At 45.2% G+C, this 69,359-nt stretch overlaps 2 protein-coding genes across 8 annotated transcripts; one reads left to right on the plus strand and one right to left on the minus strand.

Annotated features, from left to right (window-relative positions):
• Positions 1–37,777: 37,777 nt before the first annotated feature.
• On the minus strand, positions 37,778–41,626 carry LOC136539026 (organic cation/carnitine transporter 7-like). Of its 3 annotated transcripts, XM_066530954.1 has the most exons (8): positions 41,495–41,626; positions 41,256–41,391; positions 40,571–40,625; positions 40,354–40,471; positions 39,691–39,928; positions 38,567–39,098; positions 38,270–38,472; positions 37,778–38,150 (listed from the first exon to the last, which is right to left on the minus strand). In XM_066530954.1, exons 2-8 carry the CDS (start codon positions 41,256–41,258, stop codon positions 37,920–37,922), a joined length of 1,380 nt encoding a protein of 459 aa, XP_066387051.1. In that variant the 5' UTR covers positions 41,259–41,391; positions 41,495–41,626; the 3' UTR covers positions 37,778–37,919. The 3 variants fall into 3 exon arrangements, with proteins under 3 accessions (XP_066387051.1, XP_066387050.1, XP_066387052.1); XM_066530953.1 differs by having other exon boundaries at positions 40,354–40,625; XM_066530955.1 differs by lacking the exons at positions 40,571–40,625; positions 41,256–41,391; positions 41,495–41,626 and having other exon boundaries at positions 40,350–40,496.
• A 3,274-nt stretch (positions 41,627–44,900) lies between these two features.
• Positions 44,901–54,927, plus strand: LOC136525701 (transcription factor-like protein DPB). 5 transcript variants are annotated; one of them, XM_066518599.1, is made up of 10 exons: positions 44,901–45,262; positions 46,089–46,165; positions 46,413–46,456; positions 47,820–47,897; positions 47,972–48,118; positions 48,205–48,273; positions 50,290–50,388; positions 52,486–52,556; positions 53,164–53,264; positions 54,476–54,927. In XM_066518599.1, the coding sequence occupies exons 1-10, from the start codon at positions 45,057–45,059 to the stop codon at positions 54,613–54,615; spliced, it is 1,032 nt and encodes a 343-aa protein (XP_066374696.1). In that variant the 5' UTR covers positions 44,901–45,056; the 3' UTR covers positions 54,616–54,927. The 5 variants fall into 5 exon arrangements, 4 of the variants coding, with proteins under 4 accessions (XP_066374696.1, XP_066374706.1, XP_066374711.1 ...); XM_066518609.1 differs by having other exon boundaries at positions 54,393–54,638; XM_066518614.1 differs by having other exon boundaries at positions 54,429–54,638.
• The last annotated feature ends 14,432 nt before the right edge of the window (positions 54,928–69,359 follow it).

A 69,359-nucleotide genomic window follows, 5' to 3' on the forward strand; every position in this document is an offset into this window, starting at 1 on the left:
AGTACCAATCTTTCCACCCTTTGGTGGTTTTGGGCCAAGATCGGAATGTATCTTTCCATAAATTCAGAGAGAAATTTTGGGCTCTAAAAGGGATTCTGTTAACCTCTACATTAATCAGATCAGTTGGATCTAGGTTGCCCATTGGTCCTAGGCATTGGAAATGCGGCTGATCGGTTGGAATAACTAATTTGTTGTGAAGTTCATAAGTTTAGAGGATCCGAAGAACAAAGAAAAAGAGAAAAATTACCAACTGTATGAACTCGCAAAGGCCAGAGGAATCGAGGTAAAAAGTAACGGAAGTGGAATGTACCGCAGGGACGTCGAAGTTGATTGCCATTATCTTGAGGAAGATGGGGGCACGAGCTGGAGACTCGAGGTTGACGCTGGAGAAAAGTTCTTGTTGGTTGAGGCCGCGCAGTTGTTCGTCGGAGTCGCCGCTGGAAAGAGAGAATGCCAAAGATTGGAGTCTGAGGGTAGAAGACGAGCGTTCCGGAGAAATCTATTTATAAGCCGCTCGAAGTAGGGGTATTTTGGACTTATCTCTATGCCGCGCGCATGTAGGTCGAGGTGGTTCAGATGGATATGGTAACTGTTCGCACGATAATCAAGGGATTGTACAGATGATTTGATGGCAAGTAATCATGATTTGGAAGAGATCTCAGTACAGGATATTTTAATTCTGAAAATGGCGGCATTATTATGTTAGGATCTTGCCGATGGATTATTGTTTCGGTATCTTAACCATAATCAGGGCAAGAGTGGTTGGAAATTGTGCGATATTTACTAAGGTGCGTGAATCAGGACTAGATTTGATTAGATTTGATAACAGATCAAGTTTTGGCTTGGAGGATGAGTTACGGTAATTGGGCGAAGGCAAACGTTATCTGGAGTAAATTTCAGAGCATTAATGGTTTTATACTCCGAAATTGGGGGGCATGTGTTGACATCGTTTTTTTGCATGTGTCAAAATGATCAGAGTGGGCTAATCGGCAGGAGGAAAGTTACTGTATACGCTGACAGCCAATGAAAATCAGCTTGTAAAGATGGTTGCCGATGAATGGTGGTGATCGATGGAAAAGTTGATTTAGACTCGGGCATTGCCGATAAGGTTGGAGATGTTATTGTCGATGCCGATGAAGGAAGGCTTGAAGACTACTGCCGATGAAACAGGAAGTATGCCGATGGAAAGGAGGTCGGTGAGATTTCCATCGTAATTGAGGCGGACAGGGAAATAGATAGGAGTTGATTTCCTTTTCTATATTTGTTAGAGTATGATTCATGTAAAGAGTCACGTGTTTCTTTAGATATGGACTTGGTGTCCTAGTTGTATTTGGTTATGTCTCTTTAGATCAAGGTATAAATATAGATTGAGGGGCAATGTAATATAGATCAATCAATATCAAAACCAATTTTTACTCCTATTTGCATCTACTTACTTTTCGGCGACTTCGTCAATTTGCATATTTTTCCTTTTTACGAGTTCTCATTGATTCGGCGAGTTGCATCGCTTCAGTGCGACCTTCGGTGATTCTCAAGTTCTACATGAGTACCTCTTGGCCGTGACTTCTGGGCGTATCGCTGTTGTCAGGACCAAAGTGCTCATATCTTCATCCTTGTCGATTAACAGGTCAAATCGACTGGCACGCTTTGGATATCGATTCGGGTATTAGCCCTTTGTGTTTGCAGATCCACTTTTGCATCAACAAGCATCCTCAGGGACAACAGTCCCACCTCGTCAAGGACTAGGGAACAAGCCTGGTGCTTGTTTCAAATGTGGCAAGGAAGGCCACTATGCCCAGGAGTGTTCGCAAAACCAGCCAGCCCAGTCTGCTCAACCATCAGCTAACTCTAGGCTAATCAAGCGGACAGTGATCAAGAAGAAAGTGTCAGTTAGCTGATCTGGACAGGTTAATTTCACGGAGGCTGAGGAAATATTGCAAAATAAACTGATGATGGCTGGTATGTTCACCATTGATTCCCATCTAGCTTATGTGTTGTTTGATTCTGGTGCATCAAATTCATTCATGAGCATGGGTTTTGCACACCAGCACAATATACCTCTTATGGCTATACCTTTTGCCTATAGAATCAGTACTCTAGGTGCGTAGATGTGCATTAATACTCGAACGAACATAGTGAGCTTGGTATTAGCCACTCACACTTACCGTCTCCAGTTCATGATATTACGTGGGCAAGGCATTGATGCTATTATGGGAATGAACTAGTTGCATGTATATGGGGTAGTCCTAGATCTGAGGATAGGATGTCTCTTCTTATACCCTTAGATCTAGTCTTACCTATTGCTGCTCATGCTAAAGATTCTCCTGATCTTGCCTCTATTCCGGTAGTATGTGAGTTTCTGGATGTTTTTTCTGAAGATCTACTTGGGTTGGCACCGGACAGAGAGGTGGAATTCTCCATTGAGCTAGAGCCTGGTACTGCTCCTATCTCCCGACGACCGTACCACATGGCTCTAAAGGAATTAGCTAAAATGAAGAAACAACTAGAAGAATTGCTGGAAAAGGGCTTCATCCATCCTAGCTCTTCACCTTGGGGTTGTCCAGCCATTTTTGTGAAGAAGAAGGATGGCACTCTTCGGATGTGTGTGGATTACCGCCCTCTCAATGCGGTAACCATTAAGAACAAGTATCCTTTACCTCACATAGATACTTTGTTCGATCAACTAGCTGGTGCCATGGTGTTCTCCAAGATTGATCTCCGTTTAGGCTATCATCAAATCAAGATTAGACCACAGGATATACCAAAGACAACCTTTTCTACTAGGTATGGGCTATATGAATACCTAGTCATGTCTTTTGGTCTCACCAACACTCCTGCATTCTTCATGTACCTAATGAACTCAGTCTTCATGCCAGAGTTGGACAAGTTTGTAGTGGTATTCATTGATGATATCCTGATATATTCCAAGAGCAAGGAAGAGCATGCCCAACACCTTCGGATAGTTCTGGCTCGATTGAGGGAACACAAGTTGTATGCTAAATTCAGCAAGTGTGAATTCTGGTTAGATCAAGTGTAGTTTTGGGGGCATGTTTTGACACCTGACAGTATTTCTATAGACCCCAGCAAGGTGCAAGATGTGCTAAATTAGAAGTCTCCCAAGTCAGTGCACCAGATTCGTTAGTTCCTTGGTCTAGCTAGGTACTATCGGCGTTTCATCCTAGATTTCTCCAAGATAGCTCAGTCGATGACCAAGTTGCTCTAAAAAGAAGCCAAGTTTGATTGGAGCCCAGCCTATGAAAAAGCCTTCCAAGCTTTGAAGACATTTCTAACCACTGCTCCTGTCTTGGTCCAACCAGATATTGATAGACCTTTTGATGTATATTGTGGTGCCTCCAAGACAGGGTTGGGATGTGTGCTTATGTAGGAGGGGCGTGTGATAGCTTATGCTTCCCGCCAACTGAAAAAGCACGAAGTGAATTACCCTACTCATGATTTAGAGCTGGCTGCTGTGGTCCACGCTCTAAAATTTAGAGACATTATTTGTTGGGCAATCAAGTACACATCTTTACAGATCATAAGAGCCTCAAATATATTTTTACTCAGCCTAAGTTAAATATGAGGCAGAGGAGATGGTTGGAATTGATCAAGGATTACAACTTGGAGGTACATTACCACCTAGGAAAGGCCAATGTGGTAGCAGATGCCTTGCACCAAAAGTCATATCAGGTTGAGGAAACACCTTTGTCTCTCAACCATGCTGAGGTGCTAGCTCACATTGCCTTAGTCTCAGAATTGATTGAGAAGATTATTCTGGAGCAAAAGCAAGACCCTTTAGAAATTCCTCACATCAAGAAATTGATGGCCGAAGGGCATGGTCCTCAGTTTAGTATTGATGAGCAAGGAGTAGTGAGATACAAAGATAGATTGGTGGTTCCATCAAATGAGGAGCTAAGAAGGAAGATTTTGAATGAAGCCCATCATTCAAAGCTATCTATCCATCCTGGCAGCAACAAAATATACCATGATTCACACCACTTGTATTGGTGGTCCAACATGAAGCAGGACATCACCTAGTATGTCATGGAGTGCAACCCTTGTGGGAGAGTTAAGGCCGACCACATGTGTACTCTAGGATATTTGTAGCCCTTGCCCATTCTTGTGTGGAAATAGGAAGATATTTCCATAGATTTCATTGTGGGTTTACCCCGCACATCTAAGGGCTATAACTGTATTTGGGTCATTGTGGATTGCCTTACCAAGTCAGCTCATTTTCTCGCAGTGAATTCCACATATTCTGCTAGAAAGTATGCCGAGTTGTATTTGGATCGGATTGTGACCCTGCATGGAGTCCCCCTTACTATTGTTATTGATAGAGGGTTAGTTTTTATCTCTCGCTTCTGGGAGCAGCTCTAGGAGTGTCTTGGTACTAGTCTCCTTTGTAGTTCAGCCTATCAGCCCTAGACTAACGGTCAAACAGAAAGGGTAAACTGGGTACTAGAAGATATGTTGAGAGCTTGTGCCATTTCTTTTCTGGAGAAGTGGGATAGATGCTTGAACTTAGCTGAGTTTTCCTACAACAATAGCTATCAAGAGAGCATTTGTATGGCACCATTTGAAACTCTATATGGAAAGAAATGTAGGACACCAACTAACTGGGTTGAAGTAGGAGACCCTAGATATTTTGGGCCTAATTTCATAAAGAGGCTCAAAAGCAAGTGAGCATTATCTAGAGTCACTTGAAGGCAGCTTAGAGCTGATAGAAAGCTTATGTGGACAAGCAAAGAAGGCCTTTGTAGTTTGCAGTTGGGGATTACGTGTACCTCAAGGTGTCCCCTATGAGAGGGGTGCATCGGTTTGGTGTCCATGGCAAGCTAGCTCCTCGATACATGGGTCCTTACTAAATTTTGAAGCAGTGTGGCCCAGTTGCTTATCGTCTCCAGCTTCCTGATGTTTTATCGATGGTACATGATGTGTTCCACGTATCTCAGTTGAAGAAATGTTTGCGGGTGCTGGATGAAGCTGTGGAAATTGAAGGGCTTCCCCTCTAGCCAGATTTGACATATATTGAGCACCCTATCAAAATCCTGGACGAAAAGGAAAGAGTGACAAGGAACAATGTGGTGAAGTTCTACAAGGTGTAGTGGCAAAACCACTCAGAGGATGAAGCCACGTGGGAACAAGAGAGCTATATATTGAACCATTACACCCACCTTCTCTCTGGTTCTGATAGGTAGTTGTTACCTTGAAATGTATTTCCTATCTCCTTTCCCACACTAGGCACATGAAATCTCGGGTCGAGATTTTGTTTTAGGGGGGTAGATTTGTATCACCCTCGGTGTTACACTATAAATCTTTTGCTAAAACACTGCATGTGCATCATGTTTATGTGGTAGTGTATGAATTATAGTGTGTACATCAATTCTTGTGACTCGAAATGTTCATCGAAAACACGAAACGAATGTTATATTTCATGTCGCGTTATATCGCTTAGAGTTCTAAACAATTTTTTATTGAATGAGAATACTATAGAATGCATATGTGGGGCTTTAATAGGGTTTGTAGTACAAGCTTCATAGGCGACGGTGAAATACTTACATTCAAGAACGAAATTCACTAGCTAGCGTATCGCATAGCTTGGAAATCGAATTCAACGCGAAACCGTTTGAGACTTAGTCGAATTTCTTAAGTTGGACGACGCTCTGACGATGCTAAGTTTGGCAATTTTTGTAGGAGATTTGGATTAAGTAGTGGTATTGTCTTAGGGCTTGTTTTAGTCATCTAACATGCCATCTTGAGTGTAAAATAGGTGGTTTAGCAATTGGAGCATCGAGTTGAGTTTTTGGGGTGCTTTAAAAACCATGCATGGCATGTTATCGTTGGCTGTTGTGTCTAGACACGGTCACCATGCCTCGGTTTGGCTCAGCACCACGGCATTGGCTTGCCCAAGCACGCACCCACACCACCATTGCTGTGCCCGAGCACACGATGCACACGCGCGCACGCTACGCTCGGCGGGCCTGGCCGCCCTACCACCTCCGTCGCGTCCGTCTGACCGCCCTGTCACCACCATCGCATCCACTTGACCACCCTACCACTACCATCACATCCGGCTAGCCATTCTATCTCCACTGCCATCGTCATCGGCTAGCACGCATGCCTTTGCGTCATGTTGTCACCTCGCTTGCACTCGCGTCACTTGCGTCGCGACGTTGCCGCTGCGTGCTCCTACTGCGTCGTCACATGGCGCGGTCGTCGTCATCTTGTGAGTCAAGGCACTATGGTCACACGTTGTGGTGTTGGTCTCATATGCGCATGTGGAGTCATCTTCCATCGCTGCCATCCTCTCACAATTAGTGATTGCGCCACGCCAAGATCCTATCACGTCGCCTTAAATGGCGTCGCGATGGCCGGCCGAGTCGCGCCAAGGCCAACCCGCAGAGCTGGCCCCATCCTTGTAATTGCACATGTTTGGAGGTTGATTTGGAGTCTAGCTTTGCACCAAGCTTGCCACTACTGCTACCATAAGGCGTCTGTCTTCAATTCGAGTTTTTCCCCACCGTTGACCCCCTTAAGTCTGAATGGCGTCATCCACCCAATTGGCCTTGCATAGTCCACCTCCGTCCAATTAACCATGCACCCAACTAGACCTCGTAGTTAGCTCATGTTTGGAGTCAACCCGATGAGCTTTCATCCTCTAGTGAGGTAATGCGGGGCATTTTCCCCGTGGTGGTCCACCATGGCCATCGAGGTGGGTGATCGGCCAAGGCATCACTCCGTGCTCCATTGTCTCAATTGAGCACTACTTTTGCGTCGTGTTGACTTGGTTGCCTCGCCCGTGTAGCAGTTTCGCCAGCGGAGCAGCAGGTCGTTGGGGACGCCGTCGCCACGCTTGCCATGAACCAGAACGACCCCGTGCACATGGCCAACCGCCTTGTCATGCCCTGCAACTTCGTCTAGGCTATCCTACAAGTCGCTGGTGAGGTCCTCTTGCTCCTAGGGTAGGTGGTTGTTCCGGTTGAGGTCTAGGATCGCTGGGACACCTTCATTGCCGCTGACGAACTTGGTTTGATGCCGTCCCATGGCCAGCGTGTTTGAGTGTAGTAGCGATTCAAATAGGACTTCTATCTTGTTGCTCATAGCTTGTAGATGGATAAAGGGTAGCGGTAGAGGCATTGAGCTAGGTAATTTCACTGGCGCGGGTGTTGCCACGGCTAGACAACATCGCGGCGCATGGCCCCATCTACGTGCTGCACCATTTTTAGTGTTTGATACCTCGATCAGTTGCGCTTCGCTTGTAGAGTGCTAGGGAGGTCATGGTTGAGGCCGAGGAGGTCCATGCTCGCCGGTGTTTGGCCAGAGATGCCGTGGCCTTATTTAGTTCTGGCCAGGGACCTTGAAAAATGGGAATTCAAGTAAGACCAGGGTGCTAGATGCAACGGCCATGACTCAGTTAAATAGTGTTGAGTTAGCTTCGCAAATAGGATAGAGAACGGGGGCTCTTTTGCAAAAGGGCTAGCTCTCGCGTGGGCTCCGTGTGGGCCACGTCTGTGCGCCGTGCGTGTGGGCCATGCTGGTGTCCTATGCGTGCGCGGGAGTGGGCCATGCCGCTCGCTCGTGGGCCACGCTGTGGATTCGGTTTCCCTTTTTCCAGTGAATTAATAAATGTTTATTCAATTTAGTTTTGAAGTGATCTTTGTAAAATTGTAGAAAAATCTGTAGGTATCCAAAAATAGTGAAACAAAATTTGTTAGGTTCATAAAAATGCTATTTATCTATTAGTGTAGTTAGTTTACAGTTATCTATACTAATGATAGGTTCATAAATTCAATATAGAAAGCTTAGTATTAGTTAGCTTAATATTGTAGGAATTTTTGTGGCAAATCGGTGATAGCTTTGGCCATTAAATTTTTACAGTAGACTCATTAGATTATTATGTGTTCACTGTAATTTTTGTAGCCCTAGAGTTGGTTGATAAATAGAGTAGCTAGTACTCCTTGTTTTATCATATATAGAATAAATCGATATTAAGAGTAAGAATGCCTTTAGTTGCTAAGGTAGTACATGCCTTATTTCATACTTGTTAGGGGTAACAATAGGTAGCATAGCATCTTAGCCGGTAGAACTAGCTTAGTAGCATAACAGATGTATTTGTATTTTAAGAGTTGTTGTTGCCATAGTACTAAGTGTTGCATTATCATTCCATGCATGTAGACCATGAGTTGGTAGAGTTCATGCCTGCGGACGAACAAGACTGTGAGGAGATTATTGAGGAGTACGAGGAGGTGGTTCTCATATAGGAGGGAGCCCTAGAGCTGTTTGTTGCTGACTTTGTTGACCCACCGCCTGCCCAAGGCAGGCCCCGGTGCATAACCCCTATTTTTGAATGATCACTGAATATATATATATGATGTGCACTAATGTTACAGGCATTTTATGGAAACTACATGCATAGATATATCTACCTATGAGTCCTACTAGTATAGGTCAAGTAGCTACTATGCTCATGAGTTTAGTAACATGAGTGACCTATCGTTACTCACAATAGGTGATAACTATGATCACTCATGATAAAATGGTGGAAAGGAAAATGATGACCGGGCAGGGATCTGGTTTGGGTATTGGTGGGTGTTAGAGGTTGTGTCCTACGTCCAAAAGGGCATAGCTTGGTTATACTTTTTCCCTATCTATGTCGGTTAAGGACCGGCCATTGCATTGGACGCTAGGCAATTCACAGATTTATTATTCAGAGCACATACTTGGGTATGGGTGCAGGGAAGACTTGTTGCTCTGTTGTCGTGGGTTCTAGCTCTTTCCGGACCGACTGATTAGAGGCTAGGATGGTGGAGGTCTAAGCACCGCACTAAATCTAGGACTTAGGAGCGGGGGCTTGGAGTCCAAGTTTGGATGGGGACCTGGACCCCGTGATAGGAGGGTGATGGGTTGGTCCTGCTTGTGCCTAGGGTACAAGTGGGGCGTGTGTTTTCGGGGTACCCAGCTGGGCACATTGATTCACGAATCGCCACCGTGTTGGTACAACTTGTCTAAACTCTAGCACCGTAGTAAGAACTAAAAGATGAAAGGTGAACAAATGGAACTGTTACTCAACTCCTGCTTGAAAGTAGAACTGGTGCTTACATAGAATGGCTAGATAATAAATTAATCATGACTGCGAACAATAGCATAAATACGGATTCACTATTAGCATTGCTTTCTGCAAAAAGAAACCCAGCAAACCATAAAGCTTATCATATCCCTTGGAGTAAGGAAATTATTCTCACTAGTCGGATAAGTCTTGCGAGTACATTGTGTACTCAGAGTTTATTTACCCCTATTATAGGTTCAACTTGAGGAGTACCCCTTTGTGTGAAGGATTCTTCTGGTGGGCACAGACAGAATCCTTGTTCATTATGGATAGATGTGTATTTTCATTCTGCTGTTTAATATTCCGCACTCTGAATTTGGTACTGTAATAATATATTTTAAGAACTCTAGATGTATGAAATGGATTAAGTTTGTAACTCGTTCTTATTATTGGATCCTTGGGAAAAAATGTGGACTATTTGGGATCTCCCTTGGGGTGTGCCCGACGGAACCCGCCCGCTGTGGCTTGCTTTCGGGGTGCTTAGTGTCTGGTGGAAGATGAGCACCTTAGTAAGTGAGTTATTTCGGGCGGTTCTGCCACAGACGGTGTCTGCCGGCGACCTGGAGATCCTAGTGTTGGAGCGTCCACATGCCTCCGCCAAGTCTAAGGAAATGAAGGAGGTCAACCTCGACCTCGATGACCCCACCAAGATTGCCCAGATTGGGGCTCATCTCAACCCCAAATAGGAAAGCACGCTCATCTTCTTCCTATGTGCCAACACTGATGTGTTTGCTTGGAAACTTGTAGACATGCTAGGGGTACCATAGAGAAGATCGAGCACTCCTTGAATGTCTCACTGACCACCAAGACGATCAAGCAGAAGCTCCAATGATTTACGCCAGACAAGAAGGAGGCTATTAGGGTAGAAATAAAATGGCTCCTAGCAGTCGGATTTATTAAAGAAGTGTATCATCCTGAGTGGTTGGCAAACCTAGTTCTTGTTAAAAAAGGAATAAAGAATGGAGAATATGTGTTGATTACACTAATCTCAACAAACACTGCCCTAAAGACCCCTTCGGTCTGTCTCGGATAGACAAGGTTGTAGACTCCACCACTGGCTGTGAACGCCTCTCCTTCCTCGATGGTTACTCCTACTATCACCAGATATCTCTCAAAGAGGACGAATAGATCAAAACATCATTCATCACGCCTTTCGGTGCGTATTGCTATACCACCATGTCTTTTGGACTCAAAAATGCTAGGGTGACCTACCAAAGGGCTATCTAGATGTGCCTTGACCAATAGATAGGCCACAACGTCAAAGCTTACATCGATGATGTGGTCGTCAAATCCAAAAATGCCAATAATCTCATTGTTGACCTTGAAGAAACGTTCACCAACCTAAAAAGATACTGATGGAAGTTGAACCCTTCAAAGTGCATCTTTGGAGTTCCATGGCTACGTCGTTAGCGCTCGCGGCATCCAACCCAACCCCAACAAGGTGTTTGCCATTACCAACATGAAACAACCAACCTATGTAAAGGATATACAAATGCTCACAGGGTGCATGGCTGCTCTCAACCGCTTTATATCACGCCTCGACAAAAAGGGACTACCATTCTTCAAACTACTTAAGGCCTCCGAGCACTTCTCCTGGTCAGAGGAGGCTGATACAGCCTTTGAGTTGCTCAAGTTGTTTTTAATGAAGCCCTCGATCATGACGGCGCCTCAACCAGACGAAACACTATTGATCTACATCGTCGCCATTTCTCACGTCATTAGCACAGCTATCGTCATTGAGAGCGAGGAAGTTGGTCATGCCTACAAGGTATAGCGTCTGATCTACTTCATCAGTGAGGTTCTTAATGAGTCCAAAACTCGAAAGGAGGCGAAACTCTTAGAAATTACTATCGACGATTTGGCGAATTACGTGCCCAAGTACATGACATCACCGAACGAGAAGTAATCGAAGCTTTCTCTCACGGAATTATGGCTAGGTGGCAATTTTAGGACTTCTGCAAAGAAAACCCAAGAAATAATGAGGAATTCAGATGCATAGTAGAAAAGATGATTACTGTAGAGGAGAAGACACGAGAAAGGTTCCCGGATAGAAACAACCAAGACAACCTGGACAAGCAAAATCATTGAAACATCAGACATCAGGAAAGAAAACATGGACCAGCCAACACTGTAGCGGTGGCTGATAAATCAAGGAAGTTTTCCAAACCCAGAGGGTATGACGACATTGAAAACATGAGTTGCATCTTGCATCCTAAAGGAAATCACACCACCAGAAATTGTTACACCTTCAACGAGCGATACACAAGAAAAGATAATAAGGTAAACACTAAAGAAGTCAATCAAAAAAAAGATGAAGAAAACCACAAAGACAAGGGATTCCAAAAATCCAGGGGGACAGTAGCAGTGATCTTCGCTGGGGCCTTAGATTCCAGAAGCAAACATCAAGAAAAGCTAGCTCTACGAACTATCATGGCAGCAGAGCCGGCTACTCCAAGATATCTCAATTGGTCACTGTATCCGATCTAGTTTTCAAGAGAAGACCAATGGACTAGCATAGGAAACGCAGGCCTTTACCCACTGGTTCTAGATCCAACTATCGCCGGTATGACTGTCACAAAAGTACTAATCGACGGGGGAGCCGGACTCAACATCATTTTTTCAGAAACGCTAAGGAAGATGGGACTATAACTCGTTGGGACGATTACACCAATGAGCACCCCTTTTATGGGATAGTACCTGGCAAGACAGCCATGCCACTTGGACAAATCACTCTACCGATTACTTTTGGAACTCCCTCAAACTACCGAATAGAATTCATCAAGTTTGAAGTTGCAGACTTCGATTCATCATATCATGCAATCCTCGGGCTCCCAACACTAGCAAAATTCATGGCGATACCGCATTACCCATACCTATTGCTTAAGATGCCCGGGCCTAATGGAGTTCTTTCCCTTCGAAGTGATTTGAAGTGCGCTTTTAACTGCGATGTTCAGGCAATTCAAATTGTAGCAAAAGCACAAACCACCAATGGTAGAAAAGAAATTGCCACTATTGCCGTAGAAATGAGCCCAGAAGGACTAGAGATACCGGCTAAAAAGCCCAGCATCCTTGCACCACCAAAAGAAGCCGACGTCAAGCAAATTGACCTGGGCACCGGGGATCCCTCCAAGACGGCAACCATCAGTGCCCACCTCTCGGCAAAATAGAAACTCGTGCTCACCAGCTTTCTTCGAGACAACAAAGATATCTTCACTTGGAAGCTGGCCGACATCCCAGGTGTCCCAAGAGAGTTGGCTGAGCATGGAATTGATATCAATGAAGGCTCCAAGCCTGTAAAGCAACATCTACGATGATTCTCACTCGACAAGAAGGCAGCAATTAAAAAACAAATCACAAAGTTAATGGCAGCCGGATTCATCAGAGAAATCCTTCATCCAAATTGGCTAGAAAATCCAGTTCTAGTACAAAAAAAAAAGAATACGGACGAGTGGTGCATGTGCGTCGACTACATAGACCTCAATAAACACTGCCCGAAAGATCCGTTCGGACTACCGCGCATCGATCAAATAGTTGATTCAACAACAGGATCTGCCCTATTATCCTTTCTTGATTGCTATTTAGGATATCACTAGATCGTATTAAAGGAACAAGACCAGAGCAAGACATCTTTCATCACTCCGTTCGGTGCCTATTGCTATAAGACCATGTCGTTTGGACTCAAGAACGCTGGTGCCACATACCAAAGAGCTATCCAAACATGCCTTAGTGATCAGATCGGCGAAAACGTAGAGGCATGCGTGGATGACGTAGTAGTAAAAACAAAGAACCCGGACACACTAATTGAAGACTTAAAGCAAACCTTTGAAAACCTGAAAAGGTGGAGGTGGAAATTGAACCCAAACAAGTGTGTATTTGGAGTTCCTTCAGGACAACTACTCGGATTCTTGGTTAGTCATCGTGGAATCGAAGCCAGCGCTAAGCAAATTCGAGCCATAACAGAAATGGGCCCTCCTCGAAGTGTCAAAAAAGTGCAGAAACTAATAGGCTGCATGGCGGCCCTTAATCGTTTCATATCAAGACTCAGCGAAAAAGGGTTACCTTTCTTTAAACTACTGAAGACAGACAAGTTCGAGTGGACAAAAGAAGCCAACGAAGCTTTCAGAAGACTTAAGGCATACCTCACCTCCTCGCCCGTTCTCACACCTCCAAAGAAAAACGAAGAAATGATGCTGTACATTGCGGCAACTTCTACTGTGATCAACATAGCAATAGTCGTAGAAAGAGAAGAAGAAGGGCGTGTACATAAAGTACAATGCCCTGTATACTACATCAGCAAAGTACTATCAGAATCAAAAATCCGGTACCCGCATGTGCAAAAACTACTCTACGCCCTCCTGATCACTTCACGCAAGCTTCACCACTATTTTGAAAGCCACAAGATTACCGTGGTGACAGATTTCCCACTTGAAGACATCCTACACAATAGAGACGCAACAGGGTGCATATCTAAGTGGGCAGTTGAACTTGGTGCTCTCAATATCAATTTCACCCCACAAAAGGCAATTCAATCTCAAGCCCTTGCTGATTTTGTTGCCGAGTGGACAGAAATTCAACAACCTATATCGAATACCATCCTTGACCATTGGAAGATGTACTTTGATGGATCACTCAAGCTAGGCGGAGCCAGTGTAGGCATTCTCTTCATCTCTCCAGATGGAAAGCAACTCAAGTATGTCCTTTAGATATTATGGCAAGCTACAAACAATGAAGCAGAATACGAGCCCTCATCCATAGACTCCGAGTGGTAATTACCCTTGGAATCAAGCGATTACTCGTATATGGCGATTCGGCGGTAGTCATCAACCAAGTCAACAAAGATTGGGACTGCACCAAAGAAAACATGGGTGCTTACTGTGCTGAAATACGAAAACTTGAAAAACATCTTCAAGGATTGGAAATTCTATATGTCCTGTGCGACTCTAATATTGCGGTAGACGTCCTCGCCAAGCTCGGGTCTGACAGGGCAAAGGTTCCACCTGGCATATTCATAGAAGAGTTATCAGCTCCCTCTATCAAATAACCCGGTGAGATAACCCCTGAACTCCTAGCTAAAGGCACCCGAATTTTGGTAATCGGCACCTCATGGACCCAGGTTTTTATCGATTACTTCAAAGAGAATAAGTTGCCAGCAGACAAAGCAGAGGCTACCCGAGTTGTTCGTAGAAGCAAGAACTACGTCCTAGTAGGGGACAAGCTGTATAGAAGAGCCGCATCATCAGGAGTACTCCTAAAATGTGTCTCATTCGAAAAAGGCAAAGAGATCTTAGAAGAAATACACTTAGGTTGCTGTGGAAATCATGCCGCTTCAAGAACACTCATCGGCAAAGCATTTTGCACCGGATTCTACTGGCCAACCGCTTTGAAAGACGCAGAAGAACTTGTCAGAAAATGCAAAGGTTGTCAAATGTTCGCAAGACATGCTTATGTACCAGCTCACGATCTCATCTGCATCCCTCCTGCTTGGCCTTTCTCCTGCTGGGGCTGGATCAAGTAGGACCTCTCAAGAAAGCAAAGGGTGGTTTCGAGTACATCTTTGTAGCAATTGACAAGTTCACCAAGTGGATTGAATACAAACCACTCGCAAAATATAGCGCAGCCAAAGCAGTCGAGTTCATCCAAGACATTATGCACCACTTTGGCATGCCCAATCGAATCATCACAGATTTAGGTTCTCCCTTCATAGCTACAGAATTCCAAAGTTGGGCACGAGATTACGGTTTCGGCATAGATTACGCATCAGTCGCACATCCAGAAGCCAACAGATAGGTAAAAATGGCTAATGGACTCATACTAGCCGGATTAAAACCAAGATTGTACGAAGAACTAGTGGACTATGGATCCAAATGGATTGAAGAATTACCCAAAGTAGTATGGGGGCTACGGACTCAAATAAGCAGAGCCACCAGATACTCACCTTTCTTCCTAGTTTATGGATCAGAAGCAGTACTACCTACCGATTTGATCTAGACGTCACCAAGGATAGAACAATATGACGAAGGAGAAGCAGAACACACCCAGAGATTAGAACTCGACAGTACGAAAGAAGTAAGAGTAAATGCTACCCTTCAATCAGCCAGATACCTCCAAGGTTTAAGACGCCACTACAACAAGAATACCCAACCTCGATCACTCCAAATCGGAGATCTAGTACTAAGAAGAATACAAAAAACTAACGGATGCCATAAACTACTCAGTCCATGGGAAGGTCCTTTTATTGTCACAAAAGTCATCGGACCAGACACGTACAAGTTGATAACTAAAGATGGAAAAGAAGTCAACAATACATGGCACATCAGCCAACTAAGAAGATTCTACGCATGAAAACAACACAAGGAAGAACATATATACAAGCCACAAGAGATCAACGTTCATGATCAATAAAGATAGTGTTCCTCGACAACATATGTCTTATTATGGCTTTCCCCCAGTTGTTTTCACTAAGCATGTAAACGTTCATGATCAATAAAGATGGTGTTCCTCGACAAACAGATGTCCCATTACGACTTTTCCAGAGTTATTTTCACTAAACACACCGACTGAGAGCAAAAGAGCAGAAAAGATGCTTGAGCCCGCCGATGAGGGTAGCTAATAAGCTAACACCCGATCCAAAAAGCAAAATGGCTGAAATTATGCCTGAGCATACCGGCTGAGAGCAAAAAAGCTGAAAAGATGCTTGAGCCCGCCGATGAGGGTAGCTAATAAGGTAACACCCGATCCAAAAAGCAAAATGGCTGAAATTACGCCTGAGCATACCGGTTGAGAGCAAAAAAGCTAAAAAGATGCTTGAGCTCGCCGATGAGGGTAGCTAATAAGCTAACACCGGATCCAAAAAGCAAAATGGCTAAAATTATGCCTGAGCATACCGGATGAGAGCAAAAAAGCTGAAAAGATGCTTGAGCCCACCGATGAGGGTAGCTAATAAGCTAACACCCGATCCAAAAAGCAAAATGGCTGAAATTATGCCTAAGCATATCGGCTGAGAGCAAAAAAGCTGAAAAGATGCTTGAGCCCGCCGATGAGGGTAGCTAATAAGCTAACACCCGATACAAAAAGCAAAATGACTGAAATTACGCCTGAGCATACCGGGTGAGAGCAAAAAAGCTGAAAAGATGCTTGAGCCCGCCGATGAGGGTAGCTAATAAGCTAACACCCAATCCAAAAAGCAAAATGGCTAAAATTACGCTTGAGCATTTCGGCTGAGAGCAAAAAAGCTGAAAAGATGCTTGAGCCCGCCGACGAGGGTAGCTAATAAGCTAACACCCGATCCAAAAAGTAAAATGGCTGAAATTATGCCTGAGCATACCGGGTGAGACCAAAAAAGCTGAAAAGATGTTTGAGCCCATCGATGAGGGTAGCTAATAAAGCTAACACCTGATCCAAAAAGCAAAATGGCTGAAATTACGCTTGAGCATACCGGCTAAGAGCGAAAGAGCTGAAAAGATGCTTGAGCCCACCGCTGAGGGTAGCTAATAAGCTAACACCCGAACCGATCCTAAGATGTTTTTACAACAAGGTAAAGAGCCAGATGCTGGCCACATCTCGAGTTAAGCAAAAAGCTAAAAAGAAGAAGCTAAAGATGCTTGAGATCGTTGGTCCTAAGTCTTTTCAGTATGAACAAGAACAAAAAGGTCGTAAAAACAAAGATCTACTTACCCCGAGTTGTTTACAAGGCAGCCAGACAAGCACTCGACAAATCAAGAAAGTTTGTCAAGACAACGATCTACAAATACCGAGTTGTTTACATGGCGCAGACGAAAGCCAGACAAGCACTGTACAAATCAAGAAAGTTTGTCAAGACAATGATCTACAAATACCGAGTTGTTTACACGGCGCAGACGAAAGCATGACAAGCACTTGACAAAATCAAAGACATCTAGGCAAAGAAGACATCAACGAAAAATAAAGGATCTTCATTCAAAAAGAAGTATAATATCCTATTATAGAGGCTGGAGTACAAAGGTCAAATACATCAAGCATCGTCATCAGGAGAAGAAATATCAATATTAAGATTATCTACAATCCTCCTGGCCAAGTCTTCGACCTCACGCTCCATCTTTTCAATGGCATCTAGATATTCTTGACTCTCAGCTTCCTCTGTAATCTTGGACAAAGGCATCTCCGGAGCAAGAACCCAGACCTGGGCAAGAACATTTCTGGTACAGAGTTGGGCGCACCTCTTCACAAACTCCTGGAAACGGGTCAAAACTTGGGGAATAAACTAAGCCCAAGATTGACCATCATCTGCTGGAGTCTGGAGAAGATCGGCTACTGACCGAAATGATTTCCACAAAGCATTCCAGTTCTCAGTAGCCGTCGCCAACTTGCCATTCAAGACTTCAACAGTTTTTTGGACCTGCACAAGATCCCTGTCAGCTCCACGCCTAATCAACTTGGCAAGTGCGAGTTCTTCTTCAGCACGAGTAATTACCTCCTCAATTCTGTTGTGACTATTGCGAGTAAGTGTCTTCATTTACTCAATACCCTCCGAGAGCTTCTGCTTTTCAACTCAGAGAGCTAGACCAGGCACCAAAAACAAGTCAGCAGAAAGGGAAATTTGAATACAAGAGGAAACAAAAAGAACACGCAATACCATTGCACTCATTCTTCATGGCCTCCACATTCTTCAAGGCCTCCTAGACAGCAGCATCCCTCTGCTTTTTTGCCTCAACCACCAGGGCACAGAGAGCTTTTTCCTCCTTTTAGTGTGTTTGACGCTCGGTCTCCATCTCAGCCTGATAGAGGTCAAGCTCTATTTTCAGGGCACTAACCTCAGAAGATAACTTTTTCTCAGTTTTAGACGAGAAAAAGAAGCTGGTATGATCCCGAGAAAAAGACTGAGCAAAAGAGAGAAAGAAAAACAAGACATAAGAACAGAAGAAAGATGAGCATCCAAAGAAAGAACTTTAGAAAAAACTTACCTAGAGTTTTTCATCAAGAGAAGTCACGAAGGTCCCCCAGGCAGCGGTCAGCTCTGACAACCGATGAGTGGCATCGAATTATTGCACCACATCATCATCCAAACGTTGAACGCCACTAGGAAGAGGAGCAAAGGGAGAAGCCGGCCGAGGCAAAGAAGACAAGACCAGGGCCGTACCCTAGGAAGCCCCGACCACCTCCTTAGATGGCTCCACCACCACGGCCACGGTCACCTCTAGAGCCAGCAAATCAGCAGCTGTGGGATCACCAGAGAACCCTATCCCCCTAACAGCCACCTCACCGACCGCACATTCCGAGTCCCGAGACTCATAACGCAGAGGCGCACCAGAGGACTGACAAGAAGTCGACTGAGGGTTAAGGGAAGGTGAGGGCTTGCAAGATGATAAGGAAACTCAATGATAAGAATATGAATCAGAGAAGAGGAAAATAGAAGCAAAGAAACATAACTAGGATTCACTCACTTAGCTATCTTCTTCTTCATAAAACCCCCAAGACCAACAGAGGACCTTAGAGGGAGAACTATAGAAGCAAAAATATCACCACCACCCTGCAACAGGAGTGGCGTGGTCAGTACCAGAGCTCCAGAAGAACTCGAGGTCGACGACCGCTTACTACAAGAGAACAAGGTCAAAGTCAGAACAAAAAGAAGTATTCAACAGCAGAAAAATAAGAAAACAACTCACCGACGCGTAACAAGGGCAGCATCATCATCCTCATCTTCCTCACTCTCAAACATGGCAACCACAGCACCATATTAATATGCTCACCTAGGAGCACGCTACCTATAACTTGAGTACCTAGATGAGTACTCGATTGGCGAGACTTCTTGGTAGCAGGCAAACCAGAAGAAGAACAATCTGCTCGCCCCCTTTTTCTGACACTACGAGGAGCTCGAGGAACTAGACGAGGAACATACTCTACATATGTGTCAAGAACTACGGAAGAAACACCAGGAAACATCATGGTGGTTTGAAACTTACTGGTTAAAGATGCCCCAGCAAGATTCTCCCCAAGCTCTACAATGGCAGGGCAGTCATCAAGGGGGATCGGATCAACGAAGTTACGCCCCAATTCCTATAAAAGAGTAAAACAACCAGACGAGAAAGATTAAGCGAAAAGTGGAAACAGCAAAGGAAATACGAAAAGTACCAGCATAAGAAAAAACAACTCACAGCAGGAGGCGGGTTGTTAGCACAATACTCAGGGACAGTATGCGGGACGACGCTTACTCCCTTCAACATCTTCTAAAGGCGCTCGAGCACCTCCTCACCAGTCAACTCAAGGGCAGGGACCATACGAGAAGGGTCCTTCGCTCCAGAGTATTCAAAACCATAGTTCTCTCGCTCCTTCAGAGGTTGAACACGGCAGCGAAGAAAACTAGAAACAATACCGAAGCCTATCAAGCCTTGCTGTTTCAAAGCACATATCCTATCAAGAAACGGCTTCATCGCCTGAAGCTCATCCACCGTCAGTGGATTCTTTTCCCATCAGTCATTAACCACGAGACCAGAACCAAAATGAACAGCAAGAGGAGGAATCATATTGGCGGCATAAAACCAGTCGGCACGCCAATCCCTCACAGAATCAACCAAGTCATAATCAAAGAATCTACTCTTACGACCCTGGCGAAACTGAATCCTACAGCCACCAAGAACATGGGTGTCATCGTTGCGGGGTTGGGGCTTCAGATGGAAGAAGTAATGAAAGAGAGAAAGAGAAGGAGGAATTCCAAGAAAAGTTTCACAAAGATGAACAAAAACAGAAAGATGAAGGACAACATTGGGAGTAAGATGGTTCAAGCTAATCCCAAAATAATTGAGAAAGCGATGAAGAAAAGCAGAGGCAGGAAGGCAGAGTCCAGCACGGATAAAGGAGACAAAAAGAACAATCTCACCGGAGCCTAGAGTTGGGACCCGATGCTGGCCTGGAGCTCTCCATTCAGCAATCTCCTTGTCCTGAATTAGGCAATCACTGACAAGCTCATGCAACTGATCCTCAGTCGTAGTCAGAGCCAGCCAGACCTTCTGAGCAGCCCTCATGGCCATGAATTCTTGATTTTCAATCACAGAAAGTGATGCCTCCTCGTCTACAAAGGTTTCCTGGGACTTGCTCGCTGATTTCTTCCTACCCATATACTAGCGAAAGCAATAAGGCGCTAAGAAACAATGACGGTCAGGCGGCGGCGCTCAGATGACGGCGATAATGGCGACGGCAGAGTGAGGACTAGGGTTTCAAGGCAAAAGTAGGGCAATAAAGAAAAAAAAGAAAGAATGCCTTTAAATAGATTTTTACAGTAATAAAAATGCGGCCCATTAGGCCTGTTTTAACATGGCATGAGAACGCAATGGTTCATTTCCCAACACAACTGACAAAGCTAAAATGATGGACGGCACACTTCTACACAACGGTACAGTTCAATGGGCAGATTTCAGACTTATCCATCTAGCACCAAGGTAGAGTTAACATATTGCTATAAAAAGAACTCATCAACCATGAAGCAACGAAGGGTTACCTCACAAGGAACACAAGAACTCGGCTCCTATAGAAAGAACTCGTGAATCTCATAAACAACCAGGACAAGAATAACAACTCAAAAGACAAGACTCTTTCCATTATAAATGGCTTCAAAAAATACAAGATTACACATCTTAAAAGACCCAACGAACTCGGTACTACGATGAACAAGGTAGCAAAAAGGAACCCAGACACAACTAGGCTCTGGAACGACTACGTGTTCCAAATTGCTACTCGGTAGAACAAACCGCACTCAGCTATACTGTTTTCTTCAAAGGACGGACGCAGTACATCTGAGGCGGAAGTCAGCAGCACGGTGAGACAACATGGAACAGGGAAGCCCAGCAGGCATCTGTCTACCCAAGTCCGATGTGACACCGGATCAGGCGTTGATCTGCATCGGACAGTCGCAGGGCAGGCAAGGGGGATCTACCTGGAACTACAGGATGAAGGAACGTATCCCACATCACAAGACTTCCTCCAACTACCGCCACGTACCTCATGGTACAATGCCGCTGCGAGATTAGTCTACCCCTAATCTCTATCACAAGACTCCCTCCAGCTATGACAAGATATACAAGAACTACAAGATACGCCCGGGGGCTGCTCTACTTCAGAAACTATCATATTCATGACTATGGAGATTTCAGACCACGCAACAAAATGCTTGATGAATCAAAACAGCACACTAGGAGGGTATTTATAGACCAAAGGAGCGGCGCACATGGACCGGGAGCACCAACGGAACAAATCTAACAAAGGACAAAGTGAAAAGATAGAATTCAATGAAAAAGGACTTAGGCGTGAAGGAACAGTACTCAAGGACAAGCATATTCGAAAGGATATACCAAAACTGTACAACTCATGAACAAACAGCATTTACACTCAACCACCACCATACAACTACATCTGACAACAGCAGACTACCAGAGAATATGCCAAGACCCTGCATCCGAGTTCTTTCTGAACAAAAGAACCCGGATATATGCTCGGGGACTGCAACAGGAGAGGTTTTCAGTTCTTTGAACAACTCAGATTCAAAACCCTCCAACTCTTTGTTCCAAATAGCAAGAGGCTCGGGGGCTACACTCAGTGAGTGCACTTTTTTCTAAAAAAGCGCACATCACTCAGAAGACTTCTTCAAGACAGCAATTTCCAAATAACACAAGATTCAAGACCCACCAACTTTTTGTTCCAAATAGCAAGAGGCTCGGGGGCTACACTCAGCGAGTGCACTTTTTCTTTGAAAAAGCGCACGTCACCAAGAAGACTTCTTCAAGACAAACCACTTCAAGGACTCACAACAAAAAGAACCCGGACCAAGCTATATCCGAGTTCTTTTTATTAAAACCTAGGTATATGCTCGGGAGCCCTTCGACGAAGAATCAGAACAATTTCAAGGTAAGACCCTCCAGCTCCTTGTTCCAAATAGCAAGAGGCTCGGGGGCTACACCCAGACGGATGTACTTTTTCTTCAAAAAAGCACATACCACTCGAAGATCCCAAGAAGCGCTACATGGTTTCACTCAAGAAAGTACTCGAACGACGCTTGTTCCTGCTTGGCAAGACCTGAAGGAACAAGATGAGGCTTCCAGAGCTCAACCATGAAGTGCTCGGAGGCTTGTCGGTACAGGACCCATGGGATACTCCACATGGAAGGGAGAAGATCTAATCTAACTAGGACTTCTTTCCCTGTAATCTTAGTAGTAGTATTATTTTGTGATCCTACTAGGAACCTCATTGTAAACCGACTAGGACTCTGGCCTCCTAACTATATAAAGGAGGACGGAGTTCCTAGAGAAACAATAAAAACACACACACATAACGCAACACAACACACATTACAATCAATCCAACGCAAAGGCTAACGCCGACTAGACGTAGGGCTATTACTCAATCACGGTCGAGGGCCCGAACCAGGATAAATCGACTGTCTCTTGCGTTTACCGTCGAGTTCTGCATACGCTGAAGCCCGAACAAACTGCCTCAGGTATCCCCGTGGCAGGCTATCGGTGGTGAAACATCGACAAGTATATATATCCTACATACAACTAAAAAGACTAAAAGTAACACTATTTTTTGGTGCGACTTTTTTTGTTGCTCCTCCCGTCCGGCCATGCAATACCCCGCGCGATAGAAAAAGATACTGTCATCCCTACGATCCCGGCCTACTTTGAAGGAAATAAATCGATCACCTAGGGCCACATGCATGAAAGGAAACAATAATCATGCATGGAAGGAAATAATTGGCAAAGATCAAGCAAGACTCCTCCCTTCCGGCCATGCGATACCCCGTGCGATAGAAAAAAAAACTGCCATCCCTACGATCCCCGTCTGCTTTGAAGGAAACAAATTGATTATCTGAGACCACATGCATGGAAGAAAATAATAATCGTGCATGGAAGGAAACAATTGGCAAAGATCAAGCAAGACGACTCAATGAGGTTGGCCCTTAATTTTAGTGTTTCTAGCATGCAGACCTGAAATTAAAAAGTGGCTGCTCCTTGAGAACATCAGTGGTGTCAAATAAAAGATATGCAGGTTATATATGGTGAGACTGGAGAACCTTCTGTAATTTCCTAAATGAATATTCCCACCATTCAGGTCTATTCCCCTGCGTTTATTCGTGCTCCAATTAGCATATAATATGAAAGTATTTTTGTGTTCATCACGACTTCCCGTTGACTACTCCCATTAGCATATACTTCCTCTGCCCTAAAATATAAGTCGTTATGGGATGTGTGTAGGTCAAACTTTCTCAACTTTGACTAGGTTTGTAAAAAATACGTGCAACATTTAACAATCAATTGGTCGACTCCTGAGGCCACATGCATGTAAAAAATACCTGTATTATAATTGGTCGAAGTTAAAAAAAAGTTAGACTTCTCGGGAAGCGAGAATGAATTCTATTTTGGGACAAAGGGAGTATATGAAAGCAGTGTTGAAAATATTTTAACAATCAAGTTCGTCTCTGTCTGATTGGTAAGCTTAGACATCATAATGGTATAAAAAATGTCGACTCTCATGGACACCCTCATGGATCAGTGCAAAGCATCCCAATCCTACAGCATACACAAATGACAACCTTAAAGACCATCTTAGACGTTCTGACATTAGAGTATATACGTGCAGACACATAGGCATGGTGGTGCAAGTGAGCAGCCAGCAGGAGTCGAGAGTTAGGGGTGTTTGAATCCCAGGACTAAACTTTAGTCCCTGTCACATTGAATTTTTAGATATCAATTAGGAGGACTAAACATGAGCTAATTATAAAACTGATTACATAAGTTGTGGCTAATTCGCTTGCCAGCGCCGTGTACAGGATGGTACGGAGATGTGGTGGAATTTATTCGTGGATTTGTTGGCGCACGAAAGAAATGGATATCGGAAATCTCTTTCTACCGGTATAAAAATGATCTTAGCCGCATCACGGAAAGATCTACACAATAGAGTTTGTGAGCCTGCGGCGCCATGCTCTCTGTGACTGTGTAAATTTCACGAACTTAGCTTTTTGGATTAAATGTCACTTTAACGTCGGTCATATACTTTTACAGTATTGTTATCTTATCTTGCGATCCGTGTGTTTTTAGTACAAAAGTTTAGTTATCACATAACAACGTAGGGCACAAACCTATTTATATATATACTCGAACATGTGTGTATATGATTATATGGAGATGCAGTGGAACTTATTTATGGATTTATTAGCGCATAAAAAAAATAGATATCGTAGAATTCTTTCTGTCGATATAAAATATTATCTTAGTTGTATCACGAAAAAGTCTATACAGTAGAGTTTATGAGCCTGCGACGTCGCGCTCTTCGTGACTGTGTTAATTTCATGAACTTTGCTTTTTGAATTAAATGTCACTTTGACGTCGGTATTTAATTTAATAGTATTATTATCTTATCGTGTGATCCATGTGCTTTTAGTATAAAAGATTTAGTTGTTCCTTAGCAACGCACGAAGATAGATATAGACACACACATCATGGCTGTTTTCGCAACCGCAGCAGAGTTCTTCTCACGTACGGTGGCGAGTTCGAACTCCTCTTTTTGTCCGTGCTTTGCTGCTTTCCCTCGCGAGGCCGGCCGTGTGCCGTGCCGTCATCTACATCTATAGACACCTAAAATTTTTTTAGAAAGACTACAAAAGTTTTACCGGATTTTCATTAGATGAATAAAAAAAATACAACATTATTTACAGCAAAAATACACGAAACAAAAACAACTCAACAACTAAGGCACCCTGGCCAACTACTAAGGCACACAGACCCTCTTCAACACCAAAAAAAAAAGGCCATGCTGCGAACAAAGAAGGGAAAATCAACTCTCTAGTTAACAAAACTAAATCACGCAAACTGCTACTCCGCACTAACGATGGACCTTGTTGCCAAATGGTACTGTTGAATGTCCTCTTTACAAAGAAGAGCGACTTGTAACGGTTGTAGAGATTTTTGTTGGAAAAGTCCTTCTATTTCGTTCCTTCCAAACATTCCACCAAAAGTAGATCGTAATTTTATCTATATTTTTCCTTTGTCTTCTTTGAAACTTGGCACGACATTCGCGCCGGTAATTGTGTAGTGATCCATTCATTCCCACGGAGTTGAGCACCGAAAGATTTAGCCATTTTTTTAAATATGCCCAAACTTGCTTCGAAAAGGGGCAATCTTTACATAGGTGATTTGGTGTTTCTGGCCCGACCCCACATAGTTTGCAGATTAGGTCATGTGTCCAATTGTGCTTCAATAAGTTGTTGGCGGTGAGTATCTTCTTGTGAAGGAGTGTCCAAGCAAAAAACCGGCGTCTAGGCTCTGCCCCGCTTTCCAAATTGACGTGAGTCTGAGTTTGCTAAATGAGCCTTCAAATTGGATTTGGTATGCACTCTTAGTCGTATACTCCCCATCATCCGTCCAACGCCATCGTATGGAATCATCATTATTTTCTTGTAGTGTAACTCCATGTACTTTTTCCCATAATATTACATACTCCCGGATTTCTTGTGTCGTTTGAATGGGAAGGATGTGTGAGATCCATCGATTATCTTGAAGTGCCATTTGGACTGATATTTTTTTCCTCGTTGCTTTTTGGAACAAAGACGGTGCAAGAGACTTTGCTGTCATCCAGTCTATCCATGATGATGTCCAAAACCGTGCTGTCCTTCCATCCCCTACCGTCACCACCGTGGAAGCAGCAAACAGCTCACGGTCCCTGCTATCACAAGGTAACTCTAGTCGATTCCACGCACGATCTTTGTGCTTCCATTGGAACCATAGCCATCTTAATCTTAGCGTCCTCGAAAATCGTTCTAGGTCTAAAATCCCACCAGTTCACTAGAGAGTGCCCACCATAAACCTTGTCAGGAGTTTCGCCCCTCCACATAAAACTCCTTCGCAAACGATTGATCTTTTTATTAGCCATTTGTGTTCAGGAAAAGCTTTCATGTGATAGATGGGCTGTGATGAGAGGATTGTCTTAACTAAAGTTTCTCTGCCCAACGTGGATAGGAACCTTCCCTTCCAACCCGGCAATCTTGCCCCAATCTTGTCTATCAAAGGTTGAACTTCGATTTTGCACAGGTTTCTAATATGTAAGGGAAGTCCAAGATACTTGCTAGGAAACTTGCATATTTTCCTGGAGAAATTCCGGAGATGATCAACGGCATTGTTATCCACTCGTATAGGAAAGATCTCTGTCTTAGAAATGTTTATTCTCAGCCCGAGCAATCACCAAAAAAATTTTAAATTTTGTGTAGCCGATCTAACTCCAAGGCTGATGGTTCCGCAAAGATAGCCACATCGTCGGCATAAAGTGAGCAACGCAGATTTGCTGCTTTTGGGAGGATCGCATAAATAATCCTTTTTGAGCCCCGTTCTCGATGATGCGTTGAAGTGGATCAATAGCTAGTATGAACAACAGTGGGGAGAGGGGGTCTCCCTGTCTCAAACCACGAGCATGCTTAATCCCTTGAGTTGGCTGTCCGTTAACTAGGATTTTCGAAGAAGCAGTTCCTAGTAAAGATGCAATCCAGTCTCGCCATTTTGTGCTGAAACCCAATGCCTCTAAGACCTCCAATAGAAAGTCTATCCTATGGAATCAAAGGCCTTTGAAATATCTAACTTGAAGAATAACGCCGGTTTCTTTTTTTTTTTTTTTTGGAGCAATTAACTGACTCTCTGTGCATATATGAAATTGTCATGTATACATCTTTTCTTAATGAATGCGTTTTGCGCACTGGACACTAGAGAGTTCATGTGAGCGGCGAGACGGTTTGCTAGGATTTTTGTGATGGTTTTTGTTACACCGTTGATCAGACTAATTGGTCTGTAGTCGGACACTTGAGAGGGCGCTTGGTTCTTTGGCAGTAGAACAATGTTTGCCTCATTTATGTAGTTTAAATTTGCAGTTTGGTGGGCATAGAAACTCATGATGGGCTGCACAATGTCCTCCTTAACAATTGTCCAACACTTCTTGTAGAACAACCCAATAAATCCGTTCGGTCCGGTGCTTTTTCACTTGGCACGGCGACGTATATATGCCCTCAGTACTGCAGACCCTTTAGCCTTTAGGTATACTACGCGTAACGCGTCTACGCGAACGCTCGCCCGACGTCCAGGACCCTACGCGAACGGCCGAACGCCCACGCCGCCGAAGGGTGAATGTGAATCGCCGTCCGTGATCCGTCTCGCCGACAATGCACGTGCGGCACAGGCACTGCGGCTTCCATCCCGCTGTCCCGTGGTTGTCCGGTACAACGCCGCCGGGTAGGCCGTAGACGGGTACGGGACGCAGACGATGGAAAGCTGTCGATCTAGTTATTTTTCCCTTGATCGTTTTTTAATCTAAATTAATTACTTCGGACTTCTAGTACTCGGTACTCATATAGTCGTGTTTTTCTTCTAATTTAGGTGTTAGAAACTTAGAATGTTACCTAAGAAACATTTGTCGGGGTCTCAGAAAAGAAAACGGAAAAGAGTAGAAGATCAATTTATTGAATCTCAAAAAGGTGCTATACATAAGTTTTTTTTTCAGCTCTCAAGTGTTGTGGACTCATTTAGAGTAGAGTACTTCAATGTTATGATTGATACTGCAATTGCTTTATTGACTAATAGATTTGAGTAGATAAAAAAATTTGATAACGTTTATGGGTTCTTGTTCAACTCAAAAAATTTGAAATCTTTGGATGAAGCTGATCTTTGGCCGCGCTGCAAGAATTTTGTGGAAACATTTTCTCAAGATAACTCATCCGATGTTGAGATCAATGATTTTTTTTCAGAATTAAAGGTGCTACAAGTGACTTTGTCAGATTCTTTGATGTCAGTGCTTGAGATTCTGGAGTTTGTTATAGCTGCAGATTGCTATCCAAATATTTCAGTTGCCTATCGAATCCTCTTAACTGTACCTGTGACTATAGCTTCAGCTAAAAGAAGTTTCTCATAATTGAAGTTATTGAAGAACTATTTGAGATCAACTATGTCATAAAAAAGGTTAAATGGATTGGCTATGTGCACCATCGAGAGGGATATTTTGGACACTATTGATCTCAATACCGTCCTTGATGATTTTGCATCAAGAAACATCCGAAGAACCATCTTTTTATGAGAAGCAGTGGATATTATGAAGTTCTATTCTTTCTTAAGGTAATCATATTAGTTTTAGTCTACATTGTTCCTCGATAATTATCAAACATGTTAAATTAAAAAAATATCACTCAAAATCTTAGGGCAGGCACTGCACTGAACTGGGTACGTCTCCAATTCTTTAACGCCTTTGCAATCTGTAGTAGTTTGACATGTACCCGTAGTATCGCATCTTGTGTGTTAACTGGTTTGTTCCATGCCTCATGGACCGTATCAGCGAAACCTGGACAGTTGGTCCAGAAAGCCTCGAAACGGAACCCTCTGTAGAAGTCAAACACAACGTCTCCCTGCAGAAGTAGGGGGCAGTGATCGGAGCCAATGGAAGCAAGAGCATGGAGATCAGTTCGCGGAAAGATGTCTAGCCATTCATTTGTTGCGAAAAGATGGTCGATTTTTGTCATTGTTGGTGCTTGCTGGTCGTTGGACCAGGTGTATTTCTTGCCCTTAAGTTCAAGTGGTGCCATTACCAGGTTGTCAATCGTCTGTTTGAATCTATTTATCATCGGAAGGTTTAGACGCCCGTTGTTTTTATCTTGCGCACGGTATATTAGGTTGAAGTCTCCTAGCTTTAGCCATGCAGGAAGCATTTGTTGTTTCAGGCCTGTGATCTCTTGCATGAAGAGGATCTTGTCTCCATCCGACTGAGATCCATACACTCCAGTAATTGACCATTCGCTATTTTCTGCCAACATTGTGAGTGTTGCTGATATTGTATTTGTCGTCGTGTGAGGGTTGTGTAATCTGAAGAAGCGATCTGATGCTGCTAGCAAAATGCCGCCGGATGCTCCTACTGAAGGTAAGAAAACTGCATTTGTGGCCATATCTGCTCCAACTGTGTCCAGTAGAAGGGAGTGCGTCCAGGTTACAATTTTGGTCTCCTGTAGGCAGACCACAGTGGCTCCCGAGAAGATAATTTGGTTTCTGACACTGGTTCGCTTAGCTCCATCATTTAGACCTCGGACATTCCAACAAAGGATATTGCAGTCATTTACTGACATTGTTCAAACAATTCAACTAGTGGATGCACGTATGCAGCGCTAATACACCGTCACCCCAAACGACTACTGACATCCAGCTGGGGGTGGCCGAAGGCAACAAAGCCAGCAGGCCAGTGCAGTTCCCCCCAAAGGTCCTGAACCGAAAGTTACAATCCAACCGCCGAAGGCTACGAGGCCAGCAGGCGTGAATCCAACTAAGCGTTCGAATTATGGGTGAGATCACCCAGTCATAAGTAAGATACAACGGCAATCTAGCCATAACTCCATCACATGGAGTGAAAAGCATCTTGGATCTTGATCAACTGACGTTGGAGGCCTCATCAGGCTTCCAGACCCGGCTGTGTTCCTCCCTCTTCTGGCCTGCGTTCTTCTTCTTCTGCTTGCCGGCAGCTTGCTCGATCACGACCTTGATGGCCTCCGTTTTGTTCTTCTCAATGGGCCTCTCGAAGTGCTGCGCATAGAAATCAAAGTCAGGTTGTTGCAAAGTTTCAGTGATTGACTCTAAGAAAATATCTTTTGCTAGATCCTGAGTGTGTGTAGCATCAGCGGTGGTCTGCACCATATTGTTAACTGTAACTGTGTCTACCTGAACAGGGTCCTGCTCATAGGTGTGCGCACTATCATTATCGTGTGCTGCCCCGCTCGTCAAAATCTACGTACGGACTTTCACGTACGCCCTGCCCCGGCCGGCTCGACGTACTCCGCTACGCCCTGCTTGCATCTAGGCCGGTATAGCAGCTGATTACAACTCCAAATCATAGCACATATAGCGGCATATGGAAGGATAGGATGCACTTGTCGGGGGCCCAGATTGGCATGAAGAAAATCAGAGAGAAATACATGGTCAGGTTCAAGACCATGGTGACCAGCGACACCCAGAACACGGCTTAGGTGGGGGCACTTAATGAGCTGAGTACACTTGTAATGCAACAACGCAACATAGCCAAAGCAATTGTAAAGACAGTTTATGATGTGCATGTATGCTCCCTGTCACAGAACATGCATGTTTGTTCTTGAATACAATATGAAGTGCTTGCCTTGATGAACGAGTGTTCCTCTTTGTGTTGACGTTAAAAAAAACTCTCTTACAGTGCACGGGCATAATAATTCTGGCAAAGTACTCCAAAATGAAACAATCCAACGAGGACTGTGGCCCAACGGACCAGGAAGCCCAACCAGCGCTACTATGGACCAGAACGGGTCGGCAGGTGGATTCAGCCCATTTACCGCTGCGCCTGGCATTGCCTTCTCAACTCAAGGCTTCCTTTCTGATTCTGGACAATGTGATCGGCGAACGGCGGCCAACTGTGTAGGTCGAGGACTCCGAGATCCGAGGTACTCCTCCCCTTCATCACCTTAGACCTTACACATGCATCTGGCGTCAGTGTTTGACATGCATCATGCATTCAGGAGCAGCCGGCTAGCTACCTTCTGCGCGCGACTGCGACTGCAACCTACGACGCGGGCGGGTGGTGGCTGGCTTCAGTTCAGTGTCGCGGACGATCCAGTGCACCTTGCACTTGCACGGCGGTGCTCCCACACGCCGTGAGACTGTGAGAGTCACAACTCACAACCGATCGAGTGATCCGTGGCCATGTGCAGTGTGCTCGACTTCTTGCTTTCATTTGTAGACGTACTGCTTCGACGACCAAGGGAGAGGTGCATGCGTATTGTGCCTTGGAGGATTAATTTGTTCCATAGCTTATTGAGCATTTGCTTTCCATGCATAATTTCAGTGGCTACAAAAACTTAGAACGAACGAACATCAACGCGATGCATTTTCTTTCCCTCTTGCAAAGCATGGCACAGAAGCAAAGTGCCTAATACATGTGTGCGCTTTATCTTATACATTACTATAGCTGATTTTTAGTGGTGTCTCATTTTTTTTCTCTAACCGCGGTTGCATAAAAACGTCTCTAAAAATAGTTCTATTTACATGCCGCTTCTAATAAAAATTGATTTCTAGATGTGGTTGACATCTCAAATTGTCCTTATAAGTACGAAGTAGCCCTATTTTTAGAGGCAGTCCACAACATCATCCCCACAGCCAAAGAAATACTATTTCTATAGGCAATTGGTGTTTTCAATCGCCCCTAAAACATCTAAAAATCAATGTGGTCGGCGTAGGACCGACCTCTGAAAGTTTCCGTGTGCCGTTGAAAAAAACATCGAGACTGGCTAGTTAAAAATTTAGCATGGGTCCCATATGAATCTTATCTCTTCCCTTTCTCGCTCCTATGTCTTTTCCTTTTTCTCAACCTTATCTCTTTCACGTGTACATTTGGCCTGTTCGGCAGGACTGAAAAATACTGTTTCGGACGATTGTTGTGAGAGAAAAATACTGTTCTGGCAGGACGTGAACAGTGATTTCGTGAGTGGGCTGGCCAGCCAGCCGAACGAGCTTATTGTTCCGTCCGGCTTCCCTCTCTGCGTCTCTCCCATCCATCCACTCCCTCTCTCCACAAGCGTGCCATAGTGGTGGTGCTGGTATGTACAAGCATAGTGTAGCAGCAATGCGGTGTGACTGCCGCGAGGGGGTGTGTGTGGCAACAACACCAATGTGGTGGTGCTGGTATGTACAAACATAGTGTAGCAACACAGTGGTGCAGGTGTGGTGGTGCTGGCATGGGTAGGGCTGGATAACAAACCAGCTCAGCTCGTTATGGCTCGGCTTGTTGGGATAAAGATATGACTCGGCTCAGCTTGTTAAGTAAACAAACTAAAACTCTAGCTCGGCTCGTGTGGGGGATATACCCCCGGGTACCACAAGATGGTACATGGGCCGCACCATCCGAGGTGGCCCGGCCCGTAAGATCAAGGCGTGCACATCAAGATTACAAGTTGTACTAGATATTGTAATAGTACCAAATAGGATACTTTACTTGTAACCCTCCTCCTCCAGAGTATATAAGGAGAGGCATGGGTCCCCCTCAGGGACAGATCATACAGTATACATCTCAATACAATACACCAAAGACACAGGACGTAGGGTATTACGTCGACCAGACGGCCCGAACCTGTCTAAATCGTTGTCTCTGCGCCTTGTGTCACCATCTGGTTCCTGATTACACGCATCCTACCGATAATCTACCACCACGGGCACCCCCCTCGGTGGACTGCCGACCATATTTCGTCGACAGTGGCGCGCCAGGTAGGGGCCCCCTTTAGGGGTGTGCGCGCTGATCCATGGTGAACCAGATGGGGTTTTTCTTCCTCAACAAACGACATCACGGTTTCTCGTCACGGTGCATCAAGCTGAGCACGATCCTACCTCCCGCAACGAGCTCCGTCCTGCTCACTGGATCTTTGCCAGGATCTACGTCAAGAAGCAAGGGCCACAAGATGAATCAATCTGTAAATGAACAAGCTTGTTTCCAGGCTGCCGCCGCCACTGAAGATGCCTGGGTCGAGATGTCGTTGATTCGTCGTCACCCTTCGGCGACACTCTCCAACAGCCCAGGCCCATCGTCTCGAGATGCGTTTCGCCTCCAAGCTAGCCGATTACAAACTCTCTGGAATCCTGAACGTGCATGGACTACTTGTCATCAAGTACTGCACGGGCACCACGTTGACGTGAGCAAGCAATCAGAGAGGAACATGCACACCAATCAGATAGGAACGTGCACGTACGAGATGGTTTTCTCGGCTGCTTATCTGCGTTCGGCGGAACCAACTCCGACTCCGCTTGCCGAGTTCGACTACGATGGAGCCTATCAACCGAGCCGAGGCCTTGGCGGCGTTTGCTCACTTGGGCCTGCCTTTCCTACCTCTCGCACACATACGCAGATGAACACGTGATTACGTGTCTTTGAAGCAATCAATAGCACATACATACGCATCTACAGGATCTAACCGTCCAAGGTGTACACGATTTTCTCGGCCATGCAAATAAGCAACAATCTTGAAGGACTCCGCGTGCTTCTCCTACTCCAAATACGAGGGCCTTTGGACGATCTACAAAGCATATACATGTGCTAATTAATTAGCCTTCATGCATGTGCATATATACAGCAGCCGATCGGCGACGTCCGAAGCTAAGTCAATACTCATTTATTTTCTAATCTAATATCCTATGACATAGTATGTCTTCAGATGTCTCCCACATACGCGTGATATATTTTTGGCAGGAGCTGCGCAACCATCATGGGCATACACCAAAAGAAGCGTCCGAGCTGTTTAAATTAGCCACGTCAAGCCCCACCGAGTCGCTGAACACGCCGTGCTCCGACCACGTCGACCGCGACCACATCGACCACGTCCCGAGCAGCTCCGCCGAGCTCCGACCACCTCGACCACAAGACTATGTCGCAATGATGATCGTCGCGAAGAACGGCGCTACGACAATCGCGACCACAGTCATGAAGACAGGACGAAAAGCTCGAGGACCGGACAACTTCATCGCCAACGACACGTCAAGCCATCTCTCGAACATCGCAACACGCCGACTACTCCCACCGGTCGTCAATAAAGCTAAGTATTATTTTTAATTGAAAATTTCTTCGATCATCGTACACCTCCGCCGACCACCCTAAGGGTGTGCCCCGCGTCGAATTTTCTCCATACATACAATCCAAAACATGTATAAGTTTTTACAACGGTTCGCCGATACGTTTTCCTTCCTGCTTAAGAATCCCAGAGCCGGCACTGTCTCCGGCTCCACCCCACGCGTGCATGAGAGTCCGCCCTCTGCGCTACGGGTAGTCGGCAGTCGCTCCCTGGTAACACTGGCACTCTACGCGTGGCAGCGTTCCGTACCTCGCGCTACGAGATGTTGGTCAGCCCAGGGCTGGCGCATTCTTCAGGACATGTTAATACATCGCGCTACGCCTCTACATAACAAAAGGGCTAAAAACAGCTAATGTTATTTTTCGAATATTACACCAAGTATAATTCATCGCCAACCGAACACCAAGTGTTTACTTCACCTCCTATAGAGAGGTCAATATATTTCGTACATCATCATGTACTACCGCTCTCCGTGTTTATTTTTCAGGAACACAGTTCGGTCAACGAGCTCATGCTTCAGGGTTCGCCAAGACCACTACGGTGCTCGAGGACTCTGGCCAGACCACGCTCGTGCTCGGGGACTCTGGCTAGACCACGCCCGTGCTCGGGGACTCGCCAGACCACTCCGTGCTCTAGGACTTCTCGCCAGACCACTCCGTGCTCAGGATTCTACAACAATAGCAAAAGCAACAGTCTGTCATGTAGATCACCACGTCGGATTCCCAAGACGGCGCCCTGTCTCCACGAGACGACCAGATCCGATCTAAAGCCCAAGTATCAAAATCAGAGCACAAGTCGGACTACAACACCGCCTCCATCTCCAACACGGCATTGACACTGGAATTTCCAAGTCAAGGTTTCGTCGATCAAGACTTTCCTCTGATTACGAGCAAACTAGAAGCGTGTACAGGCCTTGCAAGTTATTTAATCAAGGGGCAACTAGCGTATACGTGTGCATACATACACGACATGCTATACGCTTGAACCGCGCCCAAACACCAGGATGACAAGCAAGCAGAAAAGGAGTCCGTGTAATCTACAGAGCCATGACAAGCAAGACCGATTGCCAAAAGTCATGCGAAGCTAATTAAAGTAATTAAGGTACGAAGGGCATCTACATGAAAGCCAACTCCGGATTGCTAAGGTACTTGCATGCGCGCATGCACGTACGCATCGTCTCCACGAGCATGCAAGGGTCAACTCCGCGCATACATGTACGCCAAACAAAGGAGGTTTCGGACTGCATCTCGCCTCGAACATCGCCGTGACCGCCGCCATAACGACAGGTCGGAAAGCTCGAGGACCGGACGACTTCATCACCGCCGACCAGATCTCTATCCAAAGATAAGGATCTCGAGCTACGCTCGGGGACTTCGCCGCTCGCTCCTCGACATGTGCTCGGGGACTGCCTCGACCACTCTCCGACCACGGCTCGGGGACTTCGTCGCTCGCTCCTCGACCCGTGCTCGGGGACTGCATCGACCACTCTCCGACCACGGCTCGGGGACTTCGTCGCTCGCTTCTCGACTTGTGCTCAGGGACTGCCTGCCTCGACCACTCTCCGACCACGGCTCGGGGACTTCGTCGCTCGCTCCTCGACCCGTGCTCGGGGACTGCATCGACCACTCTCCGACCACGGCTCTGGGACTTCGTCGCTTGCTTCTCGACTTGTGCTCGGGGACTACCTGCCTCGATCACTCTCCGACCACGGCTCGGGGACTTCGTCGCTCGCTCCTCGACCTGTGCTCGGGGACTGCCTCGACCACTCTCCGACCACGGCTCGAGGACTTTGCGTCTCGACTACATGTGACTGGCAACTCGCATACAGTTGGGATATTTTTTCTCACTTAGACCTTGCTACAAGGCTCGTACCTCGCCTTCCAGCAAGCTCGGGGACTACATCGGTACGATGCACCTGTCGGTGCATCTCGTATCGCCTGTACAACGATTGGGTTCTCAATTTAACTGGGAATTCTTTTTAGACCCTGGCACCACGTGCCTAAGTCACCTACTACCAGGCTCGGGGACTAAGTGGGCACACTTCACCTTGCGGTGAATGTGCTTGTTTTTCGACCACTACGCCTCTGATGATCAAAGATGCTACGCTTCAAGACGCACTTACATTTCTTTTCAGAAATACAAGTGGGCACACTTCCTGGGACGGAAATCTTTTTCTTTCTTCTTAAGAGCACCATACATTCTTCGGACAACCTACTTCTCCGGCGACAACGGTGGTCGGAGGCATCAAGGGCTCAAGCCTCACTGTTCGGAGAAGGTTGAAACGGCGTGTCGCATCAGAATACATGGCGCTCGGGGACTAGCTGTGGGGGATATACCCCCGGGTACCACAAGATGGTACATGGGCCGCACCATCCGAGGTGGCCCGGCCCGTAAGATCAAGGCGTGCACATCAAGATTACAAGTTGTACTAGATATTGTAATAGTACCAAATAGGATACTTTACTTGTAACCCTCCTCCTCCAGAGTATATAAGGAGAGGCAGGGGTCCCCCTCAGGGACAGATCATACAGTATACATCTCAATACAATACACCAAAGACACAGGACGTAGGGTATTACGTCGACCAGACGGCCCGAACCTGTCTAAATCGTTGTCTCTGCGCCTTGTGTCACCATCTGGTTCCTGATTACACGCATCCTACCGATAATCCCACCACGGGCACCCCCCTCAGTGGACTGCCGACCATATTTCGTCGACAGCTCGGCTCGGCTCGTTTAGCTTGAGCCAGCGTTCGGCTCGTGGGCTAGCTCGTTAACAATTGTAACCAATGCATAAATCAATATATACTAATTTATTCTATGCTGACTCCAGTTTCATACACATAACATAAAATTAAGCTTAATTGTTACTATTTTAAGTTGTCGAACACAAAGTATTTGGCCTGTTTAACTTATGACCTAGCTCGAGCTAGCTCATTAACTTAACGAGCTAAAATACTAGCTCGACTTGTTAAGAAAGTAAACAAGCTGAGCCGAGTTAGCACCGAGCCAGAGCAAGCTAGCAAGCCCTAAGTTTTTCGTCTAGCCCTAGGCATGGGTATGATGTGGGCTTGGGGCTATAAAGATTGGAATACGTTTAGATTTCTTGTTGGATCACCTCGTGCACAAGCAAGTTTTTCTTTACCGAAGCAAGTGAGACGAATTGGCCCTCCACCACCAGCAAGGCAAGGCTTGCCTGTCAGGTAAGATATATATATTGGCTTTGGAACCAAACGTGCGCTTGCTTGCTAGCTCACTCTGCTTAGGTTTTCTCAGCTCAGCTCGGCTCATTTTCGTTTTTAAGTGAGGTGAGCTAGTATTTTAATAGTTGATGGTTGATAGATTTAATGAGCCAAATCGCAAGCTAAACAAGCTAAGTGGTTCATTATTCACCCTAAATAAGCAACAATTAAGCTTGATGCATGTTCGTCTGATTTTTCTCAGCTGCGGGGGCACGTTGTAAAAGGATATACGTACAGTAGAAATCAGTTTGCTGTTCGCAGGCAGAGCTGCAGCCGTAAAAAGCTGCAGTGAGCGTACACCTAGAACCAATGTATGATGTGCATTGTACTTTCTGCCTAATGTTTGCATGGAACTAGTTAGTAGTTGTTGTTGTATGTATTAGTTGCATTTGCATCTCTTAACTTGGTGAGTTCCCCGTACGTTACTGCAGGATTTAAGGAAACTTTACCATGGAAAGAAGCATGTAGAGTATGTTGAGAGCATGATATGGTGCATTATTTTGCAAATGAAGAAAGCTCGTCATGGGGTTAATGACAAGTTGAAGGAAACTACATAGTAGAACTGATACTGCCAGACACGAAATGGACAAATATTTTAGAGAAATGGGCTTGGGGAGGGGACTCTCGACCTTCCCCATCGGCACTGTTAAGTGGTGGTTTGCGCAGCGCGCAACGAGGTGCAGGCAGCAGCCGGCCCATCTGGTAACGGCATTTGGGGAAGGCCTTCGGGCCATCGGCGATGGAGAAGCAAGGATCACGCCGTAGGCGGCGGGCGGCGGCAATCGCTGTTGTAACAGAGCACAGAGAGAAACAGCCCATCGACACGTCCATTTGTTTATTTTCCAATGGTAAAACATCCATCGTATATCCGTATTCGTGTTGCTAAGAATGTTCAATCAATAGGCAATTCAGGAACATTGCTCTCTCAGTCACAGTTCACAGTACACCCAGCCACCGGATCAGTTCATGTCCACCTCGGTGTCGTTGAGTCTACACCCCTTCGTCTCGAAGGGGAAGAACGAGACGGCCAGGCCGGAGAGGAAGATTACAAGCTCGAAGAGGAGGATCGACGTCGTCTGCTGGCAGCTGTGCACCAGCGCGACCGCGACGAGCGGGCAGAGGATGCCCCCGATCCTGCCCACTGAGCTCGCGATGCCGATGCCCGTCGTCCTCACCGCAGTCGGGTAAATCTGAACAATAGACCAAAGACGATCAATAAAAGAAATGTTAGCACAGACACCGTCTGGTTTATCTGTCAGTATCACCAGGGTGGAGAATGAACTGATGTTTGCACAAGAACCTCACTGACCTCTGGAGCATATATGTATACAATGGTGAAGCTGGCAGATATACAGAGCCGGGCACCAAACAGGGAGATTCTGGTTAGTATATCTGTCAGGGAGAACACTAGTGGGAATAAGAAAACACAGCTAGTGAAGAGCATCGACGCCATTGAAAGCTTGCGACCAAATCTATCCACGATCATGGCCGATAGAAATGACCCTGGGATCTCTGTTTCAAGAAAACATGGCAGCATTGGTAAGCAACTCATCACATGCTTTTGAAGGTAGTTATGATAATCATATTATGCACACCAGTAACCAACCTGCAAAACTAGATATGAAAACATTCTTATATAGGCTTGCATTAGTTGAATTAACTGATTCGACATCCTGTTTGGCACATATCCTATTTCCATTACTGAGCTCTGATGTCAGAAGAACAATGCCATAATAGGCGAACGCATTTCCAAAGAAGGCCATCCACAGAAGCAGGGTTGCTCTGATCAGTTTTGGTGAGAGTAGCTTGCCAACGGACTTAATACCTCCAAAATCAGAACCTTGATCTTCACTTAGGTTGTCACTTTCTTCGGCACCAGACAGAAGTGTTGTGGACTCTGAAGATCCTGAAACTTCATCTAGCTCAATATTTTTGTCAGAAACAAGCCTCCCAGAAGGTAGTTGTACATTGTTTAGTCTTGCCATTTTCTCCAATACATCCACAGCCTCGGAAGTTCGGCCTTTCATGCAAAGGAACCTTGGTGACTCTGGCGTAATGGCATAAAATAGCAGCAGGAGAAAAGATGGAATAGCTGATAATGCTAACAACCACCTCCAGCCAAACTTAGGCATAACTGTCTGCCATTAATATGGTGAAAAAAATTAGGCATGGAAAAACATGGTGGAATACTGGAATCTTCTAGTCTAATGCGTCTGCAAGAATATGTTTCTGTCTGATTATGAGCTGCCTATCCAGACCTGGATAGTATATTGTAGATCTTTGTATCAAAGTAACCAAAATAAAGTTACAGGTGTTGCAGAAGAAAATATCTGCAGATATACATAATACTTAATAGATTTGGTAAACAAAAGCACAAACTAATTCTGATTCTATGCCCTAACAATCGAAGTTCCTTTCACAAGTGATGTTTTAGATTGCTAGTCTCCCTGAAATTTATTCTTATTCCATGTACTTTTTCTTTCAATAGACCCATTAATACTACAGGTTAATTGTCTGTATGGTAATCAGCAACGCTATTAGCAGATTAACTGTTAGTGAGTGGTTCATATATTTCTGAATAAACTGGAGTATACAATGAGAGATTGAGAATCACTTGCACCAGGTTATGATTTATCATGTGTAATGTTTACTGCTAATTTTGATGCTGGGCACTATTATAAAATATGAATACATTATCAGTCTCAAAATATTCAGGAGAAAATATTATACCCATGCAAGAGATGCCTCCAAGATTGTCCCAACAGTCCAAAATGCAGAAAATACCACCATCCAAGTTCCTCTAGTTGGAGCAGGAACAAATTCCAAGAACCAAGATCCCAGAACAGGTCCTCCTCCCAAACCAATACCAGCTAAGAATCTCAGTGAAATTAATGACACATAGTTCGGAGCAAAAGCACTCAAGAATCCAGCTCCACTTGTCACAATGGCAGTAAAGAGAAAGCCTCTCCTATAGAATCCAATAAAACAGAGTCTAAGGACTTGTATGATGTAAACAAGCAATTCATTCATGACCATAAATTTTGAGGACGATATGAAGCTTGTTCTCAGAAATAACATGTAATGAACTTGGCTGCTGATTAATTCATGATCATTCATTTGAACAACTATTTCAGAGTAGCTTTGTGGGGCTAAAAAAAGAAATCATAGAGATGCTCTTGGCTATACATGGTGTATTCTGATCCCAAACGTGACGCTGTTGCTAATCAGCTATAACTAGGAAGTAGGAAGGAGCAACTGTCCAATAGAAACTACATCAGGAACAACCGAACAAGTTTTGCTAACTCCATGTTAAACATCAGCAAGAACAAAGGAAATGGACTTCCAGAATTTTGTGCAAAAAGGTACATGACATAAGTAAAAGATTGGACCTGCCTCCTTCCATAGTTGTCCGAAACCACACCCCACGAGTAAGCGCCAATCAGCATTCCAACAAAAACAACACTTGTAATCATGCTTTCCTGGTGAGAAGTAAGCTTCCATTCTAGCTGTACTGATGGGCCAACAAATGATAGCAGCATCATTTCCATCGCTTCGGCAATCAAGCCAATCCCAGCATATGAAAGAATCAATATCTGGAACCTCCCAAAACCTGATGATAAGAGTGCGTCATCCACGGTATATGAAGCTGATTGCCCCTCCTCCATCTGCAAAGCAATGATCACAGTTGTCAACTTATCATCTATAAATCACAGTAAATCTAATCTACTTATATAACCAAACCAGCCAGGGTTGAAACGAGTTAGTTCCTTCTATTCCCTTTTTATTTGTGGGTTTAAGCAACACTGATTTACTGGTACACACAAGTAAACACTGTTTGCCTAAAAGGTCATTTATCCCATTTAGACACCATTTAAATGCTACAGGGTGATACACCGTTTCCGTTTAATCTGGTCATCTATCGCATTTAAACAGCCGTTTCTCTTGATTAATGGCCCAAATAATGGTTAAACGGTAGGTGATCCATTGTATAGCATTTAGTGTTTAGGAAGACACTGCAGGTAAACACACGCATCGTATGACAAGAGGTAATCAAAGACCCCGAGGGCTGAGAGCATTCTAAAGCATTTGCATCGCTGTACAAGAGTACAAGCCAACTTAAGCATTCAATTGAAAGACAACTAAATCCAACAAGAAGGCACGTCACAGACTCACGTTATCTGCTTTGTTTTCCCTCGTTTTGCACATTCCTAAAGCACAGGATCAACTGGATAGCAAGTAACCGACAAGAACCGAAACAGCTGAATCTGAAGAGAGGAGGCTCACGAGATCCTCACCATTTCAAGGGCCGTCTGGCCGAATCAGAAGCCTATCTCGTAGCGATCCTCAGCGAGCTGGGAGCATCAGACCCAACCCTAGCCTCCGTCCGGGCCCGCCTGGTTAAATCTTCCCTGGCCCAACTGGTTCCACGCCCTGAGAAATCCAGACAATGAGCACGCATACGGAATCAGTCAGTCCAGGAACACGCGAGAAGCAACGGGTGCGTCGAGCCTGGCAACATGAGGGAGAAGCGAACCGGAATGCGTTTCTTGGATCTGCGACAGGCGGCTAATCCCGCAGGTGCAGGAGGGGATTCGCGGTCTATGGAGGAACGACGGACCCCGAATCCGGGCGTCTGCGACACTGCTGCTGCCTGGAGATCTCTGCGCTTTTTCGTTGTCATTAAAAAAATATATAATTACACACATGTCATTAAAAAAATTAACCACACACGAGTGTCATCGTTCTGAACTTCTTTGTTCTCTAAGTCATTCCGTCGATGGTCTGTTAGTTTTTCACCGTTACATGTGGGTCCGGTCAGTATAAATGTCCATAATACCCCTCTCATCTTTATCCTCTCTCTCAAACTTTCTCTCTCAAACTCGATCTCTGAGCTCGGGCGGCCGGAGGGGGAGGCGGAGCGCCAGCGAGAGGCAACAGCGCAGGAGTGCGCGCATTGGCTCACGGACGCGGACGCAGCGCAAGCACGCGCGCAGCGGGACGCGGACACAACGTCTCGGGCAGCACGGATTGTGGACGCGGAGGCGGCGACAGCGTGGGCGGCCGAGACTGCGCGTCAGGCAGCGACTGCAGCCCAGGCGGCTGCGGACGCTGCTCTGGCCCTGCGCGCGGAGGCCGACCGCGACCTAGAGGTGGACACGGGCGCATGGGAGCCGCGCGACGAGCAGGCTACGCTGGAGTCGCGGATCCAGCGGGACTTCGACGCTCGAGATCGTCGGGACGCACGGGACAGGGTTGTGCAGTCGCCCCCAGGCGCGGGAGGTGTCGCGGCCGACGACGCGGGACGCGTCCGGCGGCAGGCGCGGACGGGTGCTTGTCGGAGCTCGGCCATCGTCAGTCTCGCCGTTCGTCCGTTCCTCCCCCATCTCTCTCTCATTTGTTTCCTTCGACGACGAATAGGCATGTGCCGCTGCCCTTCGCCAGGTCTTCACCTGCAACGAGCATCGACCAGGTACGCCCGCCTCCATCTGTCCCCTTCCTGCCGTGCGAAGCCGAGCACCCCGAACTCTAATGTAAGCTATTTGTTTCGGATCTGACCCCGATATTCGTATACACATGATACCTGCTAACTTCGAGTTTTTGCGAACATTATCGGGTGGTCCGCCTGAGGCAAATCCGGTATTGCTGCTTATGGTTTGAATTGTCATCTTTGTCTGTGACCTGTTTTGCTGTCCCTCATTGCATTTCGTTGAGATGGAATGATTCTGTATCGGTACAATTGATGCATACCATGTGATAGTTCATCTTCTGGCTGAAAAGTCACGTTGAGAGAGATCGAGTTTGAGAGAGAGGATAAGGATGGGAGGGGTATTATGGACATTTATACTGACCGGGTCCACATGTAACGGTGAAAAACTAACAGACCATTGATGGAATGGCTTGAAGAGCAAAGAAGTTCAGAATGATGACACTCGTGTGCGGTCAATTTTTTTAATGACTTATGTGTAATTACAAACTTTTTTAATGACATACATGTAAAAAGCCTCTTTTTCGTTTGGGCGAGATTTGGCTCCGTAGTCCGTACCGGATGGGTTGGGGAAGGAGATGTGAAACGGAGCCCGCGCTTTGACCGGGAAAACCATCATTAGTCAAAGCCGAGGCTGGTTGGCACGCGTCCGGCGTCTCCAACGGGACGGGGTGGCCTGTTCCTTCCGTGCATTTCACCCACCGACGTGGAGACGAGACAAAGCTGAAAGAAAACGTCGGTCTGTCGCTGGTGTCGCTCAAAAGAAACGAAGTGGTGAGAGCAGAAGGGTATAACACTTGAGAGAGCGCACCATATTTCTAGTATTAATTAATTAATAATAATTTTCTACATATTTATTTGTTACTAGAATTTATCTTGCCAAGTGGAAAATGAAGAGGGCTGACACGTCGACCCATTACACCTATACGTTCAGAGCTTCTATGCAAAGTGTCTGAGTTTATTGATACTATACCGGCACATTGGATGGTCAATTATTACATTATATCTTTTGGGATGAGGTAAGAGAGATCATGGCTATTCAAGTGAGGACAGGAACGATGATTTTGCAGCCTGATATTTTAATACAAATAGTGTTTTCTCAGTGAAATAAGCTTACCACGTCCTGGAGGACAGCCAGGAGCGTGAGGTGCCTCATCAGCGGGATGAGTCCTCCAATTCAAACGCAGTCAGTCCATGATGTTTTAAGTGGAAGAGAATATGGAATCTGGCTTGTCCACCAAAAGTAAAATAGTTTATTTGGCGCCTAACACAAAATAGCCTAGCTCTGAGAATGAGCATCAAGAGACTGCCTAGTTTGCAAGCGCTTTGATGAGGACGGGGGACACTGCTTTCTTAAGTGTAAATTCGTTAGGAAATGTTGGCAGGAACTGGGGCTCAAGGTTGAGAGACTTGAGCTATTAGAGATGTGCTCCTCATGTGACATGATGGAGAGAATCCCAAACATGCCTGAAGAAAGGAGTACTATGATAGTGATCCGCCGGTGAAGCCGTAGATGCAAGCTTCGTGGTGACCAAGGTGGTGTGTCGCATGGCAAGGGAAGTTCAACGAAAGCCAAAAGTCCCTGCTGACAGGCTGATCAGGGTGGAGACTTCTTGGGTGGCTCCTCCGGAAGGTCTGTTGAAGATTAACACCAGTGTCATTTTTGTCCAGGCAACAAAGCAGAGAGGATGGGCTTTATTGTTAGAGACTACTCAGGAGAACCTATATTAGCAGGGGCGGGCAATTCTAGCAAAAATGTAGGAAGCAATTGCATGCTAGTAAACCTTGGAGGCGGCGATGACACATGGTATGTCTCTGAGTTCAACTAGAGACTAATTCGGTGTTCCTCAGTTGGAACAAGCTTCTCTAGGGGTGATCTTCAAAGATATTCGTGCTCTAGTAAGGGAATATGTCTCTGAGTTCAACTAGAGACTAATTCGGTGTTCCTCAGTTGGACCAAGCTTCTCTAAGGGTGATCTTCAAAGATATTCGTGCTCTAGTAAGGGAAAGTTTTTCTCATTTTGATTGCTTTTATGTCTCAAGAAATTGTAACTCATCCGCACATGAGATAACTACTTTAGGCTTGAGTTAAGGTTAAGATTGGAGGAAACATAGAAGTATCCTATTCGTGCTTTTGTAATCAGTCGTGTTGCCCGCTTTTCAGCTGGGTTTGAAGTTAATTTAAAGGCCCAAGAGCCAAGTTTTTTTTAAAAAAAAGCCTGAAGCCTGATTTCGGCCTGTTAAAGCAGGACCTAAACTTAAAATCGGATATTTTCTGAAGGAGTTCTGTTTCTGTTTCTAAAAACCGTATTTGCCTAAGGAGGAGTAGAATGGAGCAAAAAAAAAAAAAGAAAAAAAAAAGAAAAAAAAGAAAAACGAAACTCCAAACCCCACAAGAAAAGGAGATCTAGAAAAGAAAAAGAAAAAAAAATTCTCAAGTCCGTTTTCTCCGCTCTCTCCCGTGCTCCTCTGCTCGGTTCTGCCGTTCCCTCGCATCTCCTCTCCCTCCAGACTCCAGGACTCTATTCCCTCGCACTTCTCGTCGCGTCGCTAGGGTTTCTCCCCGCTCCCTCCGCCGGTCCGCCCCAATTCCGGCCGATCCTAGCTCGCGATGGTCTCCGGCGCCGGACCCTCCGGCGGGGCAGCCCACTCCGCGTCCACCGGTGGTGGGGGCGGCTCCCCCTCCGACAGGGGCGGCGCCGCGCCCTCGGCCTCGGCGTCGGTCTCTACGCCAGCCAGCGAGAGCACCGTCGCCCGCCGCCTCAACGGACTTGACCTCCAGAGCGACGACGCGCCATCGTCGCAGCCAGCCGCGAGGTGCGTGACCACCGCCGGCTTGATTCCATCCTTGGTCGAGTTGGGATTTCGGCTCCCCTGCTTAATTACTTGCTCAGAGGGACTGTGTGATGTGCCGCGTGAGCTAGTGGTGTTTTGCGGGTTTGAGCTAAGGGGGTTTGGTCGTGTGGATAGTACCGTGCCGATCTGCATTTGTTCCTGCTCTAGATCTGCCTTATGTGTGGTCTTTAGCTTGTTCTGGAGTGTGGGAATTGCCGAATTGGTGGAAGGGGTCGCTAGTGTTTTTAGAGGATCCTTTTGAACCTGACTAAATTGTTATGGCTCTTTTACAAGCACGTTAAAACAAGCCACACAACATTGTTGTTAGTGTCATTGCATGCATGATAAATTTATTCTTAAATTTGTTTCTCAACTTACTGTATTAGTATTGGGAATTCTAGCTAGTGCTTGTGGCATTTTAATTGTATTGGTTTTGTATATGTTCATTCTATCATGAAACAGAAACTCTGGAATTTGTCCTTTTTATAGCTCTTGTAGCAGCTCATGGCACCTTTGCACAGAGAACATGACTTTTGGATGATTTTCTATTTTTTTGCCACCTTTGGTATCCCTTGTTGATTTCTCTAGGTGTATATTTTTTTTCCGAGGTTAGATATTCTAGCTTATTGATTGATCCAGAACTAGTAATGTTTAAATAACTTAAATTTTGTTTTGCTTTACCACAGTAACTTCAGCTTGCTACTGTTTCATATTTGGTAACTTGCATCATGTCTTATTTTCACTTATTTATCTGGCCATTTACGTAACACATTTCTAAAACACAGCTGCTTCTCTATTTATGATGCAGCAAGAAGAAAAAGAGAGGGGCACGTGCAGTTGGTCCTGACAAAAATGGCCGTGGATTGCGCCAATTTAGCATGAGAGGTGGTTTAAAGAGTTCCTTTACCATTTTCACTTGTTTTTGGTTTATGTGAGCATAAGAGAAATGAGATTGACATAAAAGTCTCTCTTTTTTTTTTCAACTGTGCGTGCCACAATTTTTTAAATTATTTCTTTGATTTGTTTGCATCATACATGTGCTGTACTATGCTTGAGTGGGCCAATTTATTGAGCTGGAGTTCACTGCATGTTAGGTTTTCAAGTTTCATGAAGTTTTTATTTATTTTTTCAGTCTGTGAGAAAGTCGAAAGCAAAGGGAGAACAACCTACAATGAGGTATCCACTCTCTTTTCTATGTTAGCTATACCTAGTCTTATTTGGTACAGTTACATTGTATAACATCCCTTTTTGCAAAGCAGAAGTTCGTATAAGCAGCCAGTGAACATTAGGTACTGCCATAGGAGTAGCACAGAAGATACAGACTCACCTCTAAAGTTTACAACTAAACCACATGTGTTTAACCATTCGTCCCATATACTTTATACCTGTGTGGATTTTCAGCAGAAGAGCTGGTATCTTTAGAAGAGCGCTGATATTGATAAGAAGTGGCAAATAAACTGTTATATTTACTCCCTCCGTTCCAAATTGTAAGTCATTCTGGCTTTTCTTAGTGCATAGTTTTTGCTATGCACCTAGATATACGCTATGTCTAGATCAATGTTTTCAGGTCGTCTAGTCGAACCTAGTCGCTATAGGACCGACCAGGCGACTAATCGTGATTAGTCGTCGACCAGGCCGATTAGTCGAGCCTAGTCGACCCTGGTCGTCCATATAATCGTCCTATGCATCAGGACATATACATACTATATATATACCTATATGTACTATATAGTGTACACAATATAGCAAGCATCAAGACTACATTAGTGTTTAGCAAGTGACTTACTTGTGGGAGTTGTTTTCTTGCCTTTTCTTCACTGTCCAACTGTCCCAAACTCCATTCCCAAACTCCATTCCTTAACTGTCCCAAACTCCATTCCCTTTCCAGCAAAAAAAAAACAGCCAAAACTAGTCGTCCCACCCCTAATCGGACGACTAATCGCGATTAGGCGACGATTAGTCGGACGACCAGGCCCCTAATCGAGCTAATCGGGTCGAGGTCCCTAATCGAGCACCCAGGACCGATTAGGACGATTAATCGCGATTAATCGCGATTAATCGGACGACTTGAAATCATTGGTCTAGATGTATAGTAAAATCTATGTATCTAAAAAGGCCAAAACGATTTACAATTTTGAATGGAGTACATCATATGTTGATATACGTAAGTAAACTGTTACTGTGTGGATTTGCCACCTCTTGTCAATATCAGTGCCTTTCTGGGGCATGAACAACACAAACAGCATCAAATTATTGTTTGTAGTTTCTTATTTTTTTAGAAAAGGAATAACTCTTAACTAATGAACAATATTCTGGGAAGATACTCTTGTGGATCGTCACAACTTCATAATATTGGATATTGATCTATACCAGGAATATATCTTGGTTTAACAGTGTGGGATGGAGATTCTGCTTTGGTCCCTCCTCCACATCATTATTTTTAGTTAAATGTAAACATTGCATCCCCTTTCCCCTGCATCTCCTTCTATCAATCTGTTGCAGCATCAGAAAATTTATGCATATGGCGTGCATTTTTCAGGTGGCAGATGAACTGGTTGCTGAGTTTTCAGATCCCAATATTAATATTGACTCTCCAGATCCTGATAATCCCTCCGCGGTAATACTACTATGACTCTTGGTCAGTGATTTATCAAGTAGTTAAATGCCATTCTGATTATGTTAAAAATGCAGCAACAATATGATGAGAAAAACATTCGAAGAAGAGTTTATGATGCGCTGAATGTCCTAATGGCTATGGAAATTATATCTAAAGATAAAAAGGAAATACAGTGGAGAGGCTTGCCCAAGACAAGTATGAACGATATTGAAGAATTGAAGGTTCTGCTCCTTATCAATAATAATGTGGATTTGCTGAGAGTTTGACCCTTTCTGCTCATTTCATTAAGTTTATGCATATATTGCAGACAGAGGTCATTGGACTGAAAGGTAGGATTGACAAGAAAACTGCATATCTGCAGGACTTACAAGATCAAGTAAGAATTGACTGGTCCCTTCTTTCTTAATTTCCTCATGATATAAGCCAATTGATAACATCAATATTCTGTGTCCCCCAATGTTATATAAAACTACGACTGGTGACCTATTATGCAGTACTTTTGATTCATACACTTTAAATGTGAAATACCTAGCATTGTAGATTTCATGGTTTCTGTTGCACTCAAAATTAATTGTACATTTGTCCATGAGACTATTTCAAGAATAGCATTAGAAAATTTAACTCTCCTGGATCTTAAATTTGGAAGCGCTTCTGCATCTTAAATTTGGAAGCGCTTCTGCACGCTGATGTGGCACAACAACCAGGTGCATACAGAATTAGGTGAATGCCTAGCCTTCTCTGCTCATTTGTTACATTATTAAAGCAAAATGCAGAGATGCCTTTGAGTTTATGTTGGATTGTATAATTAAAGCAAAAGTGATTCAGTTGCTACATGGATTTCAGAAATACTCCGTCCCAAAATATAAGTGCATGTCTCGCATTTCGAGGAGTCAACCAATCCATTGATTAAATATATTAAAAAATACTAATATTCATGATACCAAATAAGAATAATTAGATTAATCACGCTAGATATTTTCATAGTAAACCTATGGATATACAAATGTTGAAACTTGAAAATAGTTGACTCGAAATGTGAGATGTGCACTTATTTTGGGACGGAAGGAGTATATATTTTGGAGGGTCCTGTATGGCTGTGTGATCTTTTTTTTTATCTAGTTTGCTGCTCAGTGGACTTTTGTGCTACTAAGTGTCTCTTGCATTGTTTTTGAGGCGCTGCGGCGACGCGCGGCGCCGTACCCCCTTCACAACGCCTAAGGCGTTTATGGCGGACGCCTAGGCGACGCCATACGATCATCTTAATATATAATGATACTAAAATTCAGAAGCAAATCATACCTTAATATTGCCAAGTCTTAGCATGTAATACCATAATAAATAATGCTACCAGAGTGCTAGTGCACAACGTAAAGTAGCAAAATAGCAAATCTGAAATCTCTCATCATTCAATAGCCACAAATTAGTCTCTAATAACATAATATAACTTAATGACTAGTGCTGCAGGGAAAGAAACATAGGAAAGAAACAGAGGAAGAGGGAAAGAAACAGAGGAAGAGGAGGGAAGCAGAGGAAGAGAAAGAAACAGAGGAAGAGGAGGGAAGCAGGGCTGCAGAGGAGACCAGAGAGGAGGCAGGGAGCATACGAGGCGGACGGGTCGACGGAGGCGGGCGAGCAGGTGCGGACAGGCAGGAGCTGCAGGTGCTGTGCGGATGGACCCCTGGTGGACTCGAGCAGCCAGGAGGAGATGCAGGGGTGGGCTCGCGGGAGGTGCGCGCGGCCGGTGGACTCGAGCAAGGAGTGGCAAGCCTCCGCCTCTGCCTCCGACTCTGCCACCAAGAAGCAGGGCAGCCGCCGCCGCTGCCTCTTTTCCTCTCCTCTCTCCGTGAAGCTGCAGCGGCCCGCACCTGTGGTAAAAGCCCTCGTGCGGGAGGTTTGCCGCGCAACAGCATATATGCGGTCGATTCCCGCCCTTTTCCTTCTAGTGCGGACGCGACGCGGTCGATTCCCCGCCCGATTCCGTCTTCCTCTCGACTTGCTGCTCCGGCGTCCGCCACAGGCCTCTAGGCGCTCGCCCGACGCCTTTCCACGCCTAATCGACGCCTAATCTCATATGGCGGACGCCATACGCACGCATACCGTGGCGACCCCGACGCCCAGCACCTTGGGCACGCCTTGTCGCCTAGGCGACGTCTAGGCGACGCCTCAAAAACAATGGTCTCTCGATCAGAATTAATCATTGTAAGTCATGTTCCAGAACATTAGCATGAAGCTGTTTTTAGTACATGCGTTGTTAACTGTTTTTCTCCATTGCAGATTGAATTAGTAATGATATTTGTTCCTTCATTTTTCAATGTTGAATCTGAAATATTTTGAAACTCATTCATTTGTTATGTTACTTCATGCTTTGTGAATCTTATGAGTTTTTTTTTAGTATGCATGTCTCCAAAACTTGGTTCGACGGAATGAGCAGCTATATGGGTCGGGAGATGCACCCTCCGGTGGAGTGGCCTTGCCATTTATACTAGTTAAGGTAAAAATAATGCTCCATGTTCTCCAAACATGGATCTAGAGATACTTCATTGTATCATTATGTTCCAATGCCAGTTTCAAAAGAGAACATTTTGAGCCATTTCAGAGATACCCTAGCAAGCGAGATGTCGTTGGAAGCAAATGGATTCCATTGTGGATTTGAATAGAAATGTTCCACCATCCAAAGCCCTATTTCATTGTTTAGACTTTCACAGTGTCCACTTTCTATTTTTTATTTTTTGATAGAAATGCCTCATCATTTAGTAACATGCTACATATTGATCAAGAAATTTATTTATTTTAGGCTAACTGATATTTAACTTCGAAGTCTTAAATTCATAAAATAACAAGGTTCCAAATATGACTAATTTCCATAAAAGTTCCTATTGTTGAGTTTGGGACATAGATTTTGAATAAGAGGAGTTGCAGCTTCAGTAGTTGTAATCCGATCAAGTTCTTAAAAACAATGTGAACTAGCTGGTTCATCTTTTGTTTAGTGGGTGGTGGGTACCACAACAATTTTTTTTTGAAATTGGCGGTATCTTTATGTTGCTTTATGTTAGACGACACATGGGTAGCTGGCCCAATGGGCTGCTCGGTTGATGTCACTATGGGCCATGCGCCCACACATAATTAGGTTATTAGGATGGTTATGATTGAGTCATTATAGGCAAGGATCACCGTAGATTGTTTCTGTTTTATAAGCCAAACGCTAGGTCATCCGGTCATCCTTGCCGATACATGTGTAACCTTTTATCCTCCATAACCAATCCATCAATTTCGTGCCATATTCTTACATGGTATTAGGCTGGTCGATCCTCAACCTTCTGCTTCCGCTCAAACCCTAACTCCACCCTCCAGCTGTCATGCCTATTGGGCTGCCACCGGCCTCCTTCGCTTCCCTTGGCACTGCCACTGATGAGCGCTCCAAGGCTGCTGCAGCCGCCGATAGCGGGTGCGTGGCAGCCACCAAAGCTGAGGAAGCTGCACGCACCCTAGCGCATCACTGCCACTGCCAAGGCATGTAGTGGAACCCTGGCACTGATGGTGCCGACACCCTGGAGGCTGCTGAGCACGAAGCCGCCACCGCTGCCAAGGATCGCTAGGACACCATTGACCACGAGCACGTGGCTTTGGAGCGCGCAGCCATCCAGGCCAATGATGACCGTGCTGAGTCCAACGGGAGTCAGTGCACACGGACCCCCTTCCCTTCGTGATCCTCTCCTTCTCCATGAGACTGCTGCCTTGGCCAACCTCTATGCCGACGCCCACGCCCATGCCCAGACGGTCGCTGTACAGAACGTCTGCACCCTGGTGCCTCTCATCCTTGACCTCACCTTTGGCCACTACTTTAGGTGGCACGAGCTCTTCCTCCGATCTTGGTAAGTACTCCCTTGAGGCCCATGTCCTCAGCGACGACCCTGACCCAACTCTACCAGATTGGGTGCGCCTGGACTGAGGTTAAGTCAATGCTCCTCGGCATGATCTGCAACGAGTTGGTCGGGATGGTGTTGAAACACCGTGTCTCTGCACGCACTACCTGGCTCACCATTGAGACCTAGTTTCTCTGCAACCAGGAATGTGTGCACTCTACCTCGATGCAGAGTTTTGCTACTTCGTTCAAGACGATCCCTTGATCGTGGACTACTGCCGGTGCTTCAAGATCATGGCTGACGCCCTCTCCGATCTCGCGATCTCGGTAAGCCTGTGGTTGACCACACCCTCGTCCTCAATGTCATCCATGGCCTCACCGAGAAATTCACTGCCATCGGGATGCATCTTCAATGAAGCTGGCCCTTCTCCACCTTCCTCAAGGCACGCACAAACTGGTTGATGGAGGAACTGAGCATTGGTGCCATGTGTCTGTTGTTATGACTTTTGAATTGGTCTGTTTTAGTGAACTATAATGGCAAGAATCATTAGCATTAAGGCCATGCAGAAGCATCCTTAGTGAACTCTTGTTGCTTTGCTACCATTACCTTTGTTCATCACTTTTATTCCTTGTGTTATGTCTTCTTAACTTCATTATGCAAGTTCCATAATTTTTTTTGGCCATGATGTGCTAAATGACAGTTACCTTCATTTGTTGTGTAACCAGACACGTCCTCATGCAACTGTAGAAGTGGAGATATCAGAAGATATGCAGCTTGTGCATTTTGACTTCAATAGGTAAGACAAGAATTACATTCTGTTCCCCTTTGCATTATATATCTTGTGAGCCAGATAAACAGTCTTTAATAACATATGTATCTCCTGATTTTGGACTCCTAATGAAAAGATGTCCGTTCATAAGAATGTGTTAGATCTATAACATCTTCTGGATGATTCAACAATTTTATTCCATGATTCTTATGCAATTAGTACTTCCCCAGACCCCGCACAGAGCGGGAGCTCTCTGCACTGGGTACACCCTTTTTTTATTCTTATGCAATTAGTACATGAAACTCTCTTTAATGATTTGTGAATGCGGTTGCTTGATTTTTTTTTTGAAAGCACAGCCTGTCTATTTCTAATCAGGGGGCTCTCATGATTTTTCTCCCTTCTGTGATCTTAATGTCCTAATCTATGAGCAGATGGAATGCCAGTTTGCTGAATTATTTTTCACTTGAGAACATCTAACTAGCCTTTTTACTCACATGAACTGATGAGCGTTTTCTCATTTCTGTGATAGATGTTTTCAATTTTTTTTGCTTTGCCTTCAAGGTCTTATGTACATTGCATGAAGGGCTCCTGAGTGCTAAACCCTTGCTGACTCGCATATTTCTCAAAAATGCAGCGCTCCTTTTGAGTTGCAGGATGATACCTTTGTACTGAAGGCAATGGGATTATCTGGCAAAGAAGAAAATGATTGTACACAAGCTCCTGTTGTGAATGGAGGTGAGTGCTCAAGTACACCGAACAATTATTGGCATCAATCACCGCAGCCTCCAGGGCCAAGAGGAGTTAGGATACCAAACTCGCCTCCTATTCCAGGGATACTAAAAGGGCGCGTCAAACATGAACACTAGGCTTTAATATGCTTGGTGGTGTCGAATGAGCTATTTACTTTATTGTTCCCCAGCTAGTTTTACCTGTAGAAAATGCTTGTAAATTATGCCGGTAGGGGCAATCGCGGTCTAATTTGACTTTGCTGATGGATAGTTCGATGGTTGTCATGATGTGCCATACGCCTAGCTCACATTAACTCCTAGTATCAGTTATCTGGTCGAGGAAAAGAATCTTTGGTCAAGTGTAATTGTGTAGTTTATCTTCTTGAAATAGTCGGCATATCGTATCTTGGGACATTTTGCATTAGATTTTATACCTTTTTTATGAGGTTTTTGTGTGGGGGGAATTCCGATTTTAGGAATACAGTGTTGTCAGTGCACTCCGAGTGAGATTATATATACAATAAAAGGCAAATGTTTGTCTAGAATTCAGTTGCTTTCTGATGGCAATGTTACATATCGAATTCCTGTATTTTTATACTATGTATCTTTGCTCTTTGCAAAATCATATTTTACAAGCACATGATATTTTGGAGCTTAACATTTTTTCTTATTGAGCAAAAATCATGTAGGACATTCAATGGCTGAATTGGTCTAGCAAATCTCTATTTATATAAATAGATAAGGGCAACTTAGTCTCGTGGAAGCTTGTACTCCCTTAAGTTCTATTCTTTCCATATTGAGGTCACTAGCTGCTAACATATTTAAGAAGACACACGGTTTGAAAGTCCAATTTGGGGTTTCGGACTTTTATTTGTCTGGCTGCAGTCTACTCCTTGAGCAACTACGGTTTGAAAGAAGTAACTCATTAAGAAAATATCAGACTTTTTTTAGAACCTGTTGTAACATGCCGAAATCAGGTTCCTTTTTTAAGAAGGGAATTGCGAGCCCAGAATTTCAACTGCTGATGATTAATATAGCGATAATGATATAGCTCGGGCGTGTGACCCATGACTTTCTATTGTCTGAACATGGCTCATCCTCATTCACTCGCCCGTGTTGTTTGCGTGACTTCCAGCCTGGATCTTATGGCTCATCCTCATCCACACAACAGTGTTGCTCACGCCGCTCTATGTTGTGCGTCTCTGCTCGCGGTCACAGGACGCCCTTGCCTGAGCTACTCGTCGGCGCCGCCCCTGCCTCAGCCTGAGCCGCTTGCCGGCGTTGCCTCCGCTCGAGTTGCGTGCCCTAGCCTGTACTCGCGCCTCTCGTCGTGGCTGCATTCCATCCACCTGCTGTGACCAATGGAGAGGTTTGTACCGCCGCCGAGCTCCGCACCGGTGACCTCTGCGTACTCCGTGGCATCGAGCTCCGGGCCGGTGTCGAGCTCCACAACGACGAGCTTTATTCGTCCAAGCAGCAAGGTGACATTGCGCTTGCGCTAAAAGTGCATGTTGCAAGAGTATGTTTCAATTGTTTCAGATATTTCATAGGAATATTGCAAGTGTTTTATACGGATGTTGCAAAACAGCAAAAGTAGATCGAGATGTTGTATATGATGCAATGGTTGTACGTGTATGTTGCAAACTCCTGTTCTCAATGTTTCATCTGTTTTTCCGACGTATGTTGCAAGTGTGTTTATCTGGATGTTACATATGTTTTAACACATATGATGCAAGTGTTTTTATCTGGATGTTGCATATGTTTACAATAGTTTTTAGTGTTTTTAGGTGTTTTTGCAAGTGTTTTAGAAGCATGTTTCAAATGTTTTATTTATTTTCAGACGTATGTTGCAATCATTGCATCTGGATGTTTTAAAACTAGATCAGGTGTTGCATCTCCCTCCTCGCCTTTCTGCTGTCTCGGTGTTAGGGTGCAGGAAGCGAGTGCTGGTGGAGGTGGTCTCCACTGGCGTGGGTGGGCCCCACGTGCTTGCGGGCAGGTGCAACAGGTCAGACATAGGCGAGCAGGCACGGGACGAGTGGCAGCGGCGCGCGCGTCTGAACGAGGGCTAGCGTTCGAACTGTTTGGGCGCTAGCCACTCCGTTAGGGCCTGCTTAGTTAGCTACCAAAAGCTACCATGCAAAAAATTTGACAAGAAAAAATTGCCAAACCAAGGGCAAAAATTTTTGCCATAGATTTCGCATGCTAATTGTGAGGTGTTGACAATTTTTGGTAGCAAACTAAATGGCTGCCAAAATTTTGGCTTGCCTAAGTTTTGGTAATCAAAATTTGACTATGAACCCAAATCGTGAGCTTTTGAACTCAAAATTAGAAGTTCCAGATTTAAATAATCCACATTTAAATATCTCATAATCAACTTATATCTTCTTAAAACCTAAGTAACGAATATATTTCACCATTGTCCATTTTGTTCACTACCTGTCTATTTACAATAACAATTAGTTTCAGGCTCTATTCACAGGAGCATTTGCTACCCAATCAGTGTCATCCACGTGCGTGAGAGTGAATTGAGGTAAAAATTAGTTAATTTTTCACCCAATACATGTGAATCCACATGTGTGGGAGCAGATCATGTTAGACCTACACTTCCAAGTATGTCGCATTCAAGAAAAAAAATTACACGTCACTTTCACTTAACACTAGTAGGGTTAAATTAAAAACATGATATAAATCCATCAACTGAAAACAAACGTTAGATGACATATTAGGAAATATCATGACCCGCGCAGTATGCATTTTTTCTATTACCTCATATGAATCAATTTTTGATAATAACTCTCTAGATGGACGATCAGTTATCTGAGAGTACCGTAGCAAAGTTCATAGGAATATGCTCCTCATAAATAAAGAAGATAAAGCATTACAGTTTACAGTTGGTCGCATAGAAGATTACTGGGCCATTTGACACGGCTCCGAATCCGAAGTGCTCCGGCTCGTCCAAGTGCACTACAAGAAGCTCCTTTTCTATCTTCTTTCTCCAAAACAATAGGAAGCTAAAAGAAGCCACTATTCGTGGCAGTCTCTCCCTCGAAGGAGCTCTGCCAAAGAGGGCTTAGGTAGTTTGCCCACGGCACGTCTCTTCACTTGGGCTTAACCCTTTCTGGGCCGTCGACGTGGATGGCTTGGCTTCCGGGTGCTGATGCTACGGCGCGGCCCAGCTCGTTCCATGGCTTCTTTCGGATTTTTAAAATTTTTAATCCTTTTTAAACAATATTTTATACTAATCTAAAAAAAAGTATTCGCAAATATGATCCTTTTGGTCGCGCCAGCACGCCTGGCGCGATTGTACCACGCGATGGCGCGACAAGCCGAGTCAAAGTGACAATCATATTTGACCGATGCTGGCGTGGCGTACCGTGGACCTCGTCCTGTCGCGTCAGCGACTCTGGCGTGACAGGCTCATAAAAAGGCCGTGGCCCAACTCATTTTTTCTCCCTCTCTTCTCTCTCCCTTCATTTTGGGCGACCTCGTGGTGAGGTGATGCAGCAGTGTTCTTATAAGTGCAATCAAGCTCTAAGTGGACTTTGGTGATGTTGACCATATAATTAAAGGACTAATGACTTTGACAAGTGTTTGACAGCATATCTTTAATCGTTGATGCAAAGAAAGGAGGAGACCCCCAACTCGAATGGATGGCTTGCCACGGCTCCAAGAGCTAGTTTAATTTATTTTATATTTTGAAATTGAGTTATAGGACAAGCCGTACTATCCAGGGGGATACTAATGATGTGCTGGGTGGAACCAAGTGCTCAAAACTCCATCTACATCTCAAATAATCCCATCCACAAAAAGGCCAGCCGAGCTGAATTATTTTCTGCTCTGGCCTACGCTGAACCTCCACGCTCAGGCGCGGAACCTCCGCGCTCAAACGCGGAGGCTTTGGGGTCTGTCTGACCAGACCATTTTATGGGTGACATGGGTGGTATTTATACCATACCCCTGCACCCCAACAGTCATCTTCTTCCTCATTCACTCAGACTCGAACTGAAGCTCTCTCTCTCACCCAAGCTTGGTGCTCCCAACTCCCTTGCTTAAATCTTTGTGATTCCTTGAGGGATTTAGCTCTAGAGAGTGTGAAAAAGCTAGAGAAGATCCTTCTCCTCCGTTCTTGTGCACTTGGTGAAGCCCTAGCCGCTTAGTGTGTTCATTACTCTTGGAGCTTGGCTCCTAGACGGCTAGCGGTTGCCCGGTAGCTTCCAATCCGCTGTGGTTGAGCACCGGGACGTTTGTATTACCCTTTGTGACTTAGTGGAACCCTCTAACCCATTGCCTTGGTGATAGGTTGGAGAATAGGAGCGAGTTGAAAGAGACTCCATAGCCTTTGTGGCTAACCTCAACAACGTGGATGTAGACAAGCCTTTGTGGCGAGTTGAACCACGGAATAAATCCTTGTGTTCACTGTGATTGCTGTTGTTGTTGCTATTACTTGTGATTTGGATTGATTTTTAGGATTTGCATTCGATCTACGAATTCCTCATCTTTTAGGTGCAACCAACTGTTTGGATAGCTCAACATACTCCCTAGGAAGGCTGGTATTACATTTGATCTATTTTTCATTCGTTAAATTCCGCAGTAGATTGATTTCATAGATCCACGGAGGTTCCACGCTCAGTCCCGGAACCTCTGCGCCCCGGAACCTCCGCGTTAAAACCTAGAGGTTCCACGTTATGACTGTTTTTCATAAGGTGATTAAATTTCAGAAAAAGGCGTATTCACCCCCCCTCTAGGCCACTTGCTAGATCCTTTCAATTGGTATCGAAGCAGGTTTCCTCGTGATAGCACTTAACCATGTGAGGAAATGGCAAGTCCTAGAGAAAGGGTACCGGAGGAAGATGGAGAGGACCGCTTTGAGGATGTTCCTAGTGAAGAGGAACCCGAAGCTCCTGAGGATGATGCCATAGCAGCGCTTGAGCGACTTCCAAAGCTCAAGCTTGGTGCTAAGGGATCCTCCAAGGGAGACAAGGAAAGGGACAAGAACAAGAACAAAGAGGAGAAGAAACACAAAGCAAGAAGAAAGGTGCAATCAAATCCACAACCAAGCAGTGAGTCAAAGAATGGAGATGATGATGATGAGTACTATGCTCAAAGGCTATCAAAGAGGACACTCAAGTCTAACACCAAGAGATCATATTCGAGTGTATCCTTTAATTATGATTCTGTAAATTTACCTACTAACACTCACATCAACATACCTGCGGGCAAGTTACCCCAATTTGATGGGACCAACTTTGCCAAGTGGGAGCATATGATGAAGGCTTATCTTATTGGACTCCATCCGGAGATGTGGAATATTGTGTATGTAGGTTTTGAAGATCTCGTTGATCCCAAAAATCCCACACCAAGAGAGATTCGCATGATACATCGCAATGCTCAAGCTACTAGTGCTCTTCTAAGTGCATTAAGCCCGAAAGAGTACAACAAAGTGATTGGTTTGGAGATTGCTAAGGAGATTTGGGACACTCTTCACCTTGCACATAAAGGAGTTAGTAAGGTAAAGAAGTCTAAGATTGATCTATTGATGGCTCAACTCAATAGGTTTGTTATCAAGGATGGAGAAGGCCCTCAAGAGATGTTTGATAGATTGATGGTGATAGTTGGCAAGATTAGAGGCTTGGGTGGGGATGACTTGAATGATCATCATGTTGTAAAAGTGATGTTGGAAGCATTTGCACCAAGAAACCCAACTCTTGTGACATTGATTAGAGAGAAGAAGAGGTTTGAAGAGTTCACCCCTAGTGATGTCCTTGGAAGAATACTCACTCATGAACTCATGGAGATGGAGAGACAACAAATGAAGAAATTTGGAGAGCTAGAAGCAAAGATGGAGAACTTGAAGGTCAAGGAGGTAGCTCTCAAGGCAAACAAATCAAACAAGGCCTTCACCTTGAGCAAGCCACCAAGATCAAGATCAAGCAAGGCTGAGACGGTTGATTCATCAAGTGACTCAAGTGATGATGAAGATGATGAAGTATCTTCCGGTGAGATTGGTGATGTTGATTTGTTCATGAGGAAGTACAAGAAGGGGTTGAAAAGAGAAGGGTACAAGTTTGTGAAGAGGAGATTTCCCAACAAACAAAAGAGGAAATGCTATAATTGTGGGAGCACGGAGCATTTCATTGCCGATTGTCCTTATGTGAACAAAGAGGTCAAAAAAGACAAGAAGATGAAGCACTACAAGAAAGATGACAAGACCCAACACAAAAATAAGAACTATTCATGAATGGAATTCAAACAATGATAGCTCAAGTGAAGAAGAAACAAAGAAAGTTGCAACCATTGCTATCAAGAAGCATTCTTATTCACCAAAGCTCTTCACCAACTTGACCGATGATGAGGAGAGATCTACACTCTTTTGTCTCATGGGCAAAAGAGAAAAGGTAAAACCAAAATCCAAGCCTAAACCATCTCCTCCATCTAGTGATGAATCCAACATAGACTCTAGTGATGAATCTAGTGATGATGAAGTAAACAACTTGGTAAGTAAAATGGATAAAAATCTAAGAACTTCATAGCCAAGGTGGTAGATGAATTAGAGAGAACTCAAGCTACTCTTGCCAAACAAGAGAAACTCTATGTTACTTGCAAGAAAGCTCTTGCATTGGAAAGAAGTGAGGTTGAATCTTTACATTTGGAAATTGACCAAGCAGAAAGTGTCATAGCTACCCTAAAGGATGACCTAAATACTCTTCAAGAAAAGAACAATGCCCTCAAGACAAGAAATGAGGAGCTTAAAGAGCAATTTAGCATCCTTTGGGATACAACCTCACATCCTACGAAGGCGAGTAAGATCTCTAATGCATCTACTAGCAAGGGTTGTGATAGATGCTACAATGTTGATTTATAAGCTTGTGCTACTAACCTTGCTAATATGGAAGCTATGAAGAAGGAAATTGCAAATCTCAACAATATCATAGCTAGTGAGTGCATGGATGATGCAAGCAAGAAGCCCAAGTTCATTCAAGGAAGACATCCTTTTATCAAGGATGGTCTCGGCCACAAGAAGGGTGGCAAGACCGGTGAAAGGAAGATGGTGAATGGAGTGTCTTGCATCAGGTTTGAGAAGGAGACCATTAGAGAGGTGCAACCAGTGTAGACTACGGAGGCTCCACGCCAAAACATGGAGGTTCTGGGATCTGGCAGAACAGTGGCACCAACAGAATCAAGGCACCATCTCAACCAAGACAACAAGCTCCTAAAGCATCTAACACTCGCCTGCAGGTCAAGGAGAACCCAATCATACCAAAGAGGAACAAGTAAGCTTACAAGCCCAAGGCCCATGCACCCCATGAGAGCATGTCCTCTAGCTATGTGTTGAGACGCAACAACCTTTGTAAAGTAGTTACCACATATGTTGGAAATGAGCCCAACATATATGTGAAAAGATCTCTATGGGTTCCTAAGATTCTAGTGGCTAACACTTAGGGACCTAAAAGAAGGAACTAAACTTGTTTTGCAGGCATACTCCTCCAGTGGATCAAGTTGGGTGCTTGATAGTGGATGTACAAATCATATGACCAGAGAGAAGAGTATGTTCTCATCTTATGCCCAAATGGAAGGTCCAAGTGAAAACATAGTATTTGGGGATAATTCAAAAGAAGAAGTGCTTGGTGTCAGTAAAATCTCTATAACTCAAGATCATTCAATTTTCAATGTTTTACATGTCGATTCGTTAAGTTACAATTTATTGTCCGTATCACAATTTTGTGAGATGGGCTATAATTGTCACTTTACGGATAAGGGTGTGACCACCATTAGAAGGGAGGATTCCTCTATTGCTTTTACGGGTCACTTGAAGGGCAAGCTTTACCTAGTTGACTTCAGCAAAAGTAAAGCAATGCTTGAGACTTATTTAGTGGCAAAATCTAGCATGGGTTGGTTATGGCATCGCCGACTAGCTTATGTTGGGATGAGGAACTTGGCCAAACTTCTAAAGGAGGAACACATCCTTGGACTAACGAATGTTCAATTTGAGAAAGATAGGATATATAAAGCATGCCAAGCTAGAAAGCAAGTAGGCGTACCACACCCACCAAAGAGCATCGTCACTACCTCAAGCCCATTGGAGCTCATCCACATGGATCTCTTTGGACCGGTTGTCTATGTTAGCATTAGCGGTAATAAATATGGTTTTGTTATTGTTGATGATTATTCTCGCTTTATGTGGGTGTTCTTTGTGTATGATAAGAGTGAAGTGCAAGGGAAGGTGAAGACCTTCATTAGAAGAGCACAAAGGGAGTTCGGGCTACCTATCAAGAAGGTGCGAAGCGACAATGGTACCGAATTCTGCAACACCAATGTTGAAGAGTTTCTTGATGAGGAGGGCATCAAACATGAATTCTCGGCTCCATATACCCCTCAACAAAATGGGGTGATTGAGAGGAAGAACTGAACTCTCATTGACATGGCAAGAACAATGCTTGATGAGTACAAGACTCCAAACAACTATTGGGCCAAAGCAATCAACATCGCTTGTCATGCTATCAACCGCCTCTATCTTCACAAGTATTACAAGAAGACTTCATATGAGCTTCTAACCGGTGACAAACCTAAGGTGTCATACTTTAGAGTATTTGGGTGCAAATGTTTCATTCTTGACAAGAAGCCCCGAAGCTCTAAATTTGCACCTAAGATTGATGAAGGCTTTCTTCTTGGTTATGGTCCAAACGAGCACATCTATCGGGTTTTCAATCTTTATATCGGAAGAACTAAAATCATGGTAGATGTGATGTTTGATGAATCTAATGGCTCTCAAGTGGAGCAAGTTTATTTAGATGTTGTAGGAAAAGAAAAGCCACCATGTGAAGCAATCAAGCATATGGCCATAGGTGATGTGAGACCAGTTGAAGCAATCGAAGAAGAAGACCCTCCAATTCAGGCTTCAACACCACTCCAAGGGCCAACTATTGTCCCAGGTCCTATGAACATGCAGGACGTGGAGGCTCCGCGCCTGAACATGGAGGCTCTGGGGCCTGGAGGTTCTACGCCAGGACACGGAGGCTTCAGGTTCTAGGACAACAATCAGCAAGAGGAGGAACAAATACAAGATGATGAGCCTCAAGCTAATGAAGATGATGACAACCAACCCCTACATCAACCTTTAGATAGGCCACCTCATCAAGAGTGCATCAAAGTGTACAACATAATCATCCTATTGACAACATCCTTGGGAGCATAAGAAAGGGGAACCTCTTAAGGTAGATGAAGCTCTTAAGGATCCGGATTGGGTGATGGCTATGCAAGAAGAGTTGAACAACTTTGAGAGAAATCATGTGTGAGAGTTGGTGGAAAGACCCAAGACTAATGTGATTGGCACCAAGTGGGTCTTCCAAAACAAGTAAGATGAACATGGTGTGGTGACAAGGAACAAGGCAAGATTGGTTGCTCAAGGGTTCACTCAAGTTGAAGGGCTAGACTTCGAAGAGACCTTTGCACCGGTGGCAAGACTTGAAGCAATTAAAATGCTTCTAGCCTTTGTCGTCCATCATGATTTCAAGCTATATCAAATGGATGTGAAGAGTGCCTTTCTCAATGGTCCACTCTCTGAGCTAGTCTATGTAGAGCAACCACCGGGATTTGAAGATCCTAAGCATCCTCATCATGTCTACAAACTCCACAAGGCACTCTATGGGCTTAAGCAAGCACCAAGAGCATGGTATGAATGGCTTAAGGATTTCTTGCTCAAGCAAGGCTTTGAAATAGGCAAAGCTGACACTACTCGCTTCACAAGAAAGATTAAGAATGATATATTTGTGTGCCAAATATATGTCGATGACATAATATTTGGTAGTACTAATCAAACTTTTGTGAAGAATTTAGTAGGATTATGACAAAGAGGTTTGAGATGTCTATGATGGGTGAATTGACGTTCTTCCTCGGGTTTCAAGTCAAGCAATTGAAGGAAGGGTCATTCATATGCCAAACTAAGTACACAAGGGATATACTCAAGAAGTTTGACATGGCAAACGCCAAACCCATCGAGACACCTATGCCAACAAATGGGCACTTAGACTTGGATAAAGATGGGAAAGCTATTGACCAAAAGGTATATCGTTCCATGATTGGCTCCCTACTTTACTTATGTGCATATAGGCCAGATATTATGCTTAGTGTGTGCATGTGTGCTAGATTTCAAGCTAACCCAAAAGAGTGCCATCTTATGGCCATTAAGAGAATCTTGAGATATTTAGTACACACTCCTAACTTTGGCTTGTGGTATCCTAAGGGCTCAAATTTAAATCTACTTGGGTATTCGGATTTCGATTACGCCAGTTGTAAAGTAGAAAGAAAAGTACATCGGGGACATGTCAATTCCTTGGACGGTCCCTAGTGTCTTGGAGCTCTAAGAAGCAAAATTCAGCAGCCCTTTCCACCGCTAAAGCCGAGTATGTGGCGGCCGGTGCATGCTATGCCCAACTACTTTGGATGAAGCAAACCCTCAATGATTACAGATGTCGCTTTACCAAAATCCCACTTTTATGTGACAATGAAAGTGCCATAAAGCTTGCAAACAATCCCGTGAGCCACTCAAGAACTAAGCACATAGATATCCATCATCATTTCTTGAGAGACCATGAAATCAAAGGAGATATCGCAATTCACCATGTGAGCACCGAAAAACAACTAGTCGATATCTTCACAAAGCCTCCCGATGAGTCAAGGTTCTGTGCTTTGAGGAGTGAACTAAATATACTTGACTCTCATAACATGGTTTGAAATCTTGCATGCCTCTGTTTGTTATTTTCTATTTAAACTAGATAGGTTTGCAAAATATTCATAAGTGTTTCAAAATGTTGGTTCTTATGTCCAATCTTGTCTCAAGTAGCTATTGTTATGAATTGTTGATCTGCTGGCTAGCTACAAGAGACAAGAAGTTCATGGCCATAATCAAAACACTAAGAAATTACCTTGAAATACATACCTAGTTTCTGCTCGGTGTCAGATCACAGAGGCTCCGTGGCGTAGCGCGGAGGCTCCACGCCCTGACGATTTTGCTAGGGTTTGGGTAAACTCAAAAACGATTTTCATCTTTCCCTTTTGAAAGGATCAAGATGCCCAAGAGGGGGGGTGAATTGGGCTAATTCGAAATTCTCTTGCAATAAACAAATCCTACGGATAGCCCAATTAACCCCTTGTGCCTAGAAAAGTGTTTCTATCAAACTAATGCACAACGAACTCACAACCTACGTTCCAACCTTTCTCTAGTAAGCAATTCTATGGATGTAAAACAAGTATTGAATTGCTCAAAGTAAATACTCAAAGTAAGTGCTCAAAGTAAATAGGGAGAGAAGGGAACGCGGTGATGTTTTGCCGAGGTATCGGAGAGTCGCCACTCCCCACTAGTCCTCGTTGGAGCACCCGCGCAAGGGTGTAGCTCCCCCTTGATCCGCGCAAGGATCAAGTGCTCTTTACGGGTTGATTCTTCGACACTCCGTCGCGGCGAATCACCCAAAGCCGCTCACAACTTGAGTTGGGTCACCCACAAGCTCCGCCGGGTGAACACCAAACTCCCAATCACCACCAAGCCGTCTAGGTGATGGCGATCACCAAGAGTAACAAGCATGAACTCTCACTTGACCACGCGAAGCCTAATGAGAAGATGGATGCACACTTTGCTACTCTTGATTTGCTAGTGAGGCTACTCTCTTGGATTCTCAAATCACAAACACCTCACTAGGACCTTGCTCTTCTTGGCACTCACAAACGTATTTCTCAGCTGTTGGAATGAGCAAAAGTAACTCCACTCACGAGTGGAACTTCTATTTATAAGGCAGCCTGAAAAACTAACCGTTATGAGCTTCTGCGGGACGACCGGACGCTCCGATCGTGATGACCGGACACTCCGGTCAGTTCAACCCGCGAACCAGTAGTAACGAGTCGACCGGACGCTGGCAGGGTCCGGTCAGCACTGACCGGACGCGTCCGGTCGCATAAAACCCTTACTGGAACCTTACTGGACTCGACCGGACGCTGAATCCTCAGGGTCCGGTCAACACTGACCGGACGCGTCCGGTCACACTTTCCCAAGTCTGGACCCTTACTGGAGTCGACCGGACACTGGCCCTCAGCGTCCGGTCACATGACCTTCCAGCGTCCGGTCACACCAGACTTAATCACCTCAGTCAAACGAACTGACCGGACCCTGCGGCCAGCGTCCGGTCGCACCGGAGCCAGCGTCCGGTCAGTGTTTGACCCTCCATTCACTTCCAACTTTCGAACATATGTGAATGAAGTTTGCTCCAAAGGATCTTAGGCATTCATAGGAGCTACCTAGAGCTAGTTTTAACAAGTGTGCACCACACCTAACTCACTAGACTCAACTAGGTCAAGCTACCCGTTCATACCCCCCTTCATAGTACGGCCAAAGGAAAAAACAAAGTCCTAAACTACTCTAAGTGTCTCTCCAACTCCAATCGACACTTAGAACTAGTCATCCTTAACCTTGTCGTCCATCCTTTGAAAACCGAAACGATTTCCATCGTAGGGGCATGACAACCTCGATTGCCCAATCGATCTCCATTACCATGACCTAACTTAATTGCCTCTGCAAAACACACATTAGTCATAGTAAACTTGTATTGACATTAATCATCGAAATCCAACTAGGGGCCTAGATGCTTTCAATCTCCCCCTTTTTGGTGATTGATGACAATACCACCTCGAGTATGTTATGGAGTGAGGTTTTTGACGGGCTTGGTTCATATAAGCTTTTGTCAATAAGAACAAAAAGAGTTAGTCAAGCTTATATGACCCAAGCCAACACAATATACTCAAAGGATATGAATTAAGCATGAGTACAAATAACAAAGCTCATTTGCTTCGAAATATAAACGCGGAAGCAATAGCAAATGAGCATTACACAAGTGATATGACATATAGATAAAGCAAAGTAGAAGTCACACATGTCAAATATCACAACCACGTAGATAGCACTATCACATATATATAATAGTATGCATGAAAGTAAACACACGAATGCATAAGTAATAGTGTATCACACAAATAAAACTCCAAATGTATATAATAAGCTAATACTAGATAACTAGCTCCCCCTAAAGCTCGCTCCCCCTGAGTCTACATACTCAAACCCTCTCCCCCTTTGGCGTCAAACACCAAAACCTAAGGGTCGGTCGGCGGGGCTGCAGCGGACGAGTCGGGCGCTGAAGTACGTGGAGCAAGATGGAACTGGGCGCCATCATCATCTGACCCTGAGCTCTGAACTGACTGACCCTCTGAAGCAGGAAGTGTCGCTGAAGCGGTCTGGGTCTGAGCTGGGGCTGGTGCTGCCTGTGATGCTGCAAGTATGTCTATCGTAGGATCTGACGAGGCGACAGACGAGGGGAGCCTCTGAGTGGTCATAATAGCTGGAGCTGCTGTAGACGGACTGGCAGAATGCATGTGAGGCGGAGTAGGCATGCCGGTCAACTCGCTGAATGATGCTCCAAGACTCCTGGAGACTGACGACTCAGGCATGAATAGCGAAGAAGTCTGCTCTGGTGAGAAACCCGTGTGATAAGGAGTGAACTGCGGGGCTACACCAGGTGAAGCTAACCACTGGGACACCTATACTGGAGGTGACGTGAACTGAACTGGAGGCTGTCCCTGACTCTGAAGCTCGATGGGCTGTACTGCTGGAGTCGTCGAAGTGGTAGGAGGCTGTGCAAGCTGGGGCGAAGGCTGTGGCAGTGGGACCCCAATAGCTGTCACTACATGCTGCATGAATCCCATGAGCTGCTGCTGCATAAGTAACTGCTGGTGCTGAAGGAGCTGCTGCTGACGCTGGAACTCGTCCTGACGAGCCTGAAACTGTGCGAAGTTGGCAGCTGTCTCCTGTGCCTGTCTTGTCTGATCCTGCTGCATCCGCTCAAGAATAGCTATGAGAGCGGGGTCTGTCTGTGGAGCAGGTGGAGCAGAACTAGAGCTACCGGCCTCTGCATCGTGTCTGCATGGAGGCATCTGAGGTATAGGCTAGTAGTCGTCGTCGGAGCTGTCACTGTACTCGCTCACCTCCTGCTGTGCCTCTAGCTCCTCCTCCTCAGTAGCTGCAATCTCTCTGATGATCTCATCCTGCTGAGCTGCAGACTCTGGCACGTCGGGGCGACGGCTAGGCTGACTGGGTGCCTGAGGAGTGGCGTGTCTGATCCTCTGTGACAGGTTGTAGGCCGGGAACTCTATAGTGGCACCTGTATACTCATCCATCATGCCAGGGGGCTTATCAATCACAACCCTGCGGATGAGGAACATGATCCAGTGAGCATAGGGAAGCTGCCTACGACCCTTGAATCCCTCAGCTATAGTATCCTCCATCTCTGAAAGAAGGAGGTCCCAGATGTCAAACACTGTCATCTGCATGATGGCATTGAGAAGCCAGAGCTATAAGCGAGTCAGACCCTCCCTGTATCCCAGCCTGGGAAGCAGTGTCCTCCTGATGATGGCCTCTAGAATCCTCGCTGTAGGAGTCAAGTCACTGGGGTTCCTGCTCGACCCCTCACCAAACGGCTCCTTGAAGCAATGCCGCACTAAGTCTGTAGGGGGCACCAACCCTCCATGAGGACGCCTGGGAGGCCCCTGCTGACCATAGCAAACCTCATGCATCTTTACAGGCTGCTCCTGTAGTCTCAGTATCTCCCTGGCTCTGCCACTAGTCACTCTGTGGTCTTTGCCATTGAAAGCAAAGTGAATGTATCTGTGATGAGGATCGATGTAGAGCGAGGCATAAAACTGACAGACCCAAGATGGTACATATATCCCCGTCCGTCCAATCAGATCTGACAGTCCTGGCAAATATGACAAGTATTGCCGAATGCTCTCTCCGGCTGCTGCCATAATGGACTCTATCTGGCAGACCCTCTGTGATCTGAACACTGCCCCACTGTTAAGATATGCATTGTAGAAATCCTCATGCAGTGGCGTGTAGAACCCCTCAGCTTCTCTCTCATCCCTCCTCGGAGGAAACCAAACCTCAAACTCAACAAACCGCAGCTGCTGAACCTACCTAGCTGTAGCGGCCCTCAAGTCGAGGTGAACCACTGGAGGCGGACCCTGTGGTCTGGGCGGAGGGCATGAACCCCTGCGCCATGTAACTGGCCTCGGTGGAACTGCAGCACTGGTACGACTCGAGCGGCGTAGCTGAGGTGCCGGCTCGGTCTCCTGACTCTCCTAAGTCTCCTGGGCTGGCTGAGGCTCTACTGGTGGGGGCTGCTGCTGTGCTGACGGACCCTCCTCAATGGCAACCCGTCGTCCTGCAAACGTGGCAGTCCCAGCTGGACTACCATGACGACGCTCAACCTCCTCAATCGCAGCTCTGACTGCAGGTGAAACTGGCTGATCTGCAATGACAACTCTGCTGCGGGTACCACCTCTCTAGGCACGCTCTGCGGCCTCTGCAACAGCTGCTGCTCTCGCTGTCTCTGCATCGGGGTACTTGCGCTTCTTGGATGTCAGCTGCTTGGTTGACTTGCCCTTAGATCCGGCTGGCTGGCGAGGCGGGGGCCTCTGATCATCATCACCTGGGCCACCACCAACGTTCTTGGTGCGAGCCATCTGAACAGACAAGATGGTGAACTGCTGCTGATGAAGATCAACTGTCAAACTGCTGCTTTCGAGGCTTGGCCTCGATCCTTACTCGCGAGCTTGGCTCCGAGTTGACTGCAAACTGCCAAACGAAACACAACAGAACCGACTCGCTGCACGATAGAATAGATGGATATACAAATAAATACCATATATCTAATAGATGCGAAATCCTAATAGAGAAAGCAATTTTAGATGCGAACTTGAATCGAGTGGCTTTCTACCTGACGAACAGCGATCCGAGAAGAGATAAGATATCACGTGGGGGATCCTCGGAACCGGGCTAGGGTTAGGTCAAACGCCCAAACAAACGGAGGATAGGGCAAGAGCACTTGGCGAAGATTTGTAGCCTGGCAACGGTGGAGCGGCAAGCTTCGGCGAGAGGTGGCCGGCGTGGTGCTGCAGAGGCGAGGCAGGGCTGGAGCTCGGCGGCGCTTGGCTGCGACGGGCCGGTGATGGCGCGGGACTGCGGCGCGAGGCTGGCACGGGGGCCGACCGCTGTGGCACGAGG

The sequence above is a fragment of the Miscanthus floridulus genome, chromosome 2 (genome assembly GCF_019320115.1).
Source record: "Miscanthus floridulus cultivar M001 chromosome 2, ASM1932011v1, whole genome shotgun sequence".
Lineage (NCBI taxonomy): Eukaryota > Viridiplantae > Streptophyta > Magnoliopsida > Poales > Poaceae > Miscanthus > Miscanthus floridulus.

What these genes read in the sequence shown, in the direction of transcription:
- LOC136539026 (XM_066530953.1), bottom strand. An exon ending in TCGGACAACTATGGAAGGAG is followed by an intron (nt 39,929 to 40,353) that starts GCAGGTCCAATC and finishes TGGATTCTATAG; the next exon opens with GAGAGGCTTTCTCTTTACTG. An exon ending in TATACATATATGCTCCAGAG is followed by an intron (nt 38,151 to 38,269) that starts GTCAGTGAGGTT and finishes TCTATTGTTCAG; the next exon opens with ATTTACCCGACTGCGGTGAG.
- LOC136525701 (XM_066518599.1), top strand. Translation starts at nt 45,057, where the DNA reads ATGGTCTCCGGCGCCGGACCCTCCGGCGGGGCAGCCCACTCCGCGTCC. An exon ending in ATCCTGATAATCCCTCCGCG is followed by an intron (nt 47,898 to 47,971) that starts GTAATACTACTA and finishes TTAAAAATGCAG; the next exon opens with CAACAATATGATGAGAAAAA. An exon ending in GTGCATTTTGACTTCAATAG is followed by an intron (nt 52,557 to 53,163) that starts GTAAGACAAGAA and finishes TCAAAAATGCAG; the next exon opens with CGCTCCTTTTGAGTTGCAGG.